This window comes from Pinus tabuliformis, chromosome 2_1, assembly GCF_031772625.1.
Source record: "Pinus tabuliformis cultivar Carrire ecotype Pingquan chromosome 2_1, CPIR1, whole genome shotgun sequence".
Taxonomy (NCBI): domain Eukaryota; kingdom Viridiplantae; phylum Streptophyta; class Pinopsida; order Pinales; family Pinaceae; genus Pinus; species Pinus tabuliformis.
In genome coordinates this window covers 138,260,950-138,333,038 of record NC_142299.1, presented here as the reverse complement: position 1 = coordinate 138,333,038, position 72,089 = coordinate 138,260,950, and the positions used below count along the sequence as shown (strand labels likewise).

The 72,089-nt window shown below is 37.8% G+C and overlaps 1 protein-coding gene across 2 annotated transcripts; it reads left to right on the top strand.

Moving 5' to 3' along the window:
- The first annotated feature begins 26,157 nt into the window (after window positions 1-26,157).
- Window positions 26,158-62,013, top strand: LOC149199155 (regulator of nonsense transcripts 1 homolog). Of its 2 annotated transcripts, XR_016253754.1 has the most exons (30): window positions 26,158-27,073; window positions 27,222-27,473; window positions 27,614-27,784; window positions 27,983-28,033; window positions 34,657-34,749; window positions 34,922-35,017; window positions 35,202-35,252; window positions 35,373-35,491; window positions 35,719-35,827; window positions 51,349-51,471; window positions 51,760-51,831; window positions 52,084-52,155; window positions 52,249-52,315; window positions 54,774-54,916; window positions 55,012-55,083; window positions 55,245-55,373; window positions 55,899-56,054; window positions 56,228-56,341; window positions 56,439-56,537; window positions 56,622-56,699; window positions 56,880-57,014; window positions 57,130-57,204; window positions 57,313-57,415; window positions 57,610-57,989; window positions 58,096-58,158; window positions 58,263-58,334; window positions 58,432-58,563; window positions 61,005-61,112; window positions 61,205-61,675; window positions 61,759-62,013. XR_016253754.1 is itself a non-coding variant. In XM_089402321.1 (29 exons), exons 1-29 carry the CDS (start codon window positions 26,579-26,581, stop codon window positions 61,337-61,339), a joined length of 3,765 nt encoding a protein of 1,254 aa, XP_089258447.1. In that variant the 5' UTR covers window positions 26,158-26,578; the 3' UTR covers window positions 61,340-61,723. The 2 variants fall into 2 exon arrangements, 1 of the variants encoding a protein (XP_089258447.1); XM_089402321.1 differs by lacking the exon at window positions 61,759-62,013 and having other exon boundaries at window positions 61,205-61,723.
- The last annotated feature ends 10,076 nt before the right edge of the window (window positions 62,014-72,089 follow it).

The window sequence follows — 72,089 nt, the reverse complement described above, 5'->3', positions numbered from 1 at the left end:
ATACCAAGCTCACTAAGTCCACGACCTTCCACCCCCTAACTGATGACTAAACAGAGATTGTCAACAAGATGATCATGCAAGTCCTGCGCATGTACAACTCGAAGCATCCACGCACATGGTACGAAAACCTCTGATATGTCCAGCATAGCTACTATGTCCCATTGATGTTGCCATACAACTTGCAATTACTCAGGCAGATTCGGCTGATGTCCAGTGCGAGGCTGATAGAGCTATCAACTTCATTGAACACATTCAGCACATCTTACAACAGGTCCATGAAATATTGGACAAAGCAAATGCTAACTATAAACAACATCATGATCAACATCGACTTCCACACAAGTTCCAAGTGGGTGATAAAGTTTGGTTACATTTGCAGAAGGAGCGCTTTGTTGGGGCCCACTACAAACTTTGTCTGCTATGATATGGGACTTACACCATCACTAAGGTTGTAGGAGACAATGCTTTCGAACTCAACATTCCACCATTCCTTGGCCTGCACCCAATATTCAATGTGGACCAGATGTGACCATACTTTACGCCATTTTTGGACACATCAGACTGGGTTCACAAAACTCTTCAACAGGTCATTCCTCCTCTATCTAAAAACATCAGACATTATTGAGCAGCTTGCACCAACAAAGCTCAACCCAAGTTGTATCAAACAAGCCACGAATGACAGAATCATGGACACACAGATCAAGGACACTTGTCAACAGAGGATCCAGCTGTATTGAGTTATCAAAGTAGGCCAACTCCTTCACTAGGGCAAGTGGCCTCTAGGGACTAGGTTCAACAGAAATTTATTCACCTCATGGACTCTTTGCATGCAATGGGGACCATTGCTTCCTAAGGCAGGAGGACTAATCCAGGTGGATATTGGTGGCCACCTGCTTATTCCATATGGACCTCTAGTTGGTTTCATCATTTTCCTTGATTATAGCACAATTTACTATTTTTAGTAGCTTTTAGCGTCCTGAACTTCTAGAGTTGTTTTGACCCCCTAAACGACGATTTTTGAGGTCCGCAGCAAGCCCATAAGTGACCTGCTATATTGTAGTACTTAGGGAGACCTTTCTAACCAGGTATCATACATGCCAAACATAGATCATATGACCAAGTTACGATCCAGAGAAGTTGATTTTCCAACTAACCCCAACGGGGCCCACAAATTCTTGGTATTCCATCTCCTAGGGTTAGACTATTGGTTGTTTAGGGTTTTCCCTCTTGTAACACCCTCCTCCCACATTTACCCAAGTTAACTGGTCCGTTGGGGTAAACATGCGACAAGAGGCTTCTATGATGTGATTCATCTCTCTATGTATAGTTAAGAAAATGGAACCGACAAATCCAAATCAATCTAACCTTCCACACATTCTACAAAACCTTCAGGAGCCAACCAACCCTTCCAGGTGACCAACCCCTAGGACAACTTGATATTTCAATGATCTAGATCCCTAGCCACTCCCATGAAAATCCATGCATGCAAATGAGGCCTTCTAGTCACTCTCACAGTAAGGCATGCCAACTACTGTGTACTTTTTCAGCGAGTTTTGAGCCAACGGCCCTGGATTCTGTGCCACTTTTTCAGGGCCAAGACTCAGGCCACTGCCCAAAACTTCATGAAACTTTCAGAAATAATAAATAATAATGGAATAAGTACACTAATGCAATCATTGGTACAAGTATTGATGTGAACCCTACTAGCCATGACAAACATTCCATCAAACATGTCATACATATGTAATCTACAAGTCATAACAACAGATTTGAGCATAAGGGTCTCATACTTATTTGAGATTTGTAAAGAAGCATTGTTGACTATCATAATAGATGCATTATCATCTATTAGGTCATATATTTATTGTACATTTACTCGCTAATCAAAACAGGATGAGAGCCATACATCAAGTTTGTCATAAAACATACTCATAACCAACATAAATAACAAGGATATAATAGCCATAAGAATATCATATGAACCAATACATTTACACACGAAATACCAAGGAGAAGGTTCTCTAATTAATTAATGCATAAGCCAACCAGGTAGGGGACTTCCATGAACCACCCGACTATAGATTGGTTGAACCAAATCTTTCTTTCAGCTAATCACCCCTGTGCAATATTCCAAACATGAATGTGGGACTCAGAGCAAAACCAACTAGGGCTTCTTGAGGCCAAACCACCTCAACCCTCATCTATAGAACCAGGCTTTACCGCAATCCCCATAGGATCAATAGGCCCTAAACAAGCATGGATGCCTTTGGATCTCTTGACTAAACTATGAGGAATTTGTTTGTCTCAACCTATCGGCTTTACCATGTATCTCGCAATTATCAGTCAAGGGATTCCTATGCTTACGAGATCTCCACCCTCTAGGATTTACCATGTATCCTGCCATTACCGGTCAATGGATACCTAGGCCTAATCAAGGGTATTCACTATTGATATTTACCGTGTATCCCACCATTTATCGTTCAAGGGATTCTTAGGCTCAATCAAAGTGTTCACATCCAAGCTTTATAGTGTATCCCATCCCGGGATTCCTAGGCCTTTTGAATTATCCAGAGTGTTGAATTTCCATAGCCCAGGTGCTAGGATAGAATCTTAAAATATTTGATGCTACCAAACCAAGAATCTCAACAAAGCTACTTTACACAGCGAAATATAAACAACAGTAAATCACACATGCACAAGTATAGACAACTTTTTACAATTTTGTAAACCCAACTTCATTATATTAATCAACATATAATATAATTGTCTAGGGCTCTCGTACAAGGAATAATGGTCCTCAATTATCCACAAGTACAAGAATACAAGATACAATGACCATCCCGTTGCTCTAGTGCACAATCACAACATCTATGTTGTATCTCATCCTGTCGGTTCTTCGCTTTCATTCTGCTCTCTAACTGCCCCTTAGTCCATCAAAGGACAACACATTAAGACTCCAGGAGGGTTGCCACCTATCACTGTTGCAAGTCACTTTTGCTACAATGAACACAGAATGATCCAATATGCTCCTCTATGTTGGGAATGCCTAAGCTCCAATCTACCTTCTTAGTAGCTTATTTTGTCCATTAAAGCACTACACATAATATCTAACAACTTCACCCAAAATTTAGTTGTTAAACTCCCTTTATGAATGCTTTTCAAGGGCTACTCTTAGACACCAACACGTTGCCCTCCAACAATCCAATGATGCCCAATACTTTTGTCAAAAATTCATTGTGAAAATTGCTCCTAATTAGGGTTTCTAAATACCCAAGACAACCCTAACACATGGTTCCCACAGGCTGCATAAATTGTCCACACATGGACCACCCACCTAGCACAAATTCATCATCGAAATAACATCAACATACCTTCAAATTTGGTGTACTCTTGTTGTAGGTGATGATGCCTCATTAAGGAAACAATTAGCTCAATTTTAACCCTTTGTTTTACCTCCTAACAACCTCCTACAGTTGCGGCATACCTCCCTCATGTCATTATTGCTCTACGCTGATGTTTAGGTTGATTCCCAACCCTCTTGTATGACATGCGACCTCCTCACAAGCTGTGATTTAAGGTTGTGACATACCTTAATTTCCAAAATAGGCGCGCGATTTAATTTCACAAGAGAACACAACCTTAACTCAACACAAAACCACCCATACTTGCTCCTGAAGTTGTGGCCTCCTTATTCTTATACTTGACCCTGCAAACAGTCACAAATGTGCCCCAAACTCGGCCTTGTTCCTCCTTGCTTTGGCTCCCTAGACTAGTCGCTCAACTTCAGATGTTATTTCCTTATGAAATGTGCACTTGTGGATGATGAAATGATCTCACACATATGTCTAATATATATCCTCATATGTGGCTACAATGAATTCATTGAGGAGGGATTGTCTAGACATCATAAGGTCTCCAACTATTAGGCCGACCTTAACCAAGCCCACACAATATCTTCAAAAATTCATAACTCATCTTTTACAACTTGGATTTCAACGATTTTCATTGTGTTGGATTCTCCTCAATGCCCTCTATCATCTCCTCATCACATGAATAAAATACCTCATGGTTCTGGCCCAAACCCTTTGGGTACAAAACCCCATCCTTGGGATCCAAGCCCACAAATGACTTTTGTGGTGCTCTAACCTCCAAACCCCGAACCCTAGGGCTCGGAGTACCTCTCAAGCTACTCAAAAATCAACACTCCCTCTTAGTAAGGGAGGTACTTCGAATCCTAGGAAGTAGCTCATCATCATCATCAATACTCGCAACACTCGCCCAACTCCTGGCACTCACAATTGCAACAATCCCTGTAGTGTGAACTACGCCTCCCTCAGAAGTGTCGCTATCACTGGAAGCTTCCTGCTTCTTCTTCTTCTCCTGAAATATCTTCCACTGTCTCCATGATTCCTTCTTGGCAGTTATATGAGCACCCTTGGTCCCTATTGACCACTCACTTTTCTTAAGCTGCAAAGTCTTCCTCTAAACCTGCAAACTCCCACTAGAACTCGACTCCCTTTGAGCCACTATAATCTAGACCTTCTTTTCTTGAACATGTACCTGACCCTCTGAATCCTACACCTTTGTCTGCTTCTTTAGAACCTGCACCTGTTCCTCTGCTTCTTCTTCTCATGAGTCATAGGCTTGCCCATTAGCCTGTATAGACCATGCTCTCTAACTCCAATCAAAATACCTACGAAGCTAGAGCCTCTGGGCCTGAGTCTTGCCTTCCCATCTTGGAATGAGACCTCAAACCCCTTCTTCTCAACCACTGAGACAAATATCACACTATATTTTGAGCCCTCGTACAAACAATACATCTTGGACCTACATCACTCGTCCTGACTACATCTTGAATGGCACAATTCTCTATCCTCAGATATACTTCTAACTCTTGTCGCCCAATACCATGTGAAACTTTGAGTCCCACTAAACTAGAGTCTCGAATACCTCCTGTGACCCTGTCATATGTTTCGACACACCATTGTCCACATACCATCCATCCTCATCGATAGTACCTTGCGAGAAATGAGAGATCATAGCAAAGTCCTCCTCCTCCAACCTCCTTATGAGAGAATCTATCTAAGCAAAGGTAGCAACATCGACGACCTTCTTTCCTTTCTTCTTCTCGTCATCTCCCATCTTCTTCTTCATCAAACATCTCGACGAAAAATGAACCATCTCGCCACAATTGAAACACTTGATCTTACTCAAGTCCTTCTGCTTACCCTTCATCCATGTTGCAAGTGCCACATCATCATCTAAAGCCCTCTTCTCTGGATGAATATCCTCGTCTCGCAACTCCTTCTTAATGAATTCGTCCCACAACCTATTCCCATATGACAACTTCTCTTTGGCATTGATCCCCTTGTTGAAGGGCTTCCATTCCTTAGTGAACCCTTTTAAAGCAATCCTCGCCATATCAAAATCTAAGATAGTCACATAGATGGAAACAAGTTCATCTTTGACTTGAGACAACCTTGTTAGATACAAAGTCACTCCTTCACCCTGTATCATGTTGGTGGATTTCAACTTATCCTCCAATACTAGTATCTGATTCTCGTTCTTATTCTGGAACAAATTCTAAAGAGAAATCCACATCTCATGTGCAGTCTTCTTCCCGGACAAATGGGGTATTAGGGGATCCTTCACACCATTAAGGATGATCAATCTCACTCTCATATCTAAATCCTCATACACTTCCAACTACTTTGGGTCAGTCGGCTTCTTGATGGCTTTCTCAGCGAACTCCTAGATCATGTTGACCTGCAAGACCAACTTGATCCTTTCCTTCCATGCACTATAGTTGGACGACCCCTCCAACCCGTCCTCATACTAAAGACCAGCCTACAACTTTGACATTGTAGTGAGGCCTTCACCTACAATGTTACCAACTCCCTCTTAAGTTATACTTCATTATGCACACTCTGATTCACTATCTCCCAAAGTAGTTGAGGCACGCTCTAATACCATGTTGAATTTCCACGACCTTAGTGCTAGGATAAAATCTTAAAATCTCTGACGTTACCAAACCAAGAATCTCAACAAAGCTACTTTGCACAGCGAAATATAAAGAACAGTAAATCACACATGCACAAGTATAGATAACTTTTTACAATTTTTTCAACCCAACGTCGTTATATTAATCAACATATAATACAATTGTCTAGAGCTCCCATACAAGGGATAATGGTCCTCAATTATCCACAAGTACAAGAATAAATGACACAATGATAATCTCACTACTCTAGTGCGCAATCACAACATTTATGTTGTATCTCATCCTACCAGTCCTTCGCTTCCATTTTGCTCTCTAGCTACCCCTTAGTCCATCAAAGGACAACACATAAATACTCCAAGTGGGATGCCACCTATCACTACTGCAGGTCACTTATGCTACAATGAACATAGGTTGATCCAATCAGCTCCTCTGGGCTAGCCAATACCTGAGCTTCAATCTGCCTGCTTAGTAGCTTCTTTTGTCCATCTAAGAGCTACACATGGGCTCCAACAACTTCACCCAAAATTCAGTTGTCAAACTCCCTTTATGGTTGCTTGTTAAGGGCTGCTCTTAGATGCCAACACGTTTCCCTCCAACAATCCAATCATGCCAAATACTTTTGTCACAAATTCACTATGAAATATGCTCCTAATTAGGGTTTATAAACAAACAAGACAAACCTAATGCATGGCTCCCACAGGCTACATGAACTATCCACACATGGACCATCCACCTAACACAAATTCATCATCAAAGTAACATCAAAATACCTTCAAATTTGATGTACTTTTGTTGTAGGTGATGCTGATTGGTTAGGGAAACAAGTTGCTCATTGTTAACCCTTTATTTCACCTCGTAATAGCCTCCTACAACTATGACATTCATCGCTTGTGGCACTGTTGCTCTGCATTGATGTTTAAGATGATTACCAGCCCTCTGGTATGACATGTGGCCTCCTCACAAGTTTTGATTTAGGGTTCGACATACCTTAATTTCTAGAACAGGACCGCGGCTTAATTTCACAAGAGAACACAACCTTAACCCAACACAAAACTACCCAGACTTCCTCCTGAAGTTGTGAACTCCTTGTTCTTATACTCGACCCTGCAAATGGTCACAAATATGCCCCAAAATCTGCCTTGTTCCTCCTTGCTTTGGCTCCATGGACCTGCGGCTCAACTTCAAATGTTGTTTCCTTATGAAATGTGCACTTGTGGATGATGAAATGATCTCACACATATGTCTAATATATATCCTCATATGTGGATCCAACAAATTCCTTGATGAGGGTTTGTCTAGCTATCATGAGGTTTCCAACTATTAGGTCGACCTTAACCATGCCTACACATTATCTTCAAAAATTCATAACTCATATTCTACAACTTGGATTTCGACGATTTTCATTGTGTTGGATTCTCCTCAACACCCTCTATCATCTCCATCCACCACATTAAGAAAATTCCTCATGCTTTTGGCCCAAACCCTTTGGCTACAAAACTTCATCCTTGGGTTCTAAGCCCACAAATGAGTTTTGTGGTGCTGCAACCTCCAAATCTTGAACCCTAGGGCTTGTAGTACCTCCTAAGTGATCTGTTGTTGAATGTTAGTTTTGTTGTGCTAATTTCAGCGTCATAATTAAAAATAATTGCTTATCATTTGCTTCATGTGCATAGGTTCACTTATGGTGTTTGTGAATGTAACAAGTAAATTTTGTCAAGTTTTATGTCAAATTCATGAGCAAACTAACATGAAAGTAAAGTGTTGAACAACAACAAACCATCAAAATAAACACCTAAAACAATGTTTTGATGAAGGAATTCACCCCTCCTGGGCTACATCTCCTTGGTCCAACTTCCATGTCTTGGGCCTCTGTATTATCTCAAAATGGAAAAAGTGTTGTTTACAATGCTCTATTACTCCTAAAACCTACTTTAATGTGCTCAAAACATCAAAATCATCTAGGAATGTCTTTTCCTGATCGCAATTTGGTCGAAAATTGCAAAAGTTATGGCCAAAACAGTTTCTCCTATGAATTCTCCACTAACACTGGAGGAACTCCAGTTAACTCAGCTAATTTTGGAGAAAATCTGGATTTTTTGGCTCTGCCAAAATCACTGCCATCTTAATCCCACATTAACTAGCGGATAAGCCCATTTGAATTAAGGTTAATCTGGATTGGCGCATTAAGCACGCGGTTATGCTAACAACTGGATTGAGGTTTGCGCGGTAGTGGTCACATGGTGGCATAAATACCAACGGTTATGGTTTATCTCTAGCCTCCGGTTCTGTGGTACTGGTTGCATGGGAGGGGGTTGGCCCGCGGGGCTGGCTCCCTCCCCCCCACAACTGCCATATGTTTAAAATTTAAATATGTATTGCAACCATTGAATGTTAAGAACTAACGTGCAGTAGAGTGGTAAGACATTTGGCTTGTGTAGTGCAAGTCATGGGTTTGACTCCCCAACTTGCCATAAAATTTTGCCATAGTATGCATCGATGCCAAGCCTTTGGGGAGGGACAAGTGGCGACCTCCGAGCTTCCCACATGTCCCCTCCTCATTTGTCCTTCTTACGATCAATGAAATCAAGCCAAATCACCACACTGCAGTCCAATCACAACGCACCACTTGGTGAGACCTGGTTGACCGTTGACCATCCCTTTGACCTGCCCAGTCACTTGCCACGTTAGCAGTATGGACTGCTAACTGTGCAATGATTGTACTTTTTTGTTGTTGTTGCAAAATTCCTCTATTTGGCAAAGTGGAAAAAACGCGATATCTCCAAGATAGACGCAGTCGTTTACGTTTTGAGTGATTCTGAGCACTTTGATTTTTGAGCTAAATACTGATCACCTGATCACTAAGCTACTAAAAAATAAACACTAAGACCACCCCACTCAGTGTCGAGTCCATTTGATAATCCAACTCAACCAAAACAAGAGAACTCCATCACACTTTAGTTATCTGGAAATGGAAAGGCAAGGTTGAAGAACACTATCACAATTGGCAAAACCCATGCTAATGACAACAAGAGAACCAACAACACACATGCATGTACCATGCATGCCAAATCTAGCAAGGAAATCACACATGCAAGTAAACCTGTTGTAGTTGCTTGATCCTACTCTTCCTTTCTTGATCTTTGCTTCCCTTTTCCTTCTTTTTCCTTCCATGGCTTTCCTTGCTCTAAGAATTCTCTAAGTGTCGAAAAGTGAGAGAGTGAGAGTGAATAGAGAGAGAGCTCAAAAACTGAACTTACAAAAGGTACCAACTGATCCTCATAAGCCTTTTTATTAATGAGGCCTCTGTTTTCTTCAATTTTCCAGTAATTTCCTCCTCACATGCAACCTGTGACCTTTCACCTTCATTTTCTCATAACTTCCATTATTTTCATAAATAAATTGCCAAAAATGTTGCTTTGCCTTTCCAAAGTCTTTGCCCTTGCCTTTGCTAATTTCCTTAGCCATAATAAACCAAATGAACACCCACACTAGGATGTTTTGCCAAAAAATCAGCTTGGATATGTGTCCTGTGACCTTAGTTGTTATCTTGCCTTTATTAACTTTATTACATGGAATTTTGACCAGTGTTGTTATAGAACCCTCCCCCTTGGGGGAACACCGTCCTCAGTGTTCAATGACACCTACAACCAACAAGACTAGCAAAACATACTTCCCATGGAGCTTTATACCTTAGCTCGATGTTGTATTTACAATGATCAACCTGCTGAGAAGCAAACCAACATGAAAACATAACAACATGACAATCATGATGACGTGACACCCATACTGCTTATTGGAGCTTTATAACACAACTCATGGCGTTATTTACATCCATATGCATATGTACATATACTAAAACATCACACCAAAACATATGCCAAATTTTTTTTCTCAACCAACGAATAGAGAAGGATACATAGCCCACATCTGATCTGCCATCTCCCATGTAGCTTCATTAGTCCCAAAGTGCTTCCACTGCACTTCAACCTACTTTATTGCTCCGTTCCGAAGCATGAACATATTTTTCTGCAATATACACTGAGATTTTGGTCAAAATTCTCCATCTGGTTCCACCTGCAATATAGACTAGTCAATCACATGATCAACATCTTTAACATACTTCTTAAGCAATGACATATGGAAAACATCATGGAATTTCACTGTTGGAGACAATGCAAGTTGATAGGCTATTGGTCCAATCCTTTCAAGAATCTTGAAAGGTCCACAAAACTAAGGTGCCAACTTCGCACACTATCCAATCCTCAAAGAGCTCTTCTTAGACTTGATGCCCAAGTTCACATCTTCCCCAACCGAAAACTACTTAAACAACTTGTTCCAATCTGCATAAATTTGTTGCCTATCCTATGCTTCCTTTAGATTATTCTTGATCACCTACATTTCCTGTTCCATATTTGCCAATATATCTAGTCCTATCAACACCCTATTCACTGGATCACTCCAACTGATGGGAATATTATAACTCCTCCCATACAGTGCCTCAAACATACTCATCCTCAGTGACTCCTGATACCCATTGTTATAAACAAACTCAACCAACGGAAAGTCTCTGTTAATACATCACATACATCCTCAACATGTCCTCTAATATCATGTTGACCCTCTATGTCTGTCCATCTTTCTGTGAATGATAAGATGTGTTGAAGGCCAACTCTATCCCCAAACCTGCAAGTAACTCCTTCCAAAACTTGGAAGTGAACTTAACATTCACATCTGACACAATCTTCCTTGGAACACCATGCAACCTCACTACATTTATGATGAATACCTATGCCACATCACTAACTAAATATGTAAACTTCACTAGTATGAAGTGCATTACCTTAGTCAAATTTTCCACCACAACGATGATGGAATCATGTTGTTTAGATGTCCTTCACAAACCTGTGATGAAATCCATGGAAATGAACTCCCACTTCCACTTTGGAATCCCAATCGGTTGTAGTAGTCCACCTAGATGATTACATTTTGATTTCACCTTTTGATAATTCAAACATCTAGCCACAAACTCTGCCACTTCCTTCTTCGTATTTTTCCATTGATAAAACTTCTTCACTCTTGTTAATGTCTTATGGTATCCTGGGTGACCTTAATATGGTTTTGCATGAAATTTTCACAATATAGTATTCTTGAGATCATTGTTGTCTAGCACATATATCCAGTCCCTAAATCTGATCAAACCATCTGCTATAAGACGATTGTCCACGTCCTGCTCACTTGTACCCTGTTGTAACTTGTGCATAAGCTCCATGTACCTGCCATCCTATTGTCCTGCCTGTAAAATCTGATCCTGTAAGTCTGCCCCATAAGAACTCATAGTTGTTACATGATTCACCTATACTCTTATGCTAAGAGCATATGCTACCCCATTCTCTTACACTTGTACCTGATCTTAAAGTCAAACCCACTAATAGTGGCCAACCATATAGCTTGTCTAGCATTCAAATTCAATTGGTCAAATAGATACCTTAATCCACTGTGATCACTCATCAATACAAATCTCTTGTCAATAAGACAATTCCTCCACATCTTCAATGCATGGATGATCATTTCCAACTCAAGATCATGTGTCAGATAATTCTGCTCATGCTCATTCAATTTCTGTGACTTATAACATACTACTTGACCTTCCCGCATAAGGTCTCAACCAAGTCCTCTCTTGCAAGCATCTGCACACACCACAAAATCTTTGTCCAGATCAGTGATCTTTAACACTGGAGCATTTGTCAACACTTGCTTTCAACTGCTCAAACTTGCTACACATTCCTCTGTCCATTCAAATTTCTTACCTTGCCTCTGCAGTGATGTAATAGGATATGCAATGCGATAGAAGTTCCTGATGAACCTCATATAATAACCTGCTAGCCCCATGAATGATCTTACCTAACCCACATTACTAGGAGCTGCCCACTCCATGATAGCCCTTATCTTCTTTGGATCCATTGCTATGCCTTCCTTAGAAATAACATGTCCCAAGTAATGTACCTTTGTCTGAAAGAAGTTGCATTTGCTAAGCTATGCTCTCTCAGTAATATCAACATTGTTGCTAAGTGTTTGGCATGCTCTTCCTCATTCTTAGAATATATAAATATGTCATCAATGAATACAATAAAAAACTTGTACAGATAAAGACGCAACGCAATATTCATCAAGCACATAAAAGTAGCTAGAGCATTAGTCAAACCAAATGGAACACAACAAACTCATAATGCCCATACTTAGTCCGGAAAATTGTCTTGTTGGCCCTCAGTTTTGGTCTATTTTTGCTTAAGGAAAATTACTTAATCCTTATATTTTCCATCCATTTTCCATCACGTCCATCTCATTTTGATGTATTTTATGCATATTCAGGTGTTTAATTTTAATTTTGCAATTTCTAGAAGTTTTTATGAAAATTGAGTTTCAAGTGCAATTTTGGACAGAATCAGAAATTCCCGTAATAGCTATGTGGATGACATATTTGCAGGACACTTGGGCTCGAGCTGGATGCATGAATGGAAATCTTGGGAACTAGGACTGAACTAATTCCACTTGGTTCAGTCAAAACAAGCTTTATTAGGCCCGGTCAAGGTTGGTCAAACATGACTAGTCACCCAGAAAATCCCTAGGAAATAGGGCAGTTTTTGAGATTTTATGGGATTGACCATATTTCTTGGGATGGATTGGATGAGTTCGACTTAGATAGGTGGATATGAGTAGATATGATTGTTAGAAATATTATAGATCAGTTTGTTTCACAAAACCTCTATTTAAAGCCAAGACTTTGATGGCTTATGTATGTAACTTTTGTATAATTTTATGCTGAGACACTTTGGAGTTTGAAGCTAATTTGAAGAACCTGTTCTACTGCTATTTTGTTGTTCAATAATGTGGATGTGTGACTAAAGTTTCAGCTTCTGATATCAACCTTCAAGTGTGCAAAGCAAGGGTGGAGGGCCCCCACTCCAAGCTAAGTACACTTCTTGTTAGACTAGTTTAATTTTCCATAATTTGGTTATCTTAGAACTTGTTTATGTGATTTGCTTCAGATTGGTTTATGGTTGATGTGTGATGATTTATTTTATTGAATCTTAGTTTGTTCATCACTTTAGTAAGATGGAATAACAAGGTGTTCAAGTTGAACACTCCTGTTAAATTGGTGGATTGTAACTAGGTTTTTCCTTGATTACATGCAAACAATTTTTCTTATGTATTTTCAGTCTTCAATTGATAGCATTATGGTGAATGAATTATGATGGGAAATACTAAAGGTCTCTTAAGTTAAGAGCCTCCCTTCGTTGATGATTTGTCCATCTTAAGCTATTGAGAGTTCCTGGTTTCTAATTTCTATTCATCGAGTAATAATTGAGGAAGAATTGGACCTCTTAAGTTAAGAGCCATTTCAACTTTCCTTCATTGGAGGTGAATTGGAATTGTTAGTATAGGCTATATTTGTAATATGCAGTTCTTTAGTTTTTGAAAACTTGTCTTTCAAGTTTGATTATATCTGATGTCCATATACTGTGGATTTTCCTCCAAGTTTTACAAACCCGGATAGATAATTAAATACTTGTGTTAATTTAGTCAATAAATTAGCCCAACAAGGATATGCAACGTGATAGAAGTTCCTGATCAACCTCATATAATAACCTGTTAGCCCCATGAATGATCTTACCTAACCCACATTACTAGGAGCTGCCTACTCCATGATAGCCCTTATCTTCTCTGGATCCATTGCTATGCCTTCCTTAGAAATAACATGTCCCAAGTAATGTACCTTTGTTTGAAAGAAGTTGCATTTGCTAAGCTTGGCATACAACTGATGTTCTCTCAGTAATATCAACATTGTTAGAAACAAGGACGCAACACAATATTCATCAAGCACATAAAAGTAGCTAGAGCATTAGTCAAACCAAATGGAACTACAACAAACTCATAATGCCCATACTTAGTCCGGAAAATTGTCTTGTAACTGTCCTCTTCCTTGATGCGTACATGATGGTATCCTGATCTCAGATCAATCTTTGAAAACACTGTTGCTCCCTTCAACTGATCAAACAAGTCATCAATCCTTAACAACAGATACCCGTTCTTAATGGCTACCTTGTTCAACTTCCTGTAATCAATACATAATCTGAGAGTATCACCCATATTCTTCACAAACAACACTGGTGCACCCCATGATGACACACTTGGCCTAATGTATCACTTGTCAAGCATTTCCTTTAGCTGCAACTTCAACTCTACTAACTCTGGAGTGCTCATCCTATACGGTGCGGCATGGTCTTCTTGGGTGCAGCATGAACTATTTTCTTTGTACCTGTAGCCAGCTACACTAAGAGTCTACATGCACTTCTTTATTCAAACGACACTTATCCACCAAGTCAAGACTAACATAACTATAATTAGATCCAGGGTCGATTAAAATAGAAACAAATTTATCACAAAGCTTATCGTCCATCTCAATGATAGATGCCTGATGGTATGCTTACCTATTATCCAGTGTTGCATTAATACGAGGAACACTCTGACCAACATCCCCAACAATCTACGCCTCTTATGCACTATATATCTAAGGCCTACCACCCTGATTTTGTGGACAATCTCTCTTAAGGTGTTCCTTACTGCATGTCCAACACTCCAAGCATCCAATACCATCACCTCTATGTTGTTGTTGTGACCCATGTCCCTGTATAACAACATTTAACTTATTATGTGGTGCCACATTTTCTCTCTTGTTCCTTTTTGTCATTTACCTTTACCTTTATCTTTCCCTTTCCATCCTTGCTGACATTCATTCTTACGCTTCGACTGCTCACAAAAATGCTTCAATTTCCCAATAACTTCCTCAGGTGACCGAGGCTCATCATACTCAATCCGATCTCTAACTGCTAATCACAAACCACTGACAAATCATTGAACTTTAGTCTTCTCATCTTTAAGATATGATACATACCTCAATAGCTCCAGGAACTTAGTCGTGTACTCTTCATTTGTCATTGATCCCATCTTTAGCTCATAGAATTCTTTGGCCTTACCGTCGTAGTACCTTTCTGACAAGTACTTCTTCCTAAAAAGCCTCTTGAACTCATGCCAACTCAAGTCCTTTGTCCTGATGTCTCTGACCCGCTTCACATCTTCCCACCAGATATCTGCTTTACCTCTCAGGCTGAAGATAGCTACTCTGGCCTTCATATTATCTATGTAATTATGCAACTCAAAGAACTTCTTCATCTAAAGTATCCAAGCCTCTACATCTTCCGACTTCTTCAAATATCCATCAAAAGTAGGTGGCTTTGCTTTCTTAAATTCATATGGAAAGTATCCCCTATCACTCCTCGTGTAGGGATGATAACAATGACGATCATAATGCATATAAGAACCATAACTATAGTAGTACCCATGTCCATCACCTCTTCTATTTGGAGTATCCAATAGCCTGCCATCTCTCATTGTGTCATCCCTATCTGACCTGTCACCACCAGGAGACCTACTTCCATATGCCACATTAGTTCTGTCCTCCTACTCATGGCTAATCCAAAGTGGCCCCTGTTGCTGCAATTCTAACAAACTCTGAAGGAGTATTGCATTAACCTTTGCTTGTTTCTCTTGTGCCTGCATGATTTTGTCATTGTCCGCCTTATAACTCCTTATTTCTTCCTTCAAGCTTTTCAATGTGTTTGCTAAATCAGAAGAGCGACCAACACTACGTTGCTCATCTGATTCATATGGAGAATCTTTGGTGTCTACCATCTTGCCAATCATTTTGATCTCTTTCCTGTAAGGCATACTATGTTAGCTAAACCAAATCACAATGGACCAACTTACCTTAGCAAAATTCAGGGAGGATATCTCATCTGCAAGATCAACCAATCAACGTAGTACATGTATAACATAATCATGATAACATACATACATATAATACATAAGCATATAAGCTTATAACCATCATCCTAGCTAGAGTCTTGTCATCAATGCATGACCATACCAACTACACATACCATGACCTCATGCATGGCAACAACAGCCATACAAATGTATACTGACAATACACAAGCATAAACAACATGTAACCAATCATACACTCATGACAACACACTTCACAATGACAACATCCTCACTTTCACATGGTGACATAACTACAACCATGATCGACACCATGCATATCCAACAAGCATATAGACCATAAGGATGATTAACACATGTGCAATCGACATGAATGCATTACAACCACACATCGCCCATCCAGTCCAAGGGGTGAACCATGCTTTGATACCACTATGTGGTATCAGATATGACCCAAAAAGAGCCCAACCCGCTCTGATACAACTCTGAACACCTTCATCCCACATCTACCCAAGTAACCGACCAACCGAGGTAAATATGCGACGAGAGGCCACTATAATGGGATTCAACCTCCTAAGTCACCTTAAGGAAATGGATTCGACAGAAACACACCACACATACCTTTCACATCAACAACAGAACTCCTAGGAGCCATACCAACCACTCAGGTAACCAGCCCCTGAGACCAACAAAAGTTTTAATGCATCAAACCCTTGGATTCTCCCTTGATATGGACAAGGGTGCGTCTCGGAGGCTCCAGACGCTCGCATAATAAGGCATGCGTGCGTTGGGGACTTTTCTCCTTAGACTTGTGCCTGCAACTCTGGGATTTGTGCCACTTTTCCAAGCCTAGAGCCCATGTCACTGCCCAAAACTAAATGACAGGTTTAGAAATGGTTTAGAAATGAATTTACACAACAAAACAATGATACATTTGCAAAAACATTGACAAGGTCTAGATTGGACCCATACTAACCATGACACGCATTTCACCAAACATGTCACAAATATGTAATCTACAGGTTTAAAGGACAAATTTGAGCATAGGGGTCTCATACTTATCTAAGAATCGTTAAGAAGCATTGTTCCCTTATATCATTAGTTGCATTATCATCTATTAGGTCATAAATACATTTTTCATTTGTTTACAAATAAAACATGAGGAGAGCCATACATCATCACTGTCATAGTACATGCTTATAACCAACATAATAACAACATAATTATCAAGGATACATCAACCATAGAATCCACATATAAAGCAATACATTTACAAATAGGATACCAAGGAAAGAACCTCTTATTAATGAATGCAAAAGCCAACCCAATATGGGACTACCACGTTCCACTCGACCATATATTGGCTGACTCAGATCTCTCTGAAGCCAATCACCCTAGTGCCTGTATTCCAAGCATGAATGTGGGACTCAAACCAAAAGAACCAACCAGGGCATCTCGATGCTAAACCACCTCACCCTCTTCAATAGAAACCAGGCTTTATTGCAATCAACACCGGATCACTAGGCCAAAACAATAAACATGTAATAACAAGCTTTACCATGATCTCCACCACATCACTAGGCCAAAACAAGCATGGATGCCACCATATTTCTCCACCTACACCATGAGTAATTTTCCTATCTCTTAGTCTCTCGGGCTTTATCGCAATCCACATCGGATCACTAGGCCCTAAATCGAGACTCCACTCTCCAGCCTTTACTGTATATCCCATCTCAGGATTCCTAGGCTTGATTAAGGGCAACCACCTCTAGGATTTACCGCATATCCCGCCATTCACTGTTGAGGATTCTTAGGCCCACTGAGGCAACACAAAATCCAGCTTTACTGCAACCCACAGTCCGGTTCAGGGGTTACTAGGCCATGTGTTCTTTTATTCAGAGATCCACCTCACTCAACTTCAAATCCATTTGGCAATCCAGCTTAACCAAAACATGAGAACCCCATCACACCATGGCTATCTGGAAATGCCAAGGCTAGGCTGAAAACATTGTCACACTTGGAAAAACCCATGCCAATGACAGAAAGAGAACCATGAACACACATGCAATACCATGCATGGCAAATATAGAAAGGAAACCACACATGCAAATCGATACTTGCAAAGAATCATGTTGTAGCTGCTTGATGCTGCTCTTCCTTGCTTGATCTCTGCTTCCTCTTACCTCCTTCGCCTTTCTTGATCCAATGCCAAAGTACTCCAAGAAAACTTTGTGTGTCCAAGAGTGAGAGAGAGAGAGAGAGAATAATGAGAGAGCTCCAAAACTGAACTAACAAAAGGTACTAATTGATCCTCATAAGCCGGTTTATTAATGAGGCCTCTATTTTCTTCATTTTCCTCCTCACATGCAACTTGTGGCCTTCCATCTTCCTTTTCTCCTAATTTCCATTATTTTCATAAATAAATTCCGATTAATGCCACTTTGTCTTTCCAAATGCCTTAACCATTGCCTTTGCCAATTCCATTAGCCATAATAAACGAAATGAACACCCACACTAGGATATTTTGCCGAAAATTCAACTTGGAATAAATGTCCAATAATTTGTGGTTATTATTTTGCCTTTATTTACTTTTATTACATGAAATTTTCACCAGGGTTGTTACAAAGTCCCAACTCCTTATACCTCAACCTTCTTGGAGACATGCACAAAAAAAATAGAAAGAGCAGACCACTTTGATACCACTGATCCAAACTTATGCAGGAATGAAACATAATACAAATATAAATATAAACACAAAGATGCAACAAAAATAAATCTTCATTTCATTAATATCAAAGAATTGAAATGTGCTCATATACAGAATGGAAATAAACTAGCTCAGACGATGGTAGCTTATCTCTTAGAAGAGACATGGCAGCTACAATCCTATGAACTGTGTTACAATGAGATTCAAGGGCCCTTTTCATTATTTAACAACGAAGGGAAAACCTTAAACAACCAAAACCATAACCCTAGGAGATGGAATGCTAAGAGTTTGTGGGCCTCGTTGGGGTTAGTTGGACAACCAACTTCTTGGGGTCGTAACTTGGTCATATGATCTTCGTTTGCCGCGTATGATACCTTGTTAGAAAGGTCTCTCAAGGTACTACAATATTTGCATCAAGAACCTGCTTATGGCTACGAGCCTACTACGAACCTCAAAAAAAGCGTCACTTGGGGGGTAAAAAAACTCCAGAAGTTTAGTACTCGAAGAATTTAAATGTGCTTGTATACAGAATGGAAATAAACTATCTTAGACGATGGTAACTTATCTATGAGAAGAGATGTGGCAGCTACAAGCCTTTGAACTGTGTTACAATGAGATTCAAGGGCCTTTTCATTATTTAACAACGAAGGGAAAACCCTAAACAACCAAAACCATAACCCTAGGAGATGGAATGCTAAGAGTTTGTGGGCCTCATTGGGGTTAGTTGGACAACCAACTTCCTGGGGTCGTAACTTGGTCATATGATCTCTGTTTTCTACGTATGATACTTTAGGCCCACTAAGGCAACACAAAATCCAACTTTACTGCAACCCACAGTCTGATTCAGGGGTTACTAGGCCATGTGTTCTTTTATTCAGAGATCCACCTCACTCAACTTCGAATCCATTTGGCAATCCAGCTTAACCAAAACATGAGAACCCCATCACACCATGGCTATCTGGAAATGCCAAGGCTAGGCTGAAAACATTGTCACACTTGGAAAAACCCATGCCAATGACAAAAAGGGAACCAAGAACACACATGCATGCCAAATATAGAAAGGAAACCACACATGCAAATTGATACTTGCAAAGAATCATGTTGTAGCTGCTTGATGCTGCTCTTCCTTGCTTGATCTCTGCTTCCTCTTACCTCCTTCGCCTTTCTTGATCCAATGCCAAAGTACTCCAAGAAAATTTTGTGTGTCCAAGAGTGAGAGAGAGAATAATGAGAGAGCTCCAAAACTGAACTGACAAACGGTACCAATTGATCGTCATAAGCCATTTTATTAATGAGGCCTCTATTTTCTTCATTTTCCTCCTCAAATGCAACTTGTGGCCTTCCACCTTCTTTTTCTCCTAATTTCCATTATTTTCATAAATAAATTCCAATTAATGCCACTTTGTCTTTCCAAATGCCTTAACCATTGCCTTTTCCAATTCCATTAGCCATAATAAACCAAATGAACACCCACACTAGGATATTTTGCCCAACATTCAACTTGGAATAAATGTTCCATAATTTGTGGTTATTATTTTGCCTTTATTTACTTTTATTACATGGAATTTTCACCAGAGTTGTTACAAAGTCCCAACTCCTTATACCTCAACCTTGTTGGAGACATGCACAAAAAAACATAGAAAGAGCATACCACTTTGATACCACTGATCCAAACTTATGCAGGAATGAAACATAATACATATATAAACATAAACACAAAGATGCAACAAAAATAAATCTTCATTTCATTAATATCAAAGAATTGAAATGTGCTTATATACAGAATGGAAATAAACTAGCTCAGACGATGGTAGCTTATCTTTGAGAAGAGACGTGGCAGTTACAAGACTTTGAACTATTACAATGAGATTCAAGGGCCTTTTCATTCTTTAACAATGAAGGGAAAACCCTAAACAACGAAAACCATAACCCTAGGAGATGGAATGCTAAGAGTTTGTGGGCCTCGTTGGGGTTAGTTGGACAACGGACTTCCTGGGGTCGTAACTTGATCATATGATCTCCGTTTGCCCCGTATGATACCTTGTTAGAAAGGTCTCTCAAGGTACTACAATATTTGCATCAAGCACTTGCTTATGGCTACGGGCCTACTACGGACCTCAAAAAAAGCGTCATTTGGGGGTAAAAAAACTCCAGAAGTTTAGTACTTGAAGAATTTAAATGTGCATATATACAGAATGGAAATAAACTAGCTCAGACGATGGTAACTTATCTCTGAGAAGAGATGTGGCAGCTACAAGCCTTTGAACTGTGTTACAATGAGATTCAAGGGCCTTTTCATTATTTAACAACGAAGGGAAAACCCTAAACAAGCAAAACCATAACCCTAAGAGATGGAATGCTAAGAGTTTGTGGGCCTTGTTGGGGTTAGTTGGACAACCAACTTCATGGGGTCGTAACTTGGTCATATCATCTCCGTTTTCTGCGTATGATACCTTAGGCCCACTGAGGCAACACAAAATCCAACTTTACTGCAATCCACAGTCCAGTTCAAGGGTTACTAGGCCATGTGTTCTTTTCTTCAGAGATCCACCTCACTCAACTTCAAATCCATCTAGCAATCCAGCTTAACTAAAACATGAGAACCCCATCACACCATGGCTATCTGGAAATGCCAAGGCTAGGCTGAAAACATTGTCACACTTGGAAAAACCCATGCCAATGACAAAAAGAGAACCAAGAACACACATGCAACACCATGCATGCCAAATATAGAAAGGAAACCACACATGCAAATCGATACTTGCAAAGAATCATGTTGTAGCTGCTTGATGCTGCTCTTCCTTGCTTGATCTCTGCTTCCTCTTACCTCCTTCGCCTTTCTTGATCCAATGCCAAAGTACTCCAAGAAAACTTTGTGTGTCCAAGAGTGAGAGAGAGAGAGAGAGAATAATGAGAGAGCTCCAAAATTGAACTAACAAAAGGTACCAATTGATCCTCATAAGCCGTTTTATTAATGAGGCCTCTATTTTCTTCATTTTCCTCCTCACATGCAACTTGTGGCCTTCCACCTTCCTTTTCTCCTAATTTCCATTATTTTCATAAATTAATTCCAATTAATGCCACTTTGTCTTTCCAAATGCCTTAACCATTGCATTTTCCAATTCCATTAGCCATAATAAACCAAATGAACACCCACACTAGGATATTTTGCCCAATATTCAACTTGGAATAAACGTCCCATAATTTGTGGTTATTATTTTGCCTTTATTTACTTTTATTACATGGAATTTTTGCCAGGGTTGTTACAAAGTCCCAACTCCTTATACCTCAACCTTGTTGGAGACATGCACAAAAAACATAGAAAGAGCAGACCACTTTGATACCACTGATCCAGACTTATGCAGGAATGAAACATAATACAGATATAAACATAAACACAAAGATGCAACAAAAATAAATCTTCATTTCATTAATATCAAATAATTGAAATGTGCTTTTATACAAAATGGAAATAAACTAGCTCAGATGATGGTAGCTTATCTCTGAGAAGAGATGTGGCAGTTACAAGCCATTGAACTGTGTTACAATGAGATTTAGGGTCTTTTCATTATTTAACAACGAAGGGAAAACCCTAAACAACGAAAACCATAACCCTAGGAGATGGAATGCTAAGAGTTTGTGGGCCCCATTGGGGTTAGTTGGACAACCAACCTCCTAGGGTCGTAACTTGGTCATATGATCTTCGTTTGCCGTGTATGATACCTTGTTAGAAAGGTCTCTCAAGGTACTACAATATTTGCATCAAGCACCTACTTATGGCTACGGGCCTACTACGAACCTCGAAAAAGCGTCATTTGGGGGGTAAAAAAAACTCTAGAAGTTTAGTACTCGAAGAACTGCTAAAATAGTAAATTGTGTTATAATGAAGGAAACTAATGAAACCAGTTGGGGGTCTAGTTGGAATAGGTGGGTGGCCACCAATACCCACCTGGATCAAACAACTATGTGCGAAAACATGCTATAAACAAATTTATCTAGAAGCATGTAAGTGGAATTAGTGAAATCATGATAATGATAAACTCAACTTACTCAAACATTCACCAGGCACAGTAAATTCTTAAAACTATTTTAGACCATAACAAAAATAAATTCATAAATAAATAACATAATTGGCACAATAGCCTCAAGAGTTAGCTTAATCGGTCAAATCAAGTGCCTCCCCAATGGGAGGTCACAAGGTCGAATCCCGAAAGCTCTTGGGGTTAGGTCAGTAAATAGGCCGAGGGGTGTTGATGCCCTTCGGGTGGCGTCCACTCAGTGTTTAAAACCCTGGACGTAGCGGCTACCCACTGACCTGGGTATCAGTGAACCAGTAAGTGAAAAAAAACATAATTGGCACAACAATGTGGGTATAACTCAATGAACTAAATCCAAGGTGGTATGAGTCAATTTAGGGGCATAATTCCTTCAACTATGAAAACAATGGTCATACTTATAGCTTATGTTGTATTACATATGACTATCAAGTTGGTTGTGCTATTTGTGACAATAGACTCCAATAAGCATATGCAATTATCATTGCAAAAGCATATCAATACTTTAGCGAAGTCAATGCAATGCACAATAGAAAACCAAACACACAAAGAATAAGAATAGAGGCAAGATATAAAACACATCTATGTAGAGAGTCATTGAAATGCACATCATTTATTTAGTAAAAAAGTGAGTTGAAGCAAAGTAAGGAATGATTACAACTCTTCAATATGAAGACAATTATGATAATTATATATTCTCATTGGAGGAATACAAAACAATGTAACTATAACACATGCATTGGATGATTTTGTATAATCATTTTTTTTTTAAATTTTAAATCAAGGTTATAAAGCCTAGGGCAAACCCTCGAGTACAATAGTATACTCATCGTGAACTCAAAATGTCACTTACGAGAATTGAACTTGGGTGGGGCTGATAAATATCATTCCTCCTAACCACCCAATATAAACCCAATTGGAAATAGTTTACATCTTTGTATAATTGGATGCATAAAATTTGTGATCAATGCAATGATTATAAAGGCAAGTTACTAGAAGCATAACAAACTATTGTGATTTATAAAGATTAATTCATTGTTTAGGGCATGAGAGTGGACCTAGTAAACTTGGACGACTAAAGGTCACAGGTGTGTTAATTTCATCAAGGAGATTTCAATATGGATGTCAAAAAATCTATAAATGTGTTGACTTAGTCTTATTCAAGTTGATACGTTGGAGATGCCACATATATGCTCCACCAAATAAGGACACATGCCACGTTAAAGCATGGGTGTGGATCATGGTTGAGGTGGTCATGTTATCACCTAAAAATTGCTCACAATGCGACACATGTGATTGTTGAAAAGGTCAACATCATAACATGGGAAAGGTTACCCATGGTAATTAAATCAATGACTAAAAAGCAGTGAAAAACTATACAAAAGTAGGTTTTAATTCATCCACGTAAACTCATAACGAGGCTTTTGTGCGATCCACATGATCATTCCTTTAATAATTGCATAGATTTGCAAGAGAATAAATCTCACCAACTTTTGACATAATAAATGCCCACATCCCACTAGAATTCAAGGTCAAGCTTGGACATTGTTGGTTCAGAGCCCAACATCACATATGAATGGTCATTTGGTAGCCTAAAAGTCTCTTCATGCATCGAAATCCTCACTTGGATTGGGCTCCATTCACACTTGGAGCTAGCTTTAATGGAGCTGAAAAAATCTATAAATAAAAATCCATGGGCAAACATTTAAAAACAGAAGTGAAGGTAATGTTATGCTGCCCAACTTTTGTGATAGTTTACATAGCTGCCAAGCATTGCATGTGATAACATTATCACATTTGGCAAGTTTTCTATCACCGAAAAGCTTGCAAGCTTCTTGGCATTGAGATAGAGCCAACAAAGGGGAAACAAAAGAGCCTCCTTCCTTAAGGGCATTGGAGTAGGTCCACCTTGCTTAACACAATCCTCTTTTGTGTCTCATCAAAGATCATCAGAGCTTTGTTCAATTGGCAATTGAAGAAAAAGTTTGCTTCCCACCATCTTGTCTCTTGTTTATTTCTTGTTCATTTGCATGTTAATCCATTTAATTTTTATTTTACAAATTATTTCTTGCTTTGCTCCAACCTTAAGAATTTATGTTATGTTGTAGTAGTGCAACTCCTCTCACAACAAGTTTAATTTTGCTCAACCACTTGGCAAATCAAACCAAACAATCATGACAAGGAACAAGAGTTCATTACGAAAAATCTTGTTGTTTGCACTCTAATGGTCACCCCAAGGGTTGAGAAGAGTTTGTTGTAATTCACAGGGTATCAATGGATGAATAAGGAGTCCTCTCTCAAATAATTATGGTCCTCCTTGCACTAGAGGTAGAAGTGGCAATCCTAGGTGGTGGAATTAGATGATGATGTGGAAAAACATGGGCATTGTCCATTAACATAGTAAATATTCATCACACTTTCTCAAAGCGACATGTTGTGTCATGTTTGGTTGCATGCATCTAGACGAGTGTCCCATGCCTTTGCTTTACTTAAGAAGGTTACATGTTCCGTTAAAGATCACATGTGGGACATGGTTAAGGTGGTTGTGACAAGGAACAAGAGTTTGGGGTGATGAACGATAAAGAAGCTTTATCACGATCAAATGTTGTATCGATGCACAAATCACTCAACCTCATTTTTTATTACTAATAAAAGTAGATCATGGAATGCGAGGAATATAATGAAACTCACAACACAAATATCACTCTTACTAGCTCACTACCATCCACCAACTTATTGGCAATTATGAGGTGTTGCATGCATTTTTTCTTTTGAAGAAATATCCAAGCGGATTGACCCAAAAAGATCCTTATTAGAAGACCCTAATCCCAAATGCATTGAGGAGAATCAACTTTGTGACTTCCCATTAACAAAATAATTTAACCAATTAAATCAACCCTTAAATTTAAAATGACACAACCATAACATATTAAAAAAATATAAAACTTTTCATATCCATCTACCTCCCCAAGTATACTAGTACATATTTAAGAAAATGAAAAACACTTTATTATAATTGTTAAATTTCAACATTAACAAACCGCCCACTTATTAACTTGTATTAATACACCTACATTGAATATATATTTATGACCCCAAAGAAATCTCAACAATGTCTAAATACTACTTAAACACATTGTCCAAATTACACATTTATAACACGATGCCAAATCATTACTTTGCTGGATATGGTTCACATTACCTTAGTGTGACTACAAATACATTACTCCCCTGGGAGAGGCTATAGAAGTGCAGAGACACAGTGTCCCTGACCGAAACTGATGTTTTAATTGCCTGTGCCGAGGTGAAGCCTCGGTAATAAGCACAAGCCACTAGGCTCGCATGCAAATACCCTAATAAATGCGCACGCGTTAACCACATTCTCCAAATGTCCCACGCAAGCTTCTCTAACACGACAAAGCACTTTCCCTTAACCCGAATACCCTAATCCCGGTCCAGACGCAACCACATGTCATGGTTAATGATAACTCCGATCGATACCCCACACCATGAATAAAATCGGCGTGTGCTCTTTTGGGGTCTCTTTTATATAGACGTGCATATTATTATTCCTAATTCTCGCCTTTCCTTTCCTCTCTGCTCTGTCTGGTTTTGGTTTTCTGTTGTTAGCGAGTATCGATCGATTAAGCTTCATATTCAGGCGAGATCCGTGCGCGTTTTGAATTTAGTCAGCTTCAAAGGCGAAACGCCTGCGGGGAAACGCTGTACAAGAGCCGGAGCGTTGCAATTTCCACGCGCACAGAACCCTCAGTGCGCCATTATCATCTAAAATTCTTCTTTCGAGTAAACAGTTCAAAGCCCTTTTTCCACTTCTTTGTTAAAGGTATTCGACTTTTTGAAATCGTTTCTGGGTATTCCGTATTTTCATCAAAAATCTCGTTTTTGCACCATCTGGGGCTCTGTTAGAGTGGGTGATTTTGTGGGGCAAACGAGGGTTTCTAGGGTTTTACAATGGCGGACAAGCCAGTATCACCGCACAACATTTACGAGGCCTCCACACAGCCTCACGGGGATGCGTATACTTTTCTCGAATTCAATACACAGGGAGATGACTATGATTACCCCGAGTTTACTGAGCTCAGCCAGCCCATCAGGTCTCCTGTTTGGGCAGATGGGTCTCAGCCTTCGGATGCAAATGATCTCATTGGTGCCACGTCGGGCCTTAATCTGAACACGGAAACTGGAAATGAAGGGAAACAAAGGAATAGTCAAGCGGGTATAAGTGGGGATGCCCTTGCTGGCGGTATGAGCGGGCTTAATTTCGAAGAACCTGGGTGTGAGGACGATAACAATGAATATTCCAAGAGGGACACCCCCCAGCACGCCTGTAAGTACTGCGGGATTCATAATCCTGCTTGTATTGTTCGCTGCAATGTTCCGTCGTGTAGGAAATGGTTCTGCAACTCCAGGGGCAATACTTCCGGTTCACATATTGTTAGTCATCTGGTAAGCGAATTCTGATTCTTTATTGGGTCATTCTCTATTCTGTCATTTTACAATTGTATAAACCCCCCCTTGCGCTCTGTAGAAAATAATCGTTGCATTTGCTGCCATCTGGCTAATGTGTTTTTATCATATTGCTCGTCTTGGACAGGTTCGAGCAAAACATAAAGAAGTCTGTCTACATAAAGACAGTCCTTTGGGGGAGACTATTCTCGAGTGTTACAATTGTGGTTGCAGAAATGTGTTTTTATTGGGATTCATTTCTGCCAAAACGGAAAGCGTTGTTGTTCTTTTATGTAGAGAACCTTGCTTGAGTGTCAACGCGCTGAAAGATATGAACTGGGATCTAAGCCAATGGTGCCCGCTAATCGATGATAGATGCTTTCTACAGTGGCTCGTCAAGGTCTGTTTTGCATACTTATTTTTTCTTAGTCCAGAGTATTTTTTGTTAGGTTGGCTTTGTATTTCTTCAACATCGGCACATATGTTATTTTCCAAATGTCAAACAGCCAAGGTAATAAGTTGTCGTTTATTTATCCACAGATACCTTCAGAGCAGGAGCAACTGAGGGCACGCCATATCAGTGCTCAACAAATCAACAAAGTAGAAGAACTTTGGAAAACAAGCCCTGATGCGACCCTTGAAGATCTCGAGAAGCCCGGTGTAGATGATGAGCCGCAACCTGTTGCTTTAAAATATGAAGATGCGTATCAGGTACAGTAGGAAATTTTAATGATGTTGGGCTACTGTTCGAAATTTGAATGCATATTTCTCTATAACGAGTTCCCTGGCTTCAATTTAGCATATGTACTCTTCTTTGTTCTGTTTTCAATGACAAGATTGCTCACTATTTTAATGTTTACTGTTCAAGATTGTAAAGGAGTCATTAACAACAACACTCCCTTTTTGCAGTATCAAAATGTTTTTGCACCGTTGGTGAAATTGGAGGCGGATTATGACAAGGTATTGCAGTAAAATTATGTTAATAGCATTACATTATTTTTGATCGTCAAGTATATTCTCATAAATATCTGACTAAGTAATGTAATTTGCGTATTGTGATGTATTAAACCGATAATTGTTACGTAATAGTATTGAATTAGTACATGGTCATAAGAAATGCATTGCTCACTGTAATCATTGCTCTTGAGCGGATATGATATGTTAAACCATGCTTGAGCCCAAGTGGCCTTTGAAACCCAGATCATGGGGCAGAGAATATTTGAGTCATCTGGCCTTTTTTTTCATATGCTCCTCCTTGTACGCTACATTATGCTTCCGCTGCTGTTCTTCTATATCCTATGTCTGACCTGTATCAATCTTGTGACCAAAACCCAGATCATGGGGCAGAGAATATTTGAGATCTGGCCTTTTTTTTCATATGCTCCTCCTTGTACGCTACATTATGCTTCCGCTGCTGTTCTTCTATATCCTATGTCTGACTTGTATCAATCTTGTGACCATAGTTGCTGTGGCCCCTACCTCCACTGGTGAAAGTTGTATCCCAATTGCTGATCAGATTTTTTGGCCTCTTATTGATGTGTGTAGGCCTCACAAATCATTAAGAAATGCTTCTCTGTTTCCACAACTTGTTAACCACATATCTGGCATATCTCTCCGTTTCTCCCATTTTCCACATTCCTGGCATGTTCTCTCCGTTTACACTTTTTCTCACGTGTTCTCTCCTTCTATAGATCTGTTGGTTGGTCCCATCCTCCTGTTTCATGGCATGTTATGTCTTCACCCATTGATCTCTTAGTTTTGCCTGTCTTCCTAACGCACATCTTAGCATGTGTAGCTTTTCCTTAGCTCTGCTATTGGTTATTTTTCTTGTAATGGGATGATGAGCATAAATTAGTTCTGAGCTTTTATTTCCCCATGTGTGTTGAAGTGCTCCAACAGTTAGTTGCGTTCTTCTGATATGCATCCTCTATTTCCCTGTCCCATAACATTCCTATGTATTCTCAACTCTTTCTTTTGCGTAGGGAATTCTTCCTCTGTTATTTGCCATTCCCCAAGTTGTCGACTTTTTTTGATTACTGACTATTCTTTCGTCTTTTAGTTTTATTTTTGGGCTGATTTTTGTTAGGATTTTATTGCTTTATATGGTAATCAATCTTTGTCTGTATGGTAGCAGCCTTATAGTTGCAGCCAGTGTATGAAATAGTGTTGTTTCAGCCAACGAGATCTCATATGGAGCTGCTCTTTTTTATCAGTGCGAAGCCTTCTATCATGTGTTTTTGTACTCTATTGTTCTTTGTTGTGCTAGGTCCTCATAGAAACTTTTGAATATAGGCATGATTGATGTCGAAAGAGTGGATAGCACACTACAATCCTATAACTCTTTTGTTCAATACAGTTCAGAAGGTGAGAAGATAGTTCACAAGTTGAGAGCAATTTTCAACTCTTAGAGCTGCTTTCTTGAATTTAAACCGTCAAGTAAATTCTCATAAATGTTTTAACTCCTAGGGTATTTCCAGTGGTTCTCTAGAGCATATTTTTGCGTTTTCTTTTCCCATACAAATTGGGAATAACTGTCTCCCTGAGTTTATCTCTCAGCATTGTATTAGTAGTTCCTCATCTCTGTTATTATACGTCTTTTATTTTATGTCTTAATGTGAGGCAGTGGTCTATAATGGAATTTTTTTGGCCAATTAATCTAGCGAATATTGAGCTTCTCATAATGGTTCTTCAGTTTATTGGATCGTTAGTTTCACCATCCTTGAAGATGGGCAAAGTGAGGCTTGTTGTCCAATGGTCTGGGGAAAGCCTGAATCAACTGAATTACTGGTATTGAATTGTTACCCCAATTTGAAATGATCTGTGTGTAGCCTTTCAGCGTCTCTTGTTTTGCCTGAAGTCATACTTTTGATCCCATTCTTTACCTTGTACTCTGTGAAGTTTATGCTGTACTATTCGATCATCTTTTCCTTTTGGCGTGTATCCTGCAAAGGCTTTTTATGCTGGACAGCCATTGCTTGGGCGTTCTGTTATTTTCATGTTATTTCACTGTAACGTTCAACTCTTTCCAGAGGACCTTGGGGTTCTACATCACCATCACCATCTTTGGTAGTTCTGTTCGAGCAGCTTGTATCAGTTGAGATGATTGGTCTATGCATCTTGTACCTGTATTTGCACTTTTATATTTAATGAGTTCTGCATGTATGGCGTCCATTAGCTCCTTGGAATTCTCCTCAACTTTTCTTGCTGCATCCATGAAACCTCCTGGGGATGGGTTTTTTGGATTTCCTGTTCATTTTCTGCATTCTCTCGTCATAATTTTATGGCGGTTGATTTTTAATCCCCTTGATGATTTGTTTTTTCACCTTTAACCAGTTTAGTTCTTCGTATAATGTCATGGTTTGATGACAAGTCGTCACAGAAGTTGGGGACTGTGAAGTCTGTTCACTGCTGAAATCATGGCATACTCTACTATGTATCCTTTCTGCATGTGATCAGCTATGTCACATGGTTTGAGTTCAAGAACATTTAAATTTGATTTGAACCCGTATTTTCTAATAAGGCTCTCATGAGACTTGTCATTAAATTTAATATAAAATATACTTAAATTTAATGTTTAACCCAATCTAATATTCATATATTAAATTTTTAATGCTTATAATACAGATAATGTTGCTCCTTTATGTGTGTGTATAAAATATCGTTAACTTAATATAAAATTTAATTAAATTTAATATAGAATTCATTATAATATTTATATGTTACTTTTTAAACATATATTAAACAGTATGTATGAAATAAATTATGCCAACTACATCGTTGTGATGTAATTAAAAAGGGATAATGCTTACTTGCCTAAGCTGCCAAAGCGATAATCTTCTCTGCGCGAGTGCAGCTCCTTCGATGGTTTCTTGGCACTCTCTTGGCACAAACTTTACGTATAATCATTGTCTCATTGTCTCTTGGAGGCACAATGGCCCACATACAATATACACTGGATGCCTATGCGTGTTTTCATTATAGTGGTAAAAGGCCAATATAGATGACTGTATTGCCTATGATAGAAATCCTTTATCTGCATGTCCTATGGGCCAAACCAAATTAGTGGGGTGAATTAAGTTTGAATTTAAACGAGACTTCAAAATTAGAGTAGTTTGAACTCCAAAACTAAAGTACTGTAGACCCTGTAGCATAAAGCAAAAGCAGATGGAAAAGCAAAATTGAAATGAACTCTTCATTGAGGCTGACTTGAATTTGAAAATATTTTCGAGGTTAGGTGAATTTCAAACCTCAAGGTTCAAGTTCTGTAAACTCTGTGACATTGGTGATAAGTAATGTCTATAGCTTTTCTTGCTGCTCCAGTCTGTTGCATATAACAAGATACACTAACAGTTCTAAACTATAACACCTTCTCCATGGTTAGGGTTGACAGTAACAAATTACAATGTTCGGTCTGTCTTGGATTGTGAGAGCTGCATTTCCCTATTTCATGTGTGGGATTTGGGCATGGAAAATTTCAAGGATGGAAATTTATCTTGGAAGTGTGAAAACCTTGGCGAATCTTATTAGTTGTTGATATGCAAACTATAAATTTTTGACGATATTTTTGAAAAATTAGTCAAATTTGTAGTGATTTTATCTCCATAAAATTTTGATGATCAAGATAAAATAATTGTATGCTATAATATTTGGGTGAATCAGTTTTAAAAATGGAAATTGACTATCTTTTTGGAAAAGGCATGGAAAATTACCCTATTTGGGAAACTTATCCCCTAAAATTTTCACTGAATCAGGATTTTCTTGTTGTATGACACTATTATGACCTCATGGTGGTGCTTCCTACATTTCCCATGCATCTGGGATGGGGGGACACTTGGGGAAATGTTTCCCCACCTCACCCTTTTGGGGAGGTCGGGAGAACGTAGGGGAAGGGGAGAACATCTCCTCAGTGTGGGGGCCGCATCTACCCAAAAAGGGGTGCTTCTGGGTGAACCCCATTAAAAAAGGGGTGCACCCCTTTTGATGGGGATGCTCAGAAATGCCCCTCTTGAGTTTCAAGAACCTTTGTGTGGGAAGTGTAATGTCAAGCCTATGACCCTATTATTGCTAGGCAATTCATAGTAAAAGTGACGTTCCATGTTACCTTTCATTTTCATTATTTCCTTTTACTTCAATTTTCAACATTACCTTGAAATGACAAGGGATGTTTGAGAGTGGTTCCAACCTTATTGGATTTTATATGGAGAACCGTTTTTTTGGTCTGGTTTTTCTATCGAGTTTGGTTCAGTTCTGACCGGTTCTCAGTTAAGAGGGGTTCTCAGTTCAGAGGGTTTTCTGGTTTGATCACTGGTTTGGTTTTGATAATATTGGTATCTACTATAGGTCTATTTTGCTTGGTACTAATTTGGTATGAATGATGAATCTAATTTAAAATCAATTTACATTATAGAATGATGAATATGGATCAATTTATTTCATTATTGAATCTTGCGGTGTATGTATTATTGATGTATGATATACCAGTATGGATGATGGATATGGATCAGTGCATTTTATTATTTAATTCAATTATCTGTGGATCAATATATTTATGCTTTGATTATTGAATATACCCTGATGTCTCCTTGTCCACCCTAAATTTCACTAAAATTTGAAGGTTACTCCCACACTTCCCCCTTGTGTGTCTCTCACCGTACTCATGTCCCCCAGTCTCAGAGTCTTGGTGGAACATTGTATAAAAATGTTTGCATTGGATACTTTTTGACATTTTACAAATATTTAGTAGTTATTATCAATACATACTTAGATTATTGTAAATTTGAGTTTCATGCTTATTTTTCACTTCTCTCTAATAATGACATCCACTTTCTCTTGTATTGATAAAAAAGCTGTTACTAATGGCTCGACTGTTTTCTTCCAGGTTCCAACCTTTCCAGGTTTTGAATTATGGTGGCCTTGTGTCTAACAGTGAATCCTTGTGCTATGAGAAATGCTTCAAAGTTGTGACCTCTTGTTTGTCCTTGATAGTGTCATGTAACTAGAGCCAGATGGTAGAGAAAGGCTGTTAGGTAGACAGGATGGAAGATAGTTACTGATCCACTCTTTTATGTTCTCCACTAAACCTCCTTCCCCTCATTTGGTTACCTTGTTAAAGAGGAAGAATGAAAGTTTTCCTATACTCATTTTCTTGTTGGAGAGCTGAAATACATGTGAGCTGATTCTCAGAGGGAAATTTACCAAGGCCATATATCAGTCCCAAGAAGTAGAACTGGTGATGCCCAAGGTAATGAGTAGTTAGCGTGAGCCTTTTCCATATGGCATGGCAAGGTCCTTAGACAAAACATTCGAAGGGCCCTAACTCTGGATATACAAAGGAAAAATTCTAGGAAACTCCGGGAAAGTATTTCAATGATTCTTACTGTAAGATTCTTCCCCTCTATGTTTGGGAGTGGGGGGGACACCTTGGGGGTAGACCCCTATGAGCCCTATCGTTCGAAGGTTTACTTCCCCTTCTGTCTAGAGACCTCTGGATACACCATTTCTTCACTGTATCTGTTTTTGTAGAACAGGACAGGTCCATTGTAACTGTAATTACCTTTCACACCAAGGCATTCTACACTTGCTGTAGCTTCCACTGAACTCGTCAGATTTGCTTTGTTCCTCTGATAAGGCTTCCACTTAACTCATCAGTTTTACCTTGTTATGTTGTGGAGTCAGTGCAATTGGGATGCCTATTTGTAATGTACACAAGGAATTTACTATGGGTGCCTAGGGAGGTACCCGTGGGAATAAAGTAATATGGACACGTAATAAGAGTCCATTTGTTAGTTGGTGAATAAGGCCTGCTTGGTAGTTTTTGTTTGGAGGCAGATCCAGGCTAGTGCAGGTTGATGTCCTCCTCTGTTTCTTCTGTATTCATCCATGAGTGTTGAATGTGCCCACTGTGGAGAACTTTTGGTGTCTTTTCTAACACCTGATTAAGGGGAGTATTCCTTATTTGATCCAACAGACATTCACCATCTTTTATATATGGAATTATGATCACCAACTATGGAAAAAAAGGCGAGTTAAATTTATACCTACACCTGAATGGTTCAGCTCATCAGCAGAAAGAAGGCTTGATTATCTTGAGCATCTTAAACTTGGGGACCACTACATGAATGTCAAACATGCTATGGAGGACTGTTATATGTTTATGTTGCCAACTGCTGCTGTGATTAGGGTGACCGGGGTGATGTCTCCCCTCATCACTCTTCATCCAGGGAAAATAGTGCTTTTATGTTAAATTGACAAAATCATTGAATGCTTTTGATTTTGGTCGGAACACTGTTATGTAATATGGTTGTCTCTATAGTTCAATAATTCAGAACAAATATATATTTCCTTTATGATATTTTCTTACAAGGTTTGCATATGAAGGCAAGGAAAAGGTTCAAATAATTTGTGCTATAAATAATGCAAAGAAAAGGTTCAAAATTAGTAAGTTTTGGTTATGAAGAACTGATGTGTAGAATATGTTTAGAAATTAGAAGTTTATTGACTTCTGTCCTGTTTTCAGATTTATGAAGAACTGATGTGTAGAATATGTTTAGAAATTAGAAGTTTGACTTCTGTCCTGTTTTCAGATGATGAAAGAGTCGCAGAGCAAGGACAACATTACTGTCCGTTGGGATATTGGTCTCAATAAGAAGCGCATAGCATACTTTGTCTTCCCAAAGGTGCATGTCCCCAAAGATACATTTCTGGAAATAATTTCTGTGGATTTACATAATTATTAAAATGGGTTGCAGTCTGGGTTTAATTTTTCCAGATCTGCCACAGCTTAAAAGTGAATGTCTTTTCACTGTAGGATTTATTTATTTATTTATTTTATTTTAATATTTCCTATAGGAGGATAATGAATTGCGTTTGGTACCTGGTGATGAGCTGCGTTTGCGTTACTCTGGGGATGCATCTCACCCTGCCTGGCAGTCTGTCGGGCATGTGGTATGCCGTATTCATCTTCTTTACTAGTTTGCATTTTTTTCAGATAAACTATTCATGGTGTGGTAGGCTAATAAATATAATGGGTGAAATAATTCTCTCTAACTGAAGAAATAGGTCGATTGACTAATTAGAGATTAATGGATGTTAAAATTGTAATGCTTCATTTGGTTTTGATACTTTTCAGATTAAACTCACTGCCCAGGAGGAGGTTGCACTTGAGTTGCGTGCCAGTCAGGTGAAATGAGTGATTTCTATTTGCAGCTCTATGATTTGTAATTGTGGGTTGGCTGAGGGTGTTTCTGTGATGTTATTTTAGTGCTGATTTTGTTTTGTATATGCCTTTTTTAATTCACAGGGAGTTCCGATTGATGTTGTTCATAATTTTAGCGTGGACTTTGTTTGGAAGAGCACAAGCTTTGATCGTATGCAAGCAGCCATGAAGACATTTGCTGTAGATGAGACAAGTGTTAGTGGGTAGGATGGTTACCCCACTGTTAGTGGAAACTTTGTTTGACATACATTGTTGTTTTAGTAAAAGCTGCACCATGTTTCACTGATCTTTTTGTTTTACCATCCTTCCATAACATAATAATTTCTTAATGAGGAATTCATGTATCTTGTCACTATCAGTGTGATGATTATATGTTCGTGTTCTCTGTAATGAATGCTATTTGTAACTTGGTTTTGGAACTATTATGTAGTTACATATATCATCGGTTGCTGGGACATGAAGTTGAGGTTCAGACTGTTCGTAATACTCTACCTCGCCGATGTGGGGCCCCAGGGCTGCCAGAACTGAATGCATCTCAGGTGAACTTTGGCTATTTTACATATTTTGAATATGGTGTTTATATGCTATCTCAAATGTAGCTTGTAGGAAAGAAAATAGATTATTATGCTTTTCCTGCTTGATAACAAAAAAAGGTCAGGCATTGATACTCCTATAGATAATGGGGTTTTCCAAGCCATGCTACTCACTCTTGCCTATCAGCTACTGGCAGTGTTTTGCAGACTGAGGATTAGGAAGGCTCGGAGTATCCCATCATTTCTAGGATTATCTTTTTCATTTTTTTCCTTCTTTTTTTCTTACAGTTCCCTTATACTCTATGATTGGTATACCCAATGTTGATTGAAAGTAGAGGCATCTACCCATGACATCTATCCATTGGACAGTCGAGCATAGATCCTGCATATCTATGTTCGTGTGTACAGTTTGTAGAAGTTTTTACACTGCTGAAAGAGTTTTTTACACTTGTCAATTGAAATGAACTTTTAATTTTTTGGGGTTTGCCAAATTTTGAATTTGAACCTAGAAGGTGGTTAACGAACCTTGTGACTTGGGAATGTAGTCCTCTTTCATCCATTGAATAACTAATAGGTAGTCCCCTTGCATCTAGTGAATATTTAATACAGAGTTGCCCAAAATCTGGTTTCATGAAATCCCTTTTTCAAGTGCAAGAATGAGAACCAATTTGAGCATTGAGAGGCCACGATAGTAGTTTGTGGCATGTCCAATTGAATTTTTGAAGTAAAAGAAGTGACCTTGGGATAGGAAAATGATTCCCCCAACCCCATTCTTTGATGGGTTCCTTTTTGAGGCTTTATCAAGGAAAGCCCAAGTAAGGATTTGTTAATATGAGATGTTTAAACCTGAGAATTGAGGAAAATACAATATAAATGTTAGGAATTTGTCTAACACACTTGGAAATGTAGAATGCCCTTACCCTTAAAAAGGCTTCGCATTCTTGGCCAACCAAATTCTCTAGACCAAGTTTAGGGTGAGAGCTTTGAAAGCTTTTGTGTCCTTGTTCTAATGCGGTTTTCCTAAAGCTTCTTCTATAATCTCCTTGCTAACTGTTGTGAAGTTTAGTTAGGCCTTCAATTTATTTGGAGACCTTGTTTGAGAAGGGAAAACTTAATATATATTTTTTTGTTTATACAAGTATTATTATTTAAATTGTATATCTAATTATAGTATATTTTTTTGTTTTCAATTTTTTGAATCCTATTCTTTGGGATACCCATGGGATCAGTGACCATCGTGACCACTTGCAAGGAGTGGCTTTCTATATATTAATTTATATATATTGTGTGTGTTGTTAATTTTGCTTAATTCGAGACTGGGTGGGAGGAATGGATTTTATCCTCCCCAGCTAGGTTCAATTCTTGCAAGGGACATGTTGGTCTCTTAACCTTCTTAGCCCAGGTGGATGGGAGAAATGATTGTTAACATCTCCAACTTAGGTTCAATTCCTTCAAGTGACATGTTGATCTCTTAACAATTATATCATTGTAATGGCTTCAATCTTCTTTGACAGGCCTCATGCTCTAAAGAGTAAGGTTTACTTTGACTACCATCTTCAAAGTGAGTGTAAGTACTTGGGGGTGTAACTTGGGAAATATATATATATATATATTTTGGAGGTGTGACCATTTATCAAGGAGGTTTCCATTGCCATTGCTTTCCTTTCTTTCTTGGAAAGAAATAATACCTAGAGCACACCTTCACATTGTACAATCTATGGGAGTGGTAGTTGCTGAGCATAGTGAATCCATATCTTTGCCCTACATAATGCTTGACTGCATAAGAGGGCCATATACTCGGACCATCCATTTTCTAGTGCTTCTCGGAGATTGAAGCCTAATTCCCAATGTGGAATTCATTTTGATAAAGCTTAGCAATTCGAAGCAATGTTTTAAAACTCAGACTCGGACTCGGAACTTGCTAAGGGTCAACTCAACCTCAAACTCTCCCTCAGTGGTCTCGGTCTTGACTCGGTCTAGGTCTCGACTCATACTAGGTCTCGAATCAGACTAGTTGGTTCCAATGACTTGGTCATTGTAAAAAGTACATTAAATATTCAATTTTTAATGGAAAATCATATTTTTAAAGTTTTTCATTCCTAGTTCTCGACTCAGATTAGTTGATTCCAGTGACTTGGTCATTGTAAAAATTAAATATTCAATTTTTAATGGAAAATCATATTTTTAAAGGTTTTCATTCATGTTTCCAAACTGGAAGCCTTAGAATAATAGAGAGAAGACAACACCGCATCAAAGTAAGCTCAGACTAGTTGATTCCAATGACTTGGTCATTATAAAAATTAAATATTCGATTTTTAATGGAAAATCATATTTTTAAAGGTCTTCATTTCATGTTTCAAAATTGAAAGCCATAGAATAATGGAGAGAAGACAACACCGCATCAAAGTATGCTGATGAATATATCTAGTATATCATAATGGCACCTGGTCTAGGTCTCGACTCATACTAGGTCTCGAATCAGACTAGTTGGTTCCAATGACTTGGTCATTGTAAAAAGTACATTAAATATTCAATTTTTAATGGAAAATCATATTTTTAAAGGTTTTCATTCCTAGGTCTCTATTCATACTATGTCTCGACTCAGACTAGTTGATTCCAATGACTTGGTCATTGCAAAAAATAAATATTCAATTTTTAATGGAAAATCATATTTTTAAAGGTTTTCATTCATGTTTCCATACTGAAAGCCTTAGAATAATAGAGAGAAGACAACACTGCATCAAAGTAAGCTCAGACTAGTTGATTCCAATGACTTGGTCATTATAAAAATTAAATATTCAATTTTTAACGGAAAATCATATTTTTAAAGGTTTTCATTCATGTTTCCAAACTGGAAGCCATAGAATAATGGAGAGAAGACAACACTGCATCAAAGTATGCTGATGAATATATCTAGTATATCAAAATGGCACCTGGTCCACCGTCCAATACATGTAATATATAGAGATCAGAACAAAAACACATAATCAATGCTGCTCCAAAAACCAACTCCTCAATGCTGCTCCAAAAACCAACTCCAAGTGCTCACAAACTCTTCACAAATGCTCTCATAAATGCAATGAGATAGTTTTGAGGAAATATAAGGGGTTGGGTCACCTTTATAGGCGTGGGAGAGGGGTAGATGGGCTAGGAAATAGATTAAACAAAAAAAATTGATTTCAATTCCACCCAGCGTTCTATTTTTCCAGCTGCCGAGACCGGCCTATTTAAGTTGGGCTTGGTCAGTTTGGTTGGTCTGTTACTGAACTGGCCTAGTTGGTGATCAACTCAGCCGGTTTGGTAATGGACTGGCTGCTGAACTGGATAATTGACCTAGTTGGTCCGGCTAGGGGTATGGCTCGGTCAACCAGGTCGAGCCCGAGTCAGATTGGCCTAGTTTTAAAACAATGATTTGAAGTCTAATCCAGTTCTGATCTGTTTGTTGGTACCCACATGCACATATTTTCCATCCCCAACACAGACAATCTAATGTGGTTGTGAACTAAATAAAAGTCCCGTGTTGAAGGCTTTGGAATCTCCGACCTGGTTTTTGCTATATATCCCTCTAAATGTTTCTTTACAGGAACTTGATGCAATCAACGAAATCTTTGGGTGATATTATTTGCTAATAAAGATTCTGTGCTAGAATCATTCTGCATCCTTCTATCCCGAGCACATAAATGTAATGAATCTCTTTTTAATTTTTGATAATAGAAGCGTTGGCAGGTACACTAGACATCCAATATATAGGTATAGCACATCATCATCAAAACATGTCCATGTTGTTATATCTCTTCCCACCTGAACACATGTTGCTGATTTTGGAAATTGATGAATCTGCTTAGTCCTTGTGCCACTGATAAAAAAGGGTGAGAGTGGACATGCTTGATTAATCTCTCTAGTGGGCCTAAAAAGAAGCTGCCCCACTGAAAAAAATTCAAAGAAAACTGGGTAATTTTCCTCAAACCATTTGATAAACATGAGAATTTGTTTTTGACCCCCTATCATATGCATTTCATAGGTTAAATTCAATTGCAAAAGCAGGGTACATTCTTGTTTTTTATGGATCAACAGTTGCATTATGTATCAATCTGTCGTATATGGAAACCAAACTGCTTCTTGAATATGGAATGAGAGACATAATCTTTAACACAGTCAGTTGACCTAGATTTTTTTTTTTGGAAAAGTGACACATAGGATTCTCTTAGTGGTCAAACTTTTCAGTATTTGAAGGTTTATGGATATTGGTAATAAAAGTGAAGCTGGAATCCCCCAATAACTCAGCAGGTTAACCATTGAACCCAGATGCAGAATCAGATTGGAAAGAGTTCATTGCTGCATTTGGTTCAGGCTTTCCATTTAGTTTTTCTGAAACATTGCACCAAAAAAGTTGTGATTGCCATAATCTTGTTAAGATTTGCTATGTTGGTTTTTGTTTTGATGCCTTGGTAGTGCCTAATTGCTTCCTTGGTCATGTCTTCAAAATTGGACCCTTCTGCACCAAACGCACTGTGGATTCTTGATATTGTATTTTGGGCTTTTCTCTCTCTACACTCTGAAAACTGGTTGATACTCCTTTATTTAGGTATCTCTGTTCTTCATCCTCTATGTCCATTTTTTATTGACTGTTAGCCTAGTTCTATCTCTTTCAAAAACCTCGATATTTGCTCAAGATCATATCTCATAGGCTAATGTTTTGTGGACATTTATTTAAATATGAATCAGATCAAACCTAATTTGCTGCTTAAAGCCCCCCACACGATATTTCACATATTATTCTAGTTTACCAGAGTTTGGATTGACTGGAAATAGGAATCTTGAAACCTTTTGTCTTGTCCACACCTTTACTCTGTCTTTCAAGTTTTTAATGTTTTACTTTTACCACGTGAACAAATATTTGATGAAGTGGTGGTTAAACCTAGAGGCAGATTAATCAGTAATCCTGTTTCTCTGCAAATTCCAATTGAAAATATATAGGAGACTGATCAGGGCCTCCCCTACCCCTACCTGAGATACATTCCTGCTGATCTCTGTCAGAAGTCGTTCATTCACCAGGAATCTGTCAGATGCTTCTGCTAGGTCCTTATTGCTTTGGGAGAAACCACTTAACAATTCTGCTCTTCATGAATCAGGCCAAATGTTGGCTTGATAGACTGGTGAGTTGAAATCCCTAGTACCTGCTCCTCCCTCCCTAGGATTATTTTGGGGTAATTGAGATCTTAGGAGTGTTCTAGAACTAACCAGCAGCAGGCTTTACTTTTAAGTAGATGGAGCATATATTTTGAGAAATGCCAAGGTTGTCGTCTGTTCCTTTGAATGGAAAGGAGAGAAAATAACATTATCCACTAGTTATATCCACAAAACATCAGTTATATTCTGTCCCGTGATATTCTTCGTGATTTTTTCCTCTAATAGGAACACGGGAGTTTTTTTTTTTTCTTAAAATTATTTATGAGCCATCCCCCTACAACATTGGTTTTGGACGAAAATAACTTCGGGCCTCTTGAGAGTGTCCTTTTTCAGGTTCAGATCCTAAACCTCTCACATATAAAGATAGAGATGTCAGTTTTAAACTTTTTAAAAGTATGAATATCTAAGGTTCTCCTTCAATTGTTAATTGCCTACTTGCTGTACATTAACATCAGCCTGAAGAGGAGCTCTAGATATGGTGGATTTTCTTCCCGTTGCACTCTTTTGAGATGAAAGTTGAGAATTCCTCTATAGCACCTTGTTAAAGAGATGCAAATCAGCATCCTTTATCCTTGTATGTGGTAATTAAAAGTCCCCCTGTATATCCAGGGAGTAGCTGTTACTTGCTGTAGTCCTTCTTTCTGGTAATTAAAACTCCCACCTCTGTGGATCCAGGGAGTAACTGTTCCCTTCAGTATTTTGAGATTTAGGCTTTAGGTTCTGTCGAGCTTCTTGATGCATCTTATTTCAGGGTCATATTCTAGACCTCTCACATTTAAAGATAGAGCTATCAGTTTTAAACTTTTAAAAGTCTGAATCTCTGAGGTTCTTCTTCAATTGTTAATTGCCTATTTGTTGGACATTCACATCAACCTGAAGAATAGCTATAGATATGGTGGATTTTCTTCCCATTAACTCTTTTGAGATTAAGGCTGAGAATTGCTCGAGTGCCTTGTTGAAGAGATGTAAATCAGTATCCTTTATCCTTGTTTATGGCAATCAAAATTCCCCATCTGTAGGTCCAGGGAATAACTCCTGTAGTCCTTGGAGGTTTGGGTGCCCCAAATCGGCCTGCCACCCTTCAGGTGTCTTTTCATGACAATGTTCAAACTCTAATAATTTTTGCTGGATTTGAATTAATCCCACATTTTTTGCTCAAGCAGCTGCTAATTTGTTCCGCACTGTAACCATCTAAGTGAGGCCCACCTAGAATCTGAGCAGAATCCTTCCTTTTATTGTGTCTTTTATTTCAACCCAAAGACGTTCGGGTTTTGAAACTCATCCATCAGGTGTAATTGAAAGGGAAAAAGCAAATGGACACTGTAAATCATAGCCCCGAGAAAGTGCTATTCTTTCCTTGTAGAGACGGGTCTTTCTAAATCTTCTGAAGATCCTGGACATCACCATTGGCCTCTATATTTTGTTGTAGTGAGTCTACCAAAACCTTTTTCTTGATATTAGCCTTTCTCTTTACTAGAGGTTTTTGAAAGGCTTTATGGAGTTACGGGTGATATGATTGGCAGTCCTTGGCCTGTTACTGTTACTCTTCTGAAGGAACTGTGACCATCCTACCATTACAGCTACTTCCATACTGTATAGCTTGTGCAGTATGTTCTAAGAGCCTTGTAGTCTTGTGATATACAGACCCACACAGTTGCATGTGTACCAATGGCCTAATCAGCTGCTTCTTTGTTGGACACCACTAACATAAGTTTTCAAGAACTTGAATTCACAGTGTATCTGATTAAAAGGTCAAACCTATTTTCCTCGTGGCATATATACTATGATAATGCAAAGAGTCATACATTCATCTTCCATTGCTCTTATATGTTGCTTCTGCTGCATGAAATTCCCACGATAGTTTCGAACTAAGCTGTAACACTGGAATCATGCATTTAGATTTTCCTCGAGACTGACTGAATTGAATTGCTGTTGTCTTCAGTTAGACTCTCTTGAGTCTTGCCTCATTACATCACGAATTTCCTGAAGCTCCTCTTTAGTACTTGATGAATCTCCTGAAACAAACAGAAATCCATCTGATATCGACAGAGTGCTAAAACACAATGGTGAGATAAGCACACCACAGTTTCCGAGCTGCCAATCCCAAAAAGAGAGCAATCCATCTGATATTGACAGAGCGCTAAACCACAATGGTGAGATAAGCATACCACAGTTTCCGAGCTGCCAATCCCAAAAAGAGAGTTGATGGACCAAGTGAGTTCAAGCTCTGCCGAGTAGAAGGGATAACACAGCTAAAAATCCTATTTGCTTCCTTTGACCGAGAATATTTGAGTAGGAATAAACTGCCCACAACATACAACAACGATGTGGTTGGCCTCCTTGGTCCATAACAAATCAAGGCGTTGATGGGCAGATCAAATAACCAGAATGGAGAGGAGCTCCCAGAAAATCAACTAAACCCACAGTATGAAGGGAAACATCAAATCTTAATTCAAAGCCAAATTCAGAACCCATAGGCCTTTCCAACCTGTAGAAAATAAAGTCACATATGTCCATTCACTCGCTATTTTTACATGGAGGTACCCACTCCATAAACCCAAATGCCATACCAAGAGCCACCAGCCAATGCTGTGAAATAGAACGTCTGAGATGTCACACTATGAAATTCATACCTTGAGCTAACATTTCACATTGAGTGTGCCTGATTGGAGTGCTTTTTGATACTTATGCGGAGAATGTGGGTGAAGCATGCCACAGAATGGGAGTGTTCAATTCCCATAATGTTGGATGTAATTGTTCCGTCATCCATACCACAGGCCATATACCCATTTAGCCTTCAATATTGAAGGCTAAATTTTGAATGTCAGTGAGACAGTGTATTGTCCAGTGATTACAGAACTGATACCGATTCCAGAAGTGACAGATTTTTACATTTTATTATTATGTATGTTTCATATTTTTTTAACTACATATAGTTTAAAATTTTAATTTTATTAAAGCTGTATACTTCGTTATTATTTTCATATCTATCATATGCATATAATGTGTATTAAACTTCATAAGACTTGTCATTTAATTTTCAAAATTTAAAGTCCGTCGAATGCAATGCTGAATTTTATTATTAAAATTTTCTGTCGATATTTCCTCAAACTAGTTGACTGAGGTCGGTGGTGAACCTTGCCATTTACGACAATTATCCCCTCTTTTTCTGAAGTTTCTTATTTTCATATTGGTTAGCTTGGTGATTGTTTTCGTGTAGAACATGATAAATTTTGAAACTGGGAATGAGGGTCAATGCTCTACCCAACGCTCACAAACACAGAATGTAACTTGAAATCCAGTGGATTGGTACCCAGAACCATGTGTATAATAACATTATTTGAATCCCCTAACTCTGCATGTTAAATGCTAGCTAGATTCAATCCTTGCAGAAGGGCATATTCTTTGGCCTGGTTGTTAGTAGAAATTCCCAGACTTCAAGCGTAGGTGTAAAGTTTTGTAGATGTTCTATGCTAAGAGCAATTTCACTTTTCTCACAGCAATCATACAAGTAGATAAGCAAAATGCAGATAGAACATATAAGCAGATCTTACAGAAGACAAATCAGAAACAAGAAAAATGTATGTGTTCATTTCGGCGGTCAACAGGATGCTTCAACCAGCAAAGTCTCCTTTGGTCAGCCAGCCCAGCATGTGTCACAACAACCCTCCAACCAGCATGTGTCACAACAACCCTCAACGCTGGTCAAACTTCTGTGAAACCCTAGCAGCAGAAACATCCTCTTTGTCCTTCCCACGTGTGGCTGAAATTCGTCCTCCAGGTAGCTCGTACTTTTAGGATGAGAGAGGAAGATGTGAGTGTATTATATTCTCTCCAACTTTTCCTGTATATATATATACATCAATGAGGGTGTGTGACACATCTGTTGGGCATGTGAGCCTACATTACAAAACTGGCTGACCTTGCACATATAATTTATTAAGAATAATAAATTCAAAATATAAGTTCTGCTTATCGGATTAAGACTATTTTTATATGGATTTTACACCTCTCAGAAAGAGGAATCCAACAAAAATATTAGCCTCTTAATCTGAGCATCAGAACATGGAGTTTGGACCTAGTTGTCCAAATTTAACACTCCCTCTCAACTAGGGAGAACTCCATCTATTAGTGCAATTAACATCGTGAGTCATCCCGCCGAAACTTGCTTTGCTGGCTTCTTTATTTTAGAACAGAAGTGGGTCAGTCACAAAGACATCATTCCCTGACTGACATAATCAGTCCAGAGGTCCCAGACCTCACAAATCTTGATCCCAGATCAAGTGGTTGGACCATGCCATCCTAGATAGAGAGTACGGCAATCTCTGATGCGTCCATCAGTCTTTGCTAATAGTCTCTAGCTTTTCCACACCTCATTGGCCAAATGAGAGGTACTTCCCATGAGCCCTGAACTCAATGGGTAGGATGCATACGGGGCACAGATTAAATGAGTGGCGAACCAGCTCAATAATCACAAGGGTGGGGTAGAAGCATTATGAGTGCTTATAGCTCCGAGAAGCTATCCCCAAAGCCCCCCAGAGCTCCCAGAGCTCATCGTCCAACAGGACCCACATCATAGGGTCTTTCCACGACACCAAGACTCTCACGGAAGGTTAGGAACTTGACCTTCCCCAGGGGCTTAGTGAGAATATCCGCGACCTGCTCATCAGTTCCTATATGATCGAGCCTTACGGCGCCTCGCTGTACCATATCCCGGATAAAGTGGTACCTGATATCAATATGCTTGGATCGGTCGTGGAACACAGGATTCTCAGTCATACGAATCCCACTCTGATTATCACAGAGTATTACAGTGGTATCTAGCACATGTTGGAACAGCTCACTAAAGAGCTTCCTCAACCAAACTGCTTCACAGCAGGCCATACTAGCAGTAATGTATTCGGCCTCCGCGGTGCTCAAAGCCACCGACTTCTGCTTCCTGCTCATCCATGAGATCGAAGCAAAACCAAGATTGAAACAGCATCCAGATGTGCTCTTACGATCCACCACACTGCCAGCCCAATCAGCATCAGTATATCCCCGGAGTATCACACTCCCGGCAGTGTATCTCAGCCCATGGTTTATCGTGCCCCGAAGATATCTCAAAAGATTCTTGGCACCAACCCAGTGAAAACGATGAGGCACAACCATCTGTTGACTCAAAGTATTCACTGCAAAACATATGTCCGGACGGGTGTTCACTAAGAACATCAAAGCTCCTATGAGTTGACGATACTCAGTAGGATTGGCCAAGATAGGCCCTGCAGCGCTGCCACTCAACTTCTTAAAGTTGAGTTCCATTGGTGTCGACACGGACTTACAGTCCACCATCCCAAATCTTTCCAGAAGCTTCACAATATACTTTCCTTGAGAAAGGAAAATCTCTCCAGGTCTCTGCCAGACCTCCAGGCCTAGGAAATAGTGCATCAATCCTAGGTCTTTCATCTCGAACTCAGCAGCAAGCTCCCTCTTACATTGATGAATGAGAGGGTCATCACCTGTCAGGAAGAGTTCGTTCACATACAACACTAGAATGAGAGGCTTTCCTTCCACAACCTTAAAGTAAAGGTTTGGATCAGTGAAGCCTAGCTTCATCAAGTAACTATCCATCCTCTCATACCAAGCTCTGGGTGCTTGCTTTAACCCATAGAGGGCTTTCTTCAACCTGCAGACATAAGTGTCTTCGATCTTGAACTTCAAATCCCAGAGGTTGTTCTACATACACCTCTTCCTTTATTGCACCATGCAGAAAAGCGGTCTTGACATCCATCTGATGAAGACTCCATCCTTGCATAGCAGCAAGGGCTATGATGGATCGGATGGTGGTATATCGAGCCACAGGTGCAAATATATCGTCATAGTCAATTCCTTCCTTTTGAGAGAAGCCACGGGCAACAAATCTTGCCTTAAACTTTTCAGCACTCCCATCAGATCCATGTTTAATCTTGTAGAGCCATTTAGCGGTGACAATAGATTTGTCCTTCGGTCTCGGGACCACATCCCAGACATCATTCTTCATAATAGCCTCATATTCTTCATGCATAGCATCCTTCCAGACTTGATGCTTGATGGCTTCCTCAAAAGATCCAGGTTCAGATTGTATAATAGTACTCATGGCAGCTAGATACCCTTGGTATCTACACGGCTTCTTGCTTTCTCGGAATGTTCCCCTTGGGGCAGCATGACCCTCAGCATCTTCGAGGGTGTCCCAGAGCCATGATGGCCTCTTTCCTAGAGAAGGGGAAGGATCAATAGGGTCCATTGGCCTTTCAACATCAGGCATAGTCTCATCTTGGGGTTCTTCCAGATTTCCAGGTCTTTTCTTCATGGTTTTCTTCAGATCTAGGAAGATCTACTACTTTCTTTAGGGAAGCATCTTCGTCAAAAGTGACATCATGGCTTATCTCTACTTCCCTTTGACCAGGTACATAGACTCTATATGCCTTAGAAGTCTCACTGTAACCCACAAACATTCCTTTCTTCCCAGTAGCATCCAGCTTACTTCTCTTTTCTTTTGGCACATGAAAATAGACAGGACATCCAAAAATTCTAAAATGTGAGACATCAGGTTTCTTACCAGAGAAAACCTCTTCGGGAGTTTTGGAGTCCAAAGCGGAATGAGGGCATCGGTTTTGAATGTACACAGCAGTATTTTATGTTTTCTCCTTCTCCAAAAACCCATAAAAGAGAGAGAGAGAATACATTTACAATAGAAGTCAACACTTTGACTCTTGATATCTGCAGAGATCAGTTGAAGACATATTACTTCAAATGATTCTCTAAGGTGACTCCTTCACCTATCATAGAGCTACCTCTCAATCATTTACCGCACTGCTGTGTAGCACCTTGCTGTACCATCATAGTGTGTTGAACTTTGATGACTGAGTTGCTCCTGAACTCATCATCATTCTACCCTGCTAATGTGCTCATCATGCTGCTATTATAACTTCTCGTTGCTTCATCATGCTGCAACACTCTCCTTGATGCTTCATTATACAACTATATGTGTATTAGCCATAGCTGCAAGCCATAGCAAAGCAGCTAGGCTATAGTGCAATCTCAAACTACACAATATCTAGAGTGAGGATATACATATACCTTGACTGCTGTGAGATAGATCCATCGGAATTGTTCTCACCAGAATTATGACAGTGCTGAGAATGTTGTTATCTGAAGTTTATAATGCTTCATTCATCTGAGATAGGTACATCATTTAAATGTTGAGACTTACTGGTCCTTTTGAGACTTTGAGCTTGCTGTTTCAGACCTCTGAGAAAGACATCAAAGCCTGCACCTATACAAAATACTACGCCACACCTTATCACGGATATCTTGTGTCCATCCGAAACCTGTATACACCTTCTAGCAGTGCGGATCTCTGCCCTCATACTCATCCAAAGTTTCTTCTGCGTTTTCCAGCCAAGATCTAGCTTGACTGTACCATAAACCCATGAGGTGCAGTCAAGATCTTCAACGAAAATGCCTGCGGCTTCCTCATGACTTGACTGTAGTTTCATTACCCTTATTTTGGCTCCATTATCACGACTGTGGCTCTCAGCATTCCTCATAGTGGCTACAACAGCTTTTAAGGTGTTTCCATATCTGCGTATAACGTATTACAGTCTTCATGAATAACATATAAAGGCCTCTTTATTAACTGTGTTTTGCTGCGGCTCATCTTCCACCTTAGACTGCAGTTGTTCCTTTTGTGATTGCGGCTATCCCTTGACAACCTATGATGTTGTGTTCCCTTGACGGCTAGAACTCAAGATTGCAGCTCCTCTTGCAGCTCCATGTATTTACAATGGCTGCACACAATGTTTATCATGCGTGTGATGCATGTATATGCCTCCACGAGCGGCTATTATATGACGGCGTTGATGCGTGTATCCCCGAGCGGCTATTATATGACTGCGTTGATGCGTGTATCCACGAGCGGCTATTATATGACTGCGTTGATGCGTGTATCCACGAGCGGCTATTATATGACTTGCTGCTCGCGAATTGCGCTTCTCTTCCTCTGACAACTGTAACGCCAAGCCAAACCTCTCGGCACGCCGGTGCTTCTTTTCCAAGTCCGACAACTGTAAAGGCCCTGCAACGCTAGCAACTCCGTTATCTTCCCCCTCATTTGACGGCTTCTCCACGGATGCCACGACGGCCGTGACGGCTTCGACGGGGTCCACCGACTCTCCCATTAACGAATCTTCGCACTTCTTGGTGACACATTTGAGTTGGGATGCTTCGTCTCCGGAAGGCGCTTCCACGTTAACTGCCTCAGATTTTTCTGGTGTATCTTCTGACGGAGGAGCGGCCTGCTTTTCATGCGACTCAGGGCACTCGCCTACGGCATTCTCCGGCAGATCTGAAGAATTTCCCGGGCATTCATTCGACGAAGGACCGGGAACGCTGGGATTCGAATCCCTCTTAGAAAGTTCATCACGCAGCTCCTGGATCTTCAATTTCTTCCATTCTTTTGTGACCTTAGATGAATTTTCCGTCGTCGCCATTACCAGAAACCAAAAAATTAATGAACCCACAGAAACCTTCCACTGAAACCCTCAAAGCCTCGTAGTTCGCAGATACAACGTAAGTGTTTCTGCCTGCGTTTTTATGCCCAACGTATTCCAGCATTGTGCGTATATATATTCATGAAGCTGTTGTTGCGTATCCACATACATTCATGTAATTGTTGCCTATTCCAATTTATATGTTTCCATGAATGGCGTAGAGATTCATCAACCTGATTGTAATAGATAGAGTTTGTCTTCACCTCAGCTCTGATACCATGTAAAGTTTTGTAGATGTTTTATGCTAAGAGCAATTTCACTTTTCTCACAGCAATCATACAAGTAGATAAGCAAAATGCAGATAGAACATATAAGCAGATCTTACAGAAGACAAATCAGAAACAAGAAAAATGTATGTGTTCATTTCGGCGGTCAACAGGATGCTTCAACCAGCAAAGTCTCCTTTGGTCAGCCAGCCCAGCATGTGTCACAACAACCCTCCAACCAGCATGTGTCACAACAACCCTCAACGCTGGTCAAACTTCTGTGAAACCCTAGCAGCAGAAACATCCTCTTTGTCCTTCCCACGTGTGGCTGAAATTCGTCCTCCAGGTAGCTCGTACTTTTAGGATGAGAGAGGAAGATGTGAGTGTATTATATTCTCTCCAACTTTTCCTGTATATATATATACATCAATGAGGGTGTGTGACACATCTGTTGGGCATGTGAGCCTACATTACAAAACTGGCTGACCTTGCACATATAATTTATTAAGAATAATAAATTCAAAATATAAGTTCTGCTTATCGGATTAAGACTATTTTTATATGGATTTTACACCTCTCAGAAAGAGGAATCCAACAAAAATATTAGCCTCTTAATCTGAGCATCAGAACATGGAGTTTGGACCTAGTTGTCCAAATTTAACAATAGGTGTATTCAATTGTATCTCCCGGGTTTATGGTAACCCCTACTGTACCTGTCATCCCAATTCTATATCCATTGTTCATTACTTGTAGTGCTTTTTAACATTTTCTAAGAAAAAGAGTTAGGACCTTGTTTCCATGGTTGTTTTGCAGTCAAATAAGTATATTAACTATTATTCTTATTGGCTTCCGTTTTTATGTAGACCTAGATGCTATTTGGTGATGACCCTTCTGGAACATGATGAGTTCTCATCTCAACTTGTTTGGCTTTGTTGTTGTTCTGGTTAGTTGATTTTGTTTATATTATATAAAAAATAATCTGAGTTCCTTTTTTCTTTTCCAAACAATTGTGGTGGATGTTAGATGATTTTCCCAATTCTTGTGTTCTTGATGTTTAGCAGTTCTGCTAGACATATTTTCCTGTAGACAATATAAAATATGCTACATAAACTGAAACTGAATAGAAGCAGTTTAATAGCATAAAGTTCGAAGATTAAATGCAACAGTTGATTTTTTCAATGTATTTTTTAACCATTTTACCAGTTAATTCTGGCTTCAGTGTGTTACTTAAAAGGCATCTAACCTTTTATCTATGGATATGAATCCTTAACCAAAAGAGCATACTGGGGTGTTTGACAGTAATCCCATGTGAATAGTTATTTATTCCTGTGTACTGGATTGTTGAGATCCAGAGGGATCACTTGGGATTGATCATTAATCAAAATGCTTGATCCTGAGTATATTTCAGAGGGTTCAACATTATGATTATATATTCAAGTTATGATTAGAATGTGTTTTTGAAGTTACCAAAATTTCTTGAACATGCACACTTGTACAAGGCAAAATGATTAGTAATAATGGCAGCTAAGTCACTGAACCTTGGGTCATAAAACATGTGCAGGTTAATGCTGTAAAGAGCGTCTTGCAAAAGCCTGTGAGCTTAATTCAAGGCCCTCCTGGCACAGGGAAGACTGTCACTTCCGCTGCTATTGTATACCACTTAGCGAAGCAGGGTCAAGGGCAGGTAACTGTGATATGTTTTGATCGATCATCAATCAAGCAAAATTGAATTGTCATCAAGTTTTTAAGTTTTGTGGCTGTACATCCGTATCAAGGGTGTACCTATCCAAGGACCAGATGCACTTCCATTCGATACTGTATTAGTTGGCTTTTCTTTTAGGAAAAAATGCTGTTATGCTCTAGGCCATTCTAGTTTGTTATTATTACTGGCCATGCTTTTGAGTCCTGACCTCTGACCTATTTTGGTCATTAGCTGGCATTAATATAATTCAATTTCATTTCTGTGATTCAGGTCTTGGTGTGTGCTCCAAGTAATGTTGCAGTTGATCAACTTGCTGAGAAAATCAGTGCTACTGGGTTAAAGGTCTATTTACTAATCTGTATCTGATTTTATAATTGCTTTCTTAAAGATGTTTTGAAGTACATGTTTTGAATTTCTTACGCAAGGATTTCTACTTTCAGAAAGTCTGATCTTAGGCAACCTGCATATTTGATATTTTTGTTTTTATATAGAAGTGAGTTTGCAGACAACAATGCCAGACTACCATAACACAGGGGCTTAAGCATGCTTACTAATATTAACTAATAAGGAAATTTTGTTGTTTTGACGTTACAGGTGGTCAGGCTTTGTGCCAAATCACGGGAGGCTGTGAGTTCACCTGTCGAGCATTTAACATTGCATTACCAGGTCTGTTTCTCCAGAGGTTACTGTCATATTTTCTGGGTATTTTTCTCCGTATTCTGTTTTTTCACGCAATGTTTTCTTTCAAAACAATTACAGGTCAGGCACCTTGATACATCTGAGAAAAGTGAACTTTATAAACTTCAGCAGTTGAAAGATGAACAAGGTATGGATTCGGAATCTCATTTTCTGTAGAAAGCACTCTCAACTCTCAGGGTTAGTTCTTGGATGTGCTTAGAATAAATCTAGGTGGATGTTTTTTTTAAAGCTTTGCTGCGACCTCTAAGATTTGCTAATAAAGAGATGGATAGGAGATAAGATAATTTTTTAATATCTAACAATTGTCCATAAATAGGACATTAGAAACAATACATAGTGGTATCGTGAATGCAGCATCTATAAAAGAATATCTATCCTTTAAGAATCTAGTGTCTATCCTCGAAGAAAAAAGTAAGATACTACTTTTAGAAGGGAGGAACCCTTTAGCAACTTGAAAAGGAAGATCTCGACTGAGGTGCCCGGAGGAGGTGCTGCCCCCGGATGAGGAGGCTTTGTTGCTAATCTACTGATTTGTACTAACAATGGGTAAATCTCTCATATCATTCGAGGTTGAGGTGAAGAAACCTTTGATGGAACATTGCATTGATGTTCTAAATGATATGTAAGATATAGATACAGAATGTTACCCGGAGGAGGATGCTCTATTGAGAGATATAAATCAGTGTCAGGGAGGGTGTTTCCTGTGTTGGAGTTACCTTGGATGTGAATGCAACACTGTTGCAAAGGTCTCGTATGTATGTGAATTACTGTATGTTTGCCTCTTTGCACGTTTGTATTTGAGCATAGAGTCTCAACAGACTTGGATCCCAAGCCTTGGAGCCATATAAATGCATAGCCGCGGTAATGTTGTCATGTTGTCCAGAATTTCTAACTTGTGTCTAATGTCCTAAAAGTATTGTTGAAAACACTGTTGCTCCAGAATGGCTATGTAACCATATCTTAAGATAGACAGGGTCCCAGAAAACTAAACACCCAAATAAGTGTAAACGGAATCTCGATTTCATGAAAGTAGAGATGGAGATCTGCAAGCCGATCTTTGAGCCATTGAAGATTAATAATCTTGAAGATAGTTTTACGGTCAATTGTCAGATCATTAAAGTTAGCCAGGTTATCTAGCTACCTCTAGAGAGACTCTTTGGAGTAAAAGTTAGGAGGGACACATCCTTAATGAATAGGATGGATATAGAGACATGGTGAATGAGGGAGCCATCTAAGGTTGGGTATTCTCTGTAAAATGGATTACAGCTTATCTTATGAATATTCCAAACAAAGTGGGTGAGAGAGGACATCCTTCACTCCTGGAAAACCTTGTGCTCTTTGGAGGTGACCCAATACAAACTTGCAAACCTTGTGCTCTTTGGAGGTGACCCATTATGTTGTATGTCTGTTTCTCTCAAAACATGTGGTAAGAAGATGAGGTGATCTGGACAGGTGGTTGTTCGAGGACATCATATAATAGGGTGATCGTATGGGTGAACAACATTGACCAAGGGTCAAGTTTGAAGGGTATATTGGAATGATGGGGGAAGGGTTATGGCAAAAGGTTTTGGGAGAAAACAAAAAGTTGTACACAAATGCCGCTCTGCTGGACAAGAAAGAGATGGTTCTTGTGTTGGAGGAAACAATGATAAGATTTTTGGAGATTGGGGTAATAGGTGGGATCATGTAAGAGAGTGTGGCTATATTATTGTATATTTTTTCTCTTGGGGCTCCCGCAATCTGAGTTTTTGTTGGCGTCTTAGCCTTCCTGCGCTTTTTGTGACTTTCAGGTGAGGCTGCAGTGATTAATTGAAGAGGAGGGATGATTAGCAGAGGGTTAATTGATATTGGGGAGGGTAATGTGCTGAAGGAAGGAAGGTGAAGGTGGTGTGTGGATGGGGAGGAGAGGGAGCCTGCAATGGGAAGGGGCATCTTTATTCAGGGATTGCTGCGAGCACAGACACATGAGTGTATCCTTGACCCTCAAACAGGGGAAGAACTTTGCAGGCCTTCGAAACTCGTCATAAAGGAACCCATGAATACTTGGTCTGTTGAGCGCATGCAATTCACACACTAGAAGTTTGACCTGAGATGACCAGTCTAATTAGATTCCGCATGTGTAGCAAGGGAAATCTTGGGAATATGGAACGGCTGATGGGCTAGTTCATAGGCCAGCAGAAATGGAAGGGCCAATATGTTAGGTCGGAGACCAGGAGAAATGGAAAGGATGATGGTTAGGCTGTCGGCCAGGAGAAATAGAAGGGTTGAGAAATTGAAGGGTTGAATGACTCGAGCCTCAGACGGGGCTGTAATGGGAATATTGCGATGGGATTCCAGTGAGGAATCCTTGCAGAGATTCAAAGTGACTCAGCAATGGAAATTCAGAGCGTTGTGAATATAGAAAAGAATGATGGGTAGGAGAAGAAAAACTGACACCACACAAGGAGGAATCTTTTGTAATATCTGGTTTTGTGAAGAAAAATACTATAGTGGATCAAGTTTGAACTAATTGAAATGTTCCATGTATTTTTCTGGTATACTTGGTAATTATTAAAAATGATGCATTTTCAAACGTGTTTTTACAGGTGAGCTTTCAAGTGCGGATGAAAAGAAGTACAAAGCCCTCAAGAGGGCGACAGAAAGAGAAATAACTCAGAGTGCTGATGTCATTTGCTGCACTTGTGTTGGTGCTGGTGATCCTAGACTATCTAATTTTAGGTTTCGCCAGGTAGTACTAAAGTTCTGAGTTGCAGGTGTGAAGAGTGCGTATTTGAAGGAATTTTTTTGCAGGTCCATCAACTGAAATGTTGGGTTATTGTGCAGGTCCTTATAGATGAGTCTACTCAAGCTACCGAACCGGAATGCCTTATTCCTTTAGTTCTTGGAGCAAAGCAGGTAATAACCTATTCTAGCATTGAGGGGTCGCTGCCAAAAATGTTATGAAACGAAAAAATGATTCCTGTCATGTGTGCTTATCTATCCCAATCATTTATTCTGCAATATCAAATATAATACAGAATTGACGAGCAAATTGGTCGTTTTGTTGTTAAATTTAGGTGGTGCTAGTTGGGGATCATTGCCAATTGGGTCCTGTGATAATGTGCAAGAAAGCAGCTCGTGCTGGCCTTGCACAATCTTTGTTTGAGCGTCTTGTACTATTGGGTGTCAAGCCTTTCAGGTTACAGGTGAGATTATCATTTGTTTTTTCGGTTGGTTTGAAATGGCCACACAAATACGCTTTCTTTATATGCATATTTAGGAAGCAGCTAAGTGCACTTGTAATTTGCTAAATTGGGTTGCTAAGCACTTTGTTGAAAATAGTTGTCCAACTTCATAGAGATGTCCGGGAAACTTCTGATGTTATGTTATTGTCGTATACTTTGGCTTGAATGTATCATAGTTGCTTTGAATCTTGTTTTCATATTTTTGTCGATGGAATTGTCTGGAGCATGCAAAGTACGCATATTTCATATCAGTGGTCCATACATGTTATCGTTTTGGTTATAACATTCCTAGAGAGTACTTGTCCATGCCTATACATTCGGTCTGCAGATTAATACCATTGGGGATTAGTATTTTTGTCTTTTACTTTCAGGGTATTTGTTTGTCTTTGCACTATTTTCTAATCAATGTCTCTTCACTTACAACTGTATTTGATCTGCATGAATTTATCTTTTCAAATTTTTAAACTCAACGTTTGTCTTTTGTAGGTTCAATATCGAATGCATCCAACCCTATCAGAGTTCCCTTCAAATAATTTTTACGAAGGTACACTTCAGAACGGGGTTACTGTTAATGAGAGACAGCTAACTGGAATTGATTTTCCATGGCCGGTGCCAAATAGACCCATGTTTTTCTACGTACAGGTAGGTCATTTATTCATGTACTTTTGTGCGAATTTATATTATTTTTATTGATTTTCCAACATTGTTTTTCTGTTCAAGTATGCTTGTGCTTACGATTTTGTGATTAATTCTAACTTATGGGTTAACGTAGTCATGGGTGATGTTTGTCTGATTTTGCTAATTCATAATTTCAGATGGGTCAAGAAGAGATCAGTGCTAGTGGTACGTCATACCTGAATAGGACTGAGGCGGCGAATGTTGAAAAGATTGTGACTACATTTTTGAGGAGTGGAGTTATTCCCAGCCAGGTATAATTCCTTTTTTTTTTAAACATTGTATATATGTAAGTATGGATTTGCAAGATTCTTTCATAAACTTTTGTAATTCTTTGTTGTCTCAAATTAGATTGGTGTAATTACGCCATATGAAGGACAAAGAGCCTACATCGTTAACCATATGGCCAGGAATGGTGCCTTACGGCAACAACTATACAAGGAAATTGAGGTAGTACTCTGCATTTGTAACACAATTTGATTTTAAAAATTGAGCTTAGTGTCGAGCTGTAACTTCAAATTGCACACTTTGTAGGTTGCGAGCGTCGATTCTTTTCAAGGTCGCGAAAAGGATCACATAATACTTTCCTGCGTGAGAAGCAATGAGCATCAGGTATGAAGGTTCACATTCTTTGGAAATTTTGAAGGCATTTACTCTGTATCTGTGTTTTTTGGGGTATATAGATAGAATACATCGTACTCGAAAATTTGTACTTCCTGTGAAGATTGAGTTTGACAATTAACGAATAATATCTGAGATGTGGAGGTTAATTGTAATACATGTTGTTTTCAGGGTATTGGATTTCTGAATGACCCTCGAAGGTTGAATGTTGCACTTACAAGAGCTCGCTATGGCATAGTCATTTTAGGCAATCCAAAGGTTTTAAGCAAGCAGCCACTTTGGAATGGATTGCTCTCTCACTATAAGGTATTCCCATTTGTGTTTGTTGTTTAAAAATATAGTGCTTGGTATTGCAACTATTTCTCTATAATGCTTTATGCTCGTAAAAATATTTTTGTAATGTTGGTTGTCTTGTCTATAGGAAAACGAATGTTTAGTGGAAGGGCCACTGAACAATTTGAAACAGAGCATGGTCCAATTTCAGAAACCGAAGAAGGTATGCATATCATTATAAAATATGAATATCGTATTTTATTTAGTACATATACTCATTGTTTAAATGATATTAATTTGTAAGCCTTGACCTCAACATGGATGATAGCAGATTTATAACGATCGGAGAATTTTCCCTGGAAGTGGGTTACCAAATGCTGGTGATAGTTTTGTGGGTGGCGTTGTTAACGATAAAAGAGGTGCTCGTGCAAGAGGTAATCTAGTTCGATCTATATTTTTTTCCCTGCTGGGGTTTGGTTGGAAATGTTACTGTACACATTATCGAATGAGAAGGGGTCTTTTATTTCTGTGTTGGATGCTATTTGTGAACGATCAAGCTCTTAACTGAAATCTTCTTACCAAAACTCTCATTTTGAGTTCCTCCGATGGTAATGCGTGTGTTGTGCAGGCAATTCATACATGCCGTTTGGGCAGCTGCCACCAAATGGTAATCCAAAATCTGGCATGCACTCGACAGCATTTCCCATTACACGTGTTCCTCTTCCACCATTCCATGGAGCACCACTTAGCCAGCCATATGCTATTCCCTCAAGGGGTGGTGTCCATGGACCAATAGGTGTTCCTCAAGGGCCACAGACAGGTAACAGAGGATTTGGGGCCGGACGGGGAAGTGCCGGTGGTCCCATTGGTGGACATTTATCACACCACCAAGGATCACGTCAAGCACTTGGAAGTCTAGGATCTGGTTTCAACTTTGCTGGTCTTGAAAATCCTGCTAGTCAAACATTAGTTGGCGGTCCACTGTCTCAGACTGCACTGTTAACTCAGGTATTATCCTCACATTCCCTCATCTGAGAAGGCGTATTTACAATTTATTTAAAACGTTCGAATTTTTGCATATGGGATTTAATTTGCCATTTGTTATTACATATAGTTGCCCAATCAAGGACTAAGTCAAAGCTTAAGGGATGGCTTTTCTCTTGGGGAAATGTCTCAGGTATGATTTCAGCGCTTTTTCTCTAATGAATGGTCTGAATATTGGAACTTTATATTTACAAACTGGCTGCAGAAAAATGAGTGGAAATGAATCTTCTTATGCAGGACTTTCTTGGTGAAGATTTCAAGAGTCAAGGATCACACGTGGCTTACAATGTAGCAGAATATTCCACTCAGGTAAACATTTAATTTTTTTGTTCAGATTTATTAGATAGTTTGCTAACTAGGTTAAGCTATATTAGGAAGCAAATTCTCACTTTTGACATTTTAATAGGCATCCCAACCTGGATATGGGGTCGAGTATGTCACACAAGGGACACAAGGTGCTTTCCCCGGGGACTTTTTGAATCACACGTCGCAAAGCGGGTACTCAGTTTCAAATAGTGGCAATGATTTAATCTCTCAGGTGACTAATTTCTTAACTGCATGTCTTATATCTTACTCCATGTTGCTTGAACAATTTCTTCTTACTTTGATGTATCAAAGTGACAATTTCTTGTTATTGTGATGTATCTCTGCCCTCTAGGTGATTAGTTTCTAGACTGTTTGGTAGTATTCTCTTTTCATGTCTAGTACTCTTTTGCTCTCTTGCGCTTGAACAATTTCTCTTATTTTGATGTATCAAAGTGTGATATCTGTTATCACACTGTGGCAAATGTGCTTTTCTTCCAATTGTTTAGCAATTCCATTTTTGCTCCCTTTCTTTTTAAGAGTCTCGTTTTATATCAACGATACATGATTGTCCTTTCCTTGTGTTATCATTGAGTCGAGTTAATTATTGCATAGTTATTGCGTCCAAGTTACATTCTTAGGGGGTACGGGTTGTGGCTAGTGTTTGTTTTTTAGTAAGGGTATGTAGAGGTAAACTAATGAGCTTTTTAGCAATCATTATACTTGGATGGAGGTGAGATGAGTTGAGGTTAAGTTGGGTTAGCTTTTTAGTAATCATCCTACTTGGATGAAATGAAGTGAGTTGATTCGAATAACGAAAGTACACCACTTTTTTCTTTTCTTATTCTCATGTATTGAGAGTAGCAAACATGTCTTATTTAGTACTCACATTTTTTTCTTATTCTCATGTATTGAGAGTAGCAAACATGTCTGATTTTCATGCTACTAGGTAACGAGTACACACTTGTTATTCCCATGTCATTCTTATAACTTGGTGCTTATTGGCTGATAAAGTAACAAGTACACCACATTTTTTTCTTATTCTCGTGTATTGAGAGTAGCAAACATGTCTTATTTTCATGTCCATGTCATTCTCATAACTTGGTGCTTATTGGCTGATAAAGTAACGAGTACACCACATTTTTTTCTTATTCTCATGTATTGAGAGTAGCAAACATGTCTTATTTTCATCTTACTAGGTGGAGTGATCGGAGAGCACCCTATTTTTTAAACCTGGGAATGGGAATGACTTGCTATTCAAGTAGCAAGTGCACACTTATCATTCTCATGACATTTTTCTCCATTGAATGACTTTTGCTATTCAAGTAGCATGTGCACACTTATCATTCTCATGACATTTTTTTCCGCCCTATTTTACTCCATTGAATGACTTTTACTATATAAGTAGCAAGTGCACACTCATTTTACTCCATTGAATGACTTTTGCTATTCAAGTAGCAAGTGCACGCTAATCATTCTCATGACATTGAGATCTTGATATTTAAGTATCGTCTTCCGATACTTCCGATATACACTTTCCTAGATCACTAACACTGTCTCATATACAGTGATGAATGATTCTCATGCGTGCCATCCACTAGTTATAACCTTACTATTAGTATGATCTAATATGAATGATTCTCATGTGTGCCAACCACTAGTTATAACCTTACTATTAGCATGATCTAATATGAATGATTCTCATGTGTGCCAACCACTAGTTATAACTTTTACTATTAGCATGATCTAATATGCTCGGATGAATAAGAATTTAGGGACGGTATTCATCTCCCTCAACTACAACCCATGTACTTCAACTGGGAATGGCCATGGGGATGGCCATGTATTTCAATCGGGAATTGAGGATGGTCATGTACTTCAACTAGGGCAGACATGAACACGAACACGCAGATGGCCATGTATTTCAATCGGGAATTGAGGATGGTCATGTACTTCAACTAGGGCAGACATGAACACGCAGACAACCGGCCCACACCACATTTTGGGTGGAAATGAACAAGTCATGCTCATCACGCCCTATATATAATATTCTATATTATATTTGGGGGGAGGATGAGAAGCGCCCTCATCGAGAGATAATAAAGAAAACATTAAGAAAACATTAACTCGACTACTCGCAACAAGGGGGATGTCAACTGGGTGGGAATGAACAAGTGAAAACATTAACTCGACTACTCGCAACAAGGGATGTCAACTCGACTACTCGCAACAAGGGATGTCAACTGCAACAAGGGATGTCAACTGGGTGGGAATGAACAAGTCATGCTCATCACGCCCTATATATAATATTCTATATTATATTTGCGGGGAGGATGAGTAGCGCCCTCATCGAGAGATAATAAAGAAAAAAACATTAACTTGACTACCCGCAATAAGGGATGTGAACTATTATAAGTTGAAAAAAACATTAACTTGACTACCCGCAACAAGGGATGTGAACTATTATAAGTTTATTGCGATGTTTAATTGTCTTGAGATCTCGATGCTCGATAAACATGTAGATAAACATGTAGTTGCATGAGCTAAATTCAAAATTTCTCTTAATTTTTTTTTTTATATTTATGAAAATGTGCTTTAATGATAAAGCAAATGCTTAAATTTGGGCATTCCACCGGTTTGATTTTATACCTTTTGATTTCACAATTCCTCATACAGGATTATATACCGCATGGCTCGCAAGGTTTGTTTACTCAAGTTGGATTCAATGACCGTGCACAGGATGAGCCATCTCATTTTGGGCTAGGTGGACCACTTCAATCTCAGGTAATTGTATTTTATAATTTTGTTGGAAGGGATTCACCAAGGGATTGGTGTTGAAAAATAATTATTAAATGTTGTTTTGGATGTGTTGTCAGGGACCAATGAATCCATTGTATCCACAACCATTTACACAATATACACATACGCTCAATCAACAAGCCCAACAACAAGTGCAACAACAAGTACAGCAACAGGGTCTTCATAATCAGAGACCACGTTATAATGGTTGATATCCTTTGAACTAATATGGATTTTAATTGCACTGTGTGTCGGTTGGCCAAATTAGGGTGCCCCTATTTCAAGGCTGGTGTACAGGTTCATGATCGGTTGAACGAGATTTTTTTGTCTCAGAGACTAACCATGTTGGACTGCAACAACTTCTTGCACCATTCGAATAGTGGGTGCCTTGAATGTATTGTACACAGAGTTGCGCTGGTGATACAATTTTCAAAATTTACGAGTGTAGTAATTGGGTCATTTGATCGGGTTAACAACATACAGACAACTTCAAATTCAAATTCAACGGGGCAACTTGTAGAGAATTGTTGGCCATTTCCAGAGTTTTGGTACATTGTCAATACCCTTGGCCATTTATAATTGTATTTAGTTGAAAATTATTGATTTGAAAGTACTACTGGCTGATGTGCAGGGTATGCCTAAGTTGAAAGCATCTATTGGCAACCATGTCACTATTATCAAAGGGATTGTATCGTAATTGGACATGAAGTTGAGTTTGAAATTCGTTGTTGGGTTGTCGGATGTTGATAGGGTCGGGTGATTTTCTAATGGATATATAGTCGTGACATTGCTACTTTAAGATTGGTAAGCTTGTAGCCTTCCAAAAGGCAAAACGGGACGTTATAGTATGTTTAAATAAATGGAAATCATATTCCAATTTATGTGATGCACATGATTCAATTTTTAGTTTTTGGTTTGTGCGTTTTTAACGCCTAATATTAATGCTAATATTATAATGAATCTGGTATGTCGTTATGTCTTTTTTGTCGTTTTTTACTTCACAGAAGATGTGAATATTTTTATTTTTTTAAATAAACATCTTACAAGCAAGGTGTGTCCACACATTTTGCTAACATTATAATGAATCTGGTATGTCGATATGTTAATATTATAATGAATCTGGGATGTCGATATGTTAATATTATAATGAATTTGGTATGTCGTTATGTCGTTTTTTATTTAGAAGATGTGAATATTTTTATTTTTTCAAATAAATATCTTACATAGCAAGTTGTGTCCACACATTTGTGGATCATAAAAAGTGGATATTGTGGATCATAAAAAATGGATATGTTAATTGAATGTCTTTTTGCTGCTACTTTTCTCTCATCTAATTTTAATTTAATTTTAATCTGTCTGTGTTAATTTTTATACTTCGTTACATTTAGATATTTTTTAATTTGTTGTTGGTTTTATTACTTTATAATGTATAATCTCATTATTCAACCCAAAGTTTATTGTTTTGATTTTATTATTTTAACTATTTTATGTTTTTTACTGTGCAGATGTGATTATTTTTATTTTTTTTAAATAAACGTCTTACTTAGCAAGGTGTGTCCACACATTTGCGGATCATAAAAAATGGATGGATATGTTAATCGAATGTCTTGTTGCTGCTATTTTTGTCTCATCTAATTTTAATCTGTCTGTTAATTTTTATACTTGGTTACATTTAGATATTATCTAATTTTAATCTGTCTGTTAATTTTTATACTTTTTGTTACATTTAGATATTATCTAATTTTAATCTGTCTGTGTTAATTTTTATACTTTTTGTTACATTCATATATTTTTTAATAATTTGTTATACTTTTTGTTACATTTAGATATTATCTAATTTTAATCTGCCTGTGTTAATTTTTATACTTTTTGTTACATTCAGATATTTTTTAATTTGTTGTTAATTTTATTACTTTATTAGATTTAGCTATTTTTTAATGTATCATCTTATTATTCATCCAAAGTTTATTGTTTTAATTTTATTAATCGTTTTTTACTATGCAGAAGATGTGAATTTTTTTTTTTTTAATAAACATCTTACATAGCAAGGTGTGTCCACACATTTGTGGATCATAAAAAATGGATATGTTGGATCATAAAAAAATGGATATGTTAATTGAATGTCTTGTTGCTGCTATTTTTGTCTCATCTAATTTGTTGTTAATTTTATTACTTTATTACATTTAGCTATTTTTTAATGTATCATCTCATTATTCAGCCAAACTTTATTGTTTTGATTTTATTATGTTAACTATTTTAACGTTTTTTTAATGGTAAGTTTGTCATCTCTATGGTGGTTCTGTTATCTTATTGCATTTAAACCAATGTTTATTGTCTTTATTTTATTATTTTAACGTTTTTTAGTGGTAAGTTTGTCATCTCTATGGTGGTTTTATTATCTTATTGCATTTAAACCAATGTTTATTGTCTTTATTTTATTATTTTAACGTTTTTTTTAATGGTAAGTTTGTGTGGTTCTATATTGATAAGCATTTTACTATTTGGTGGTTATATTATCTCATTGCATTTTACTATTTATTATCTTATTGTATTTTACTATTTTATATTGTTTATCAATATGGGAGATCTGATTATCATGTTATTGTATTTTACTATTTTATATTGATAAGCATTTTACTAGTTGGTGGTTATATTATCTCATTGCATTTTAGTATTTATTATCTTATTGTATTTTACTATTTTATATTGTTTATCAATATGGGAGATCTGATTATCATGGCAACAAAGTTACATTTTATTATTTATTATCTTACTGTATTTTACTATTTTTTTAATGTTTATCAATATGGGAGATCTGATTATGATAACAACATAATCACAACAAAGTTATATACATTAGTAGATCCAAAATATAACAAACTACTTTCAAAACAAATAAACAAATATAACAATAATTTACTATTTATTATCTTATTGTATTTTATTATTTCTTTTATTTATTTTCTTATTGTATTTTACTAAAATAAACAAATATAACAATAATTTACTATTTATTATCTTATTGTATTTTATTATTTCTTTTATTTATTTTCTTATTGTATTTTACTATTTTTTAATGTTTATTAGAATAGGAAGATCTGATTATTATGACAACAAAGTTATATACATTATTATATACATTAGTAGATAAAAAATATATCAAACTACTAAAACAAATATAACAAATAAATCAAGGTGGATTCAAAATTATTTTGGAATAGATAATCGTTATGAAACATTCTTGGAGTGAACACAGGTCTGGCTATATTTATCTGAGTTGATAATGAATTGTTTTAAGCATTTTGTTTAAGAAAATAAGACGGAACATCTTTGGAGTGGACACGAGCAGGCTACATTTATTCCTTAAAGAGGAAGAGTTCTATACATGGATTTTCTTAACCTAAAAGCGTATACAACAAAGACGAAAATCCAAATTCAGAAATAATAATGGAATAATTATGGTTTATGGATACCAGATAAATTACATTTATAATGGTTTTATGGATACGAGAGATTACAATTATGGAAATGGAAATGTTAATAATGGTTAGGCTAAATCATCCATTTTTAATTACACATAATATTAATATTTATAAGTCATCCATTTTTAATAACATCAAATTTAATATATACATAATATTAACATACATATATAGTATTAACATCAAAACTTATTTACATATCTAACTTATTTCATGAATATTTAGATATTTCATAAAAAAATATCCGTGAATATACATAATATTAACATCAAAACCTATTTACATAAATATTTAGATATTTCATAAAAAATATTCGTGAATATATATAATATTAACATCAAAACCTATTTACATATTTCATGAAAAAATATTCATGAATATACATAATATTAACATCAAAACCTATTTACATATCCAACATATTTCATGAATATTCTAATAATGGTTAAAATTATCTTATTTTATGAATATTCTTATTTCATGAATATTCTAATAATGGTTAAAATTATATTTTAATAATTAGTATTAATAATTATTAAAATTCATTATTTATACTTATATTTTATAATTTAACATTTATATTTTCCAACATATTTCATGAATATTCTAATAATAATGGTTAAAATTATATTTTAATAATCAGTATTAATAATTATTAAAATTCATTAATTACACCTATATTTTATAATTATGGAAATGTTGTTAACATCAAAATTTAATACATACATAATATGAACATCATAACCTATTACACATCAAACAGGAATATTCTAATAATAATAATTATTATTACAATTATATTTCAGTAATTATGAAAATATTGTTGACATCGATATTGATATTAAAACCTTTACACATCAAATACAAATATTTTTATAATTTTATTATAATAATAATTATTAATAAAATTATATTTCAGTAATTATAAAAATCAATATTGACATCAAAATCTATTACAAATCAAATATATGGCATAAATATTCTAATAGCAATATATTTAAAATCAATAAAAGTCTATTACACATTAAAATCAAAACCTTTTTCTTTAATAATTACTAGAGTTCCTCTACCCCTAGTAGAGGTGTAGAGTTGGCGTGGTTTAACACTTGAAGTTTATTATCTGATTAGAGGTGTAACTCATTGTATTAATAAATTAACGATTTTTAGAGTTCCTCCAACCCAGTACAAATGTATTTCGTGAGTAGAAGTGTCATTCCCTTTATTAAGGGATAATGATTATTAGAGTTCCTCTAACTCTAGATCTCTTTTACCTAGAGTTCTTTTACGAAAATTAAATGATAGTAACTATCTCGCGTTAGCTCTTTTCTTAAATGAACTCTAATAAATTGTTTGCTCTTTTCTTAAATTTACTCTAATAAATTGGTTACTAGAGATGATGATTATTAAATTTCCTCTAGTCCTACATCCAAAGCTCCTTTTTAAATGGACTTTGATAAATTGATTACTAGAGATATTAATTATTAGAGTTCCTCTAATCCTAGATTGATGACAAGAGATCATTTAGATCTAAAAACAATTTAAACAAAATTATAATGATGGTACATACTTCGCTCTGTTCTTAAATGGACTAATAAAGTGATTATTAGGGTTCCTTTAATCCTAATAGAAGTGTAGTTTAACTCTTATCTCTAATACAAATGTAATTTTTGAAAAGAGGTGTAGTTTATTGTAGTAACCTCAGTAGAATATTAGGTTAGTTCATGAGCATTTTGAAGTTTTTAGTAATTATAAAAGTGTTGAGAAAAGAGGTGTAGTTCATTGTAGTAATCTTAGTAGAATATTAGGTTAGATCATGAGCTTTTTGAAGTTCTTAGTAATTATTAAAGTGTTCAGAATATTAGGTTAGATCATGAGCTTTTTGAAGTTCTTAGTAATTATAAAAGTGTTTAGAAAAAAGGTGTAGTTCATTGTAGTAACCTTAGTAGAATATTAGGTTAGTTCATGAGCATTTTGAAGTTTTTAGTAATTGTAAAAGTGTTTCTTTTAAGAATAACAATGAAGATAAGTAGAGGTTTTTTAACCTTAGTTGCCAACAGACAATGAGAGAAGTTTCCCATCATAGCTAAGGAGATGTACCCCATGCAACATATGAGAGAATGGATAGACGCGTTGATAGAGTTAGTTGCCTAGCTTGTGCTGTTGATAGAGTGAGTTGAATAGCTCGTGGGTGGGGCAAGGGGACCCAGATATATAATAGGGGGTGCGGTGAATGACGATGTGCATGGGACAGGGGGGGCTATTGCAGCAGTGATATCTTCACACCAAGAGTGAGGTACTACAGCTTGTTATATACGATTCACCAGGTGGGTGAGGATCATATGCCAGACACATAGAGATATTCAGAGAGGGGATAGAGGTGTAGTTAGTAGAATATTAGGTTTGAGCATTTTGAAGTTGTTGAATTGAGGCTTATGTGATCCATATCAAGTTTAAGAGAAATTCTTCGGTGTAAATCACAAGATAAATCATTTGTCGACGCGTTTCGAACCAACAAGTGTGGTTCATCGTCAGGACAAGTTGAAGAAACAGATCCAGCTTAGCAAGTTAAATAGTCTGAGCAGAGACTCCAATGGCTATCTTGACTAACGACTAATTTTGACTTTAGGACCAGAGTCAAGATTTAATGGAAATTAGTTAAATTATGTGAATATATAAATATAAATTAATTTAAAAGTTGTTAAAGGTTAGTTAAAAAGGTATTGTTTAATAATTAAAAATTATAATTCGTTATTTAAATGGGACTTAAAGTGTGTGTATATATATATATATATATAAAGAAATATATACAAAGGTTAGTTAGAAACTTATTGGAACGAGAAAATAATTTAAAAACAAAAATTGGAATATGCATAAAAAATAATATTATATAAAGTTTAATTAAAAAATGAAATAAAATAAAATAAAAAAATAAATAATAGATTAAAAAAAAATTCATAATAATAATAATAATACTAATAAAAATAAAAAATTGAAGGAGTAACACTAGGAGGAAGGAAAAGACAAGACTTCGAGGAAAAAAACAACGAAATAAAGGGGGAACCAATGAAAGCTAGAAAAGGTAAGAGTAGGAGGAAAGGGCTGGGATCCAGCAGCTGCCGGGATCCAGCAGCTACTGATCTTCAAGCTGTCATCTCTATTGAGATTGCTCGGCCTTCTTTCAATTTCAATAGCTTCCCTGAATTTACGGTGATGGAACTGAGCAATCCTGGCAATAACCTTGACCTCTTCAATACACACTTGATGCTTAGTCTTCTCCGCATGCTCTGCTAACGCTGAAGACTTGGTTCTTCCATGTCTTAGGTCCGCTGCATGTTCGCTAATCCTTTGATGGATGGAGCACCCCGTTTCCCCGATATAGGGGGTCCCACTAGAGCAAGGGATAAAGTAGACACCCTTCCACCTTCTTCTATTTTGAGGGTGAGTTCTTTGAACAGACCTGTGGTGTTGCCATGGGCTCTCCCCTATCCCCTATTGTTGCGAATCTTTTTATGGAAGATTTCGAAACCAGAGCTTTAGCCTCAGCTCGTCTCCTTCCTAAGCTGTGGAAAAGGTATGTGGATGACACTAATGTCATCTGGTCCCATGGCTCGAAGGAGTTGGATCTCTTCTTCAACCACCTCAACTGTCAGTCCTCTGCCATTAAGTTCACTATGGAAAAAGAGGTCAATGGTTGCCTCCCTTTCTTGGATATTCTTATATCGAGGAATAGTGACGGTTCTCTCTCCCACTCAGTATTCCGGAAGAAAACGCATACTGAGCAGTATCTTCATGCAGATTCCCATCATTTCCCTGCTCAAAAGTTGGGTGTTCTTAACACCCTCGCTACTCGAGCCCTGAGGATTTCTGATAGGGAGAGCTTCGATAAGGAGAAATCCCATCTCCTTAATGTCTTTATGGAGAATGGCTATAGTAGGCGCCTAGGTCAGAAGGCGTTCCTAAAAGCCTCTAAGATCTCGTTAATAAAAAAAGAACCTAAAGATCGTCGGCTAGGGGTCCATCTTCCCTATGTCCAGGGAACCACTGACAAGATTGATCGGATTCTTAAGAAGTATGATATTCCCTCAACCTTCAGGCCCCTCAACACTATTCGCAAATCCCTTCGATCAGTGAAAGATCCCATTGATCCTAAAGATATGAAGGGTGTCTACTTGATCCCTTGTTCTTGTGGGACCCCCTATATCGGGGAAACGGGGTGCTCCATCCATCAAAGGATTAGCGAACATGTAGCAGACCTAAGACATGGAAGAACGAAGTCTTCAACGTTAGCAGAGCATGCGGAGAAGACTAAGCATCAAGTGTGTATTGAGGAGGCCAAGGTTATTGCCAGGATTGCTCAGTTCCATCACTGTAAATTCAGGGAAGCTATCGAAATTGAAAGAAGGTCGAGCAATCTCAATAGAGATGACGGCTAGAAGATCAGTAGCTGCTGGATCCTGGCCCTTTCCTCCTAGTCTTACCTTTTCTAGCTTTTGTTGGTTCCTCCTTTATTTCACTGTTTTTTTTTCCTCCGAGCCTTGTCTTTTCCTTCCTTCTAGTGTTACTCCTTATATATATATATATATATTTTGTATATGTCGCTCGCTTGATTTATTTATTTAGTCAATTTTTAATTTTTAATTATTATTATTATTTTCTTTTGAATATGTCGCTCGCTTGATTCATTCATTAATTTATTTATTCAATTTTTAATTTTTATTAGTATTATTATTATTATTATGATTTTTTTATAATCTATTATTTTTTATTTTATTTTATTTTTTAATTAAACTTTATATAATATTATTTTTTAATGTATATTCCAATTTTTATTTTTAAATTCTTTTCTCATTCCAATAAGTTTCTAACTAACCTTTGTGTATATTTCAATATATATATATATATATATATATATATATATATATATATATATATATATATATATATATATACACACTCTAAGTCCCATTTAAATAACGAATTATAATTTTTAATTATTAAACAATACCTTTTTAACTAACCTTTAACAACTTTTAAATTAATTTATATTTATATATTCATATAATTTAACTAATTTCCATTAAATCTTGTTTCTGGTCCTAAAGTCAAAATTAGCCGTTGGAGTCTCTGCTCAGACTATTTAACTTGCTAAGCTGGATCTGTTTCTTCAACTTGTCCTGACGATGAACCACACTTGTTGGTTCGAAACGCGTCGGCAAATGATTTATCTTGTGATTTACGCCGAAGAATTTCTCTTAAATATTTTGAAGTTCTTAGTAATTATAAGTGTTTCTTTTGAGAATAACAATGAAGATAAGTAGAGGTTTTTTAACCTTAGTAGAGGTGTAGATCCCAGGCTTTCAAATTCTATTAAACTTTCTCTCATATTTTAGTAATCCTAATGGCGATGTAGTTTGAGTTGTTTTCTCAGATTCTAGTAATCACAATGAAGGTGTAGTTTGATTTTCTTTCAGATTCTACTATCCTAGAATATATGTAGTTATTGAGTTGCTCTCAAATATCAGTATTCTTAGTAGAGTTTTAGTTCTTGTGCTTTGAGAGTCTAGTAACCCTAGTAGAGTTCTATTTTTTTTGTTCTTTTTAGATAATGGTTTACCCCAAAAGCAATGTAGAAATATTTTCTCTTGAAATAATGGTTACGCTAAGTAGAGTTCCTCGAACTATAGTAGAGGTAGTAGGGTAGAAGCTCTTCTTACGAAAATAACGGTTGCCTTAAGTAGAGTTCTTCTAACCCTAGTAGATGTGTAGCTCTTGAGATTATTCTCTTGAAATAATGGTTACTCTAAGTAGAGTTCCTCGAACCATAGTAGAGGTAGGAGGGTAGAAGCTCTTCTTACGAAAATAACGGTTGCCTTGAGTAGAGTTCTTCTAACCCTAGTAGATGTGTAGCTCTTGAGATTTAGATTTCAATAACCTTAATAGCGTTGTAACCCTAGTTCCTCTAATCTTCGGTGTAGTTTTGAAACTTTTACACTCCAATAACACAAATAAAATTGTAGTTCTAGAGTTTTCAAATTCCATTCTCAAAGGGCTTCAAATTATAATTTTGAATTGTTTGAGATCCATACATATTGAGTGATATGGATAATGAATTATTTCATTGTCTTATGATTTTGTAGAAGTATATTGTTGGCATTTTGGCACAGGTGTGGCCCTATGGTACAGGTGTTGTCCTTGATGGCAACTCACTTTGGTGTCAGACCTCAGTTCTGACGCTCAGAATGAAGGAAATCTTGTATACGCAGGTTCACCTTGCCAAAGACGCGTATACACACGGGTTATACGTTCAGAAGTCGCGTATGCGTATACACGCATTTTTATGCACATAAAAGCGCGTACATGGTGGGAAACTTATTTTTGGTCCATGGTTGTTAGTCCTTGGAATTTGAACCTATGGTTTTGGACCAAGGTATCTCGTTAGAAGCGTTGACCCCAGGTTTTGGGCCCTTGGTATTGGTTTATTATGGTTTTGGACCGTGGTATTGTGGAAGGCCTAAAACTATAAAAGAGGAAGGAGATCATGTGACAAGGCATCATCTGAATTATTATTGAATATCTGATAATGTACGAGATCTGAAATATTGGTGATTAGCATTGTGGAGCAGATCTGGATCTGAATGAAGGAGGAACCTTAGCGAAAAGAAGGATAAGTTCTATTGATGGGTCATAATCTCTTGGCTTGAATGATAATATCCTTGCATGATTTTGATCTGTTATATCTGGCACATGCGTGATCTATAAATCTGATAATCTGGGTTAATCAGTGCCTGAATACTTAAAAGAGTGAATTATGTTTGTAGATCTGTACACAGGTTCAATTCAGCTAAGGTGCGTATATACGCAGGTTCAGTGAAGGAAAACAACGTATACGCAGGTTGTTCCATACGCAGAAGCGTATGCACGCAGGTTTCAGGTCATTAAAGTAGCGTATACATTTTGAGTTGTGTTTTTGCTGCTTCTGTTTATTGCTGCAGTGTTCTGGGTTCAGTTTTTCTGGGTACAGTCGTCAGAAAGGTGTTTATGTTGATTTTAGTTTTGGTGAAAAGGTGATTGGTTGATGCAGAAATTCTTGATGGTTGATTGATGTTATTTGTGGATCCAGTATGAAAATTTATGAAACGTGGTCCTTGAAAGAAAGAGAAGGTTGTAGCCTTCTGTAGGCCTGCACCTACGTACTAGTATCTTGGCTAATGCAAGAGCTAAGGGGATTGTAGCTCCCTTCCAGGAGAAGCTGGAAAACGAGAGAGAGTTGTAGCTCTCTGCATGTTGCAGCTTGCGTACTGGTAAAAGGACTGCACCAGTACATTTGTAAAATGAAGTTTCTAATTAAAGAAAAGATAGAGACGAATTGCAGCAGGTGGTTTTCACCCACATTGGGTTTCCATCTTATATCTTGTGTTCTTGTGTGCGATTGTCTTTCTGCGCTGCTTTACTGTTTCTAGTTACTGGTTATTTGCTTCTG

Coding starts and splice junctions, on each gene's coding strand:
- LOC149199155 (XM_089402321.1), top strand. CDS start 26,579: ATGGCGGACAAGCCAGTATCACCGCACAACATTTACGAGGCCTCCACA. Junction 52,316..54,773: donor GCAGTTGAAAGATGAACAAG/GTATGGATTCGG, acceptor GTGTTTTTACAG/GTGAGCTTTCAAGTGCGGAT. Junction 56,700..56,879: donor TGAGAAGCAATGAGCATCAG/GTATGAAGGTTC, acceptor TGTTGTTTTCAG/GGTATTGGATTTCTGAATGA.